The sequence below is a fragment of the Symphalangus syndactylus genome, chromosome 9 (genome assembly GCF_028878055.3).
Source record: "Symphalangus syndactylus isolate Jambi chromosome 9, NHGRI_mSymSyn1-v2.1_pri, whole genome shotgun sequence".
Classification (NCBI taxonomy): domain Eukaryota; kingdom Metazoa; phylum Chordata; class Mammalia; order Primates; family Hylobatidae; genus Symphalangus; species Symphalangus syndactylus.
In genome coordinates this window covers 11,438,426-11,510,514 of record NC_072431.2, presented here as the reverse complement: position 1 = coordinate 11,510,514, position 72,089 = coordinate 11,438,426, and the positions used below count along the sequence as shown (strand labels likewise).

At 35.9% G+C, this 72,089-nt stretch overlaps 1 pseudogene; it reads right to left on the bottom strand.

The window, feature by feature from the left end:
- Window positions 1-18,118: 18,118 nt before the first annotated feature.
- LOC129490612 (keratin, type II cytoskeletal 8-like) lies at window positions 18,119-47,594 on the bottom strand (annotated as a pseudogene).
- Between the last annotated feature and the right edge of the window lie 24,495 nt (window positions 47,595-72,089).

The window sequence follows — 72,089 nt, the reverse complement described above, 5'->3', positions numbered from 1 at the left end:
ATGGGGGTATGGGCTAACAATTCTGAAAAATAAAATATTTATGTAAAGCAATTACTTAAAAAATAAATAACAAAATAGACAAAAACCACATCTTAGCTTGTCCTTTCAGACAGTGATACTGTATACACATCAATCTCGCTCCTAAAACCATTTTGAAACTATAACATAAAAATAAATAGAAATCAATGTATAACAGTACATTTATTCAAATAAAAAATTAAAGTATATACATATAGGTTGAAATTCATAGAAAGCTACTGTTTAATATAAGTTATGAGGGTGTACAAAAAGAGTTGTAACACAATCTTAATACTGACATTCCAAAGTTCTGCTGGTTCTGATTCAGCAAGTATAAAATTGTGCAAGAGTAAAAGTTAAGATTGAAGACAGAATTTACATCCTAATTTTTTCTTTCATTTTGTTCATTATGCAGAATCGAGGCATTATGCGTTTACATAAAAAATAGACCATTTTTCTTTTTTCTTTTCTTTGTGAGACGGAGTGTCGCCCTGTGACCCAGGCTGGAGGGCAGTGGTGCAATCTTAGCTCACTGCAAGCTCCGCCTCCTGGGTTCATGCCATTCTCCTGCCTCAGCCTCCCGAGTAGCTGGGACTACAGGCACCCGCCACCATGCCCGGCTAATTTTTTGTATTTTTAGTAGAGACAGGATTTCACCGTGTTAGCCAGGATGGTCTCGATCTCCTGCCCTCGTGATCCGCCCTCCTCGGCCTCCCAAAGTGCTGGGATTACAGGCGTGAGCCACCAAGCTCGGCCAAAATAGACCATTTTTCTTTAACACAATTGATTGAAGAATCTGGAGAAAGCTGAAGATCTAGTGTGGATTTTGTTTTTTTAGGTGAAAATCTTTGTTATTCTGGCACTTGGAAAATCCACTTCCTTACAGAAGCCTCTCAATTAAGGCATTACAAATTGAAGGCTGGGATTGAACACCCACATCCTATCATGCACAGAGCTGAGCTTCCATATTCCTTTCTATGATAGTCATTATGATGATTATAAATCTCTTTCTTAAATCTCGGACTTTCAAGGGACACTTGATAGGATGGCAATTTGTCTCCTTCTTGTGATTGAACGTGGCCTTGCAACTAGTTCCAGACAATGAGTTGTGCAACATTTCCAGACTGGAGCAATTAACTGTTGCCAGAAGAGTCCCTAATGTTCTTTTTCTCTCTACATAATGATCGGTAACAAACTATACAGTAACTGCTGCCCCATGATAAGTCCCAAAGTGAAGGAAATTCAAAATGCAGCACAGAACCAAACCTCAGGAGGAAGTTTAGTGTGAGCAAGTAATGAATCTTTATGTCAATTCACCAAAATGAAGGGGTGGTTGGTTACTACAGCATAACTTAGCTTATTCCTCTGATATACCATCCCTTGAAAAAATATATTGAGAAACAATGCTATTGGTCATAAAGCTCAGGAAACTCAGATAATTATTCATTTTTTCTCTTTCTTAGATATAAACAACAATGATGGTTGTTAGGTATGTGTAAGTACAAACATTCAAGGAACAGACTCTCAAAATTTAATACAGAACATTAGTGAATTAATAAGCATTATAAGAAATGAAGCGAAAAGTAATACAAATAAAATCCCCTAGTAAATATACTCAAACAGATCTGAGAACTACATATTTAAAATAATCAAAATGATGCCTTAAGAAGGCATAAAAAATATGAAACAACTCCTGGAGATTAAAATTATGATCACCATCACCACCACGAAAATAAGATATTGGAAACCTTGAAAATATGTTCAGATAGACCGGGTGCAGTGGCTCACGCCTGTAATCCCAGCACTTCGGGAGGCTGAGCCAGGTGGATCACCTGAGGTCAGGAGTTTGAGACTAGTCTGGCCAAAATGGTGAAACCCCGTCTCTACTAAAAATAAAAAAAATTAGCTGGGCGTGGTGGTGGGTGCCTGTAATCCCAGCTACTTGGGAAGCTGAGGCAAGAGAATCACTTGAACCCGGGAGGCAGAGATTGCAATGAGCCAAGATGGTGCCATTGCACTCCAGCCTGGGCAGCAAGAGCAACACTCCATCTCCAAAAAAAAAAAAAAAGAGAGAGAGAGAGAAAAGAAAATATGTTCAGATAGTCTTACAGATGCTATTAACTGGGAAAATAAATTTAAAATATGAGAGAAGGGTTAAAAGACAGGTTCGATCTGTATTTAATCATTTACAATAACATGGATAATCCCATGAGACCTATTTTTATATTAAAATTGTATTTGAAATCTAAGTGTTTTACTCTCTTCAACTTTAATAATTCTTATCTTTTCAACACTATTTTTGACAGTGGGAGCTTTTTTCGTTTTTTTTAAATTTTATGTTAGTGTTATATATCCACCTTTTTAAAAAACATGGTCCCTTTGTTTGCAAAACACCGGCAAAAATGTTTTCCATGGAATTGATCATAAGAATCTCAAAGGATTTTTTTTCTCACTGGCTAGAAATGATGGCAAAACTTTTAAAAATACAGTAAAAAAGGGAAAGAAAGTACAAGATAGAAATCTTATTCTCTTTAAATTATTAAATTACAATTACATAAAATTTCTTGACCAGTGAAATTTACCAAATACATAGAGTTGTTAAAGTCAAAGCAAATGCTGTTTTATAGGAAGGCTCGTATGTACCTGAGCAATGGATGATAAACAATGGTATCTTTATTGCTTTTATTTAAATAAAATATTTTATGCCTTAATGAATATTAGTAATATCAAAATGTGTTTTCTACATGTGAATGATCCCTGAGGATTGCTGTACTGTACGCATTTGAATATTGAAAGACATATTTACCTGCCATTTGTAGCCCTGCTATCTTCCTATCCTCCTGACTCTTTAATACTAGCCTTGGCAGGTACTACAAGGCTCACTGAGACTTCCTATGGTTTATGACCCAAGCTGACAACTGTGACTTCTTCTTTGTGGCTTTCTGATGGCTATACCATATAAGAATCTCCTTATATCATTTAAGAAGCTGCTGACACAGAGTACTGGTTTGATGGATGACCTGAGCTGCCATTATTCCCCTCAGAGGTAAACAGCAAATTTTACAGAAAATTATTGAAGGAAGATACAGTGAGGGAGAGAAAGAGAAAGTAATGTGCATTACACATTGACTGACAACATGATTTGCTTATAGTTCCAAGTTGGCTTAGCTGAGAACAGCAGTGAGAAAAAAAAAAAATGTCTCATCAATATTTAAATAGCTGATCATATAACCAACTGGACAGGCCATTTGTAAGTGCAAATTATAGAGCAGAACTGTAAGCTATAGGGACCATTCTGCCCTTGCTTACATTTTTCATATTTCAGGTTTGCATAAGCACAAAATAAACTAAAATCATGCAGATGTTTCATTTCTTTATGCTAGAGATTCTCAAAGTGTTGTTCCCAGAAGCATTATTGCTAGTGAGAACTTTAAAAGTAAAAATTCTCAGCCCCTACTACAAACCTACTGGATCAAAAACTCTAGGACAGGCTCAGCAGTCTGTGCTTTGACAATCTCTCCAGGTGATTCTGATGCAAGGTCAAGTTTGAGAACCACTTACTTCTATAATAAATATTTGCTATTTTGAAATTCCCAAATAGCCATGGTCACAGATGTTTAATTTTTTTAAAGATTTATATAATGTAACTAATTAATAAAGAGAGAAAATAACAACGGCAGATTAAATTAATCCAATGCTATTATACACACACACACACACACACACAAATCTAAACATGTGATATATGATCCTGCTGGAAACTGTTTTAGCAACATGGTTATCACCTTAGAAATATGATCATATAAAAAATAATTGGAAAACAGAAAACACACATAATTTAGACTAAATTAACTCTCCATAAGGAAGATGATAAGTCATTCAGAAATGTCTTACATATATTTACCTAATTTACAATTTAGCATTTCTGGTAATAGCAAGTGAAATACTTTGTAAGGCAGAGACAATGTCCTGCAGCAGAGGGGGTAAAAAAGGCAGCTACATTTTAAAATACAGCTAGGGATTTAAGGTATCTGATAACTACGGGAGGTATAAGAACTCGATAAATAAAAATTTCAGAGAAGCAGAACCATTCTTAGCTGAGCAGAGAAGTGCCAACATATTTTTTTCCTTGGAGTATTCGCTGATTCTAGTCAGAGGATGCTAGGCTTCTGTTAGGGAAGATAAATACCAGTGGAGCTTTGGGTGTTTCTTCTAGGCTGGAAAAAACTAGAAAATTCAAGTGCTGAAATGTATGGTCAGTTTTGTCACCATACAGTGTTAAGGTCTGAGCAATGTAGAAGACTAAGGAACTAGGCCAGCAGCTTCTAACGGCAAGAAAACATTTTCTGCAGTATTTCAGTATCCGGTAAACAGACCCTGATGAGCTGAGGAACAGAAGGTGAGAGCAGAACAGTAAACCAGCTTTCCTCAAGCACAATACTGGCTTTCTCTCCAGACTTGCCAGATTGGGAACCTAAGTCCCCCACTTTCTAAGTTTATGTGTTATTAAGTTTTCTCAAGGAAAACAGAAAATAACCCAGGAAAATTATGCAGGAAAGGATTTCATGTAGTGAATTAGAGGCTTACAAACTACTGAAAGGCCTGGAGGAATGAAAATTAGAGACACACCTGCTAGTGCTCAGGAAATCAGAAGGTAGGGGAATTGCTGGAATTTGCCGCCAATGATCCCAGCTGCCTATACCATAAAAGTAATTCACAGGAAGATGAAAATCTTACTTTTACCACTTGCCAAAGCTCATTTCCCAGGCTGCTGCTGATGGAAGTATGATAGTTTCTCCTTATCTGGTACATTTCACATTACACATATGCTTCTTGTTGGTAAGTCCTGAACTGTAAATTTTCTAGCACAAAAACCTTGAATATTTAGTTTCTAGTCTTCCTGCCCCTGTGATATTGGGGAGGGCCCGGAAGGGAATGAGAGTTATGTTGAAATTCTAACAGAATTTCTGTTACTGTGCGCCTCAGAGTGGTTTTCATTCTTATCTACTCTTCTAAATCACAGGAAAGTAGCACCATACTTCTGGCTAAAAAGATGTAAATATCCATTTTACAAATAAAGACACATTCACTTTTTCCCAAAGTAAAGCACACCCTTATTGAGGTATTGCATAGATATCTCTATAATGCGGTTTTATTTTTGGATGACATAATTTCTCTTCCAGTTCAACCATAATCTCACTTCGATATTGGTAATCAAGTGATTTAATATATAAAAATAATATATGTGCGTGTATGTGTGTACATATACACACACTATTGGTATCCTCTTATAAAATAGTGGAGAGATCGGAGGAAAATGGTTAATGAACACAGGTATTTGCATAATGAAACAAAAAGAGCTATGCATATTTGCTAGTCCTCATTTCCTTAATTGTTCACAAGGTGTTTCTATTCTTACTACTTATAAATTCTGCTACCAATTCCATATTCCCTTCATCCTCAACCAGCAAAAGACCTGGGTATGATTCTTTAACCTAGCAGGGAAATCCAATTTTATTCTTGAATAGCTCAGCTTGTATTTGTTTATTTTGGTTTGCCACTAACTTTTACCATTTGACAAGGACATCGTTTTTTGAGAATGGATGCATGGCAAGTAAATTTTTGGAACTTCTTCATGGTTTCGGTCCTTCACAGCACTTTTATGGCTTATCTACCTAGCTATGGAATGTGAAAGTGAGCCCTTCAAGGTGAGGGTTGTGAAGTGTGCAGAGGCCAATGGTCTCCCTTGATAAAATCCAAATACCTCACAATCAACAAGATCCAGATGCCGTAGAATAAGAACGAACCAGCTACCCACTGGGCCCCAGAAAGAACCATCCTCAGAACCCCTATTTACCATCCGGCCGTGTCCTCAGAGCACTTAGTTAGGGACTGAAAGTCTAAAAAAAAATTCAATTATTTGGAAATTTGTATATCTGAAAATGTTGTTCATATGTGTGGTTGTTGGAGAACCTGAAAACATTACAACAGTTCCATTTTCAGTCTTATTTTGAAGCAACTGGAAAGTGTCTCCCTAGTTTTTAGTGATGGTGACCTCAAAAACTCAGTCCTTCCATCTGTTTACTGCTTAACTTTGGAGACCAGAAATTGTAGGGACACTTAAACAAGACTTAAGTGGAATTTCAAAGTATTTAGTGCTTGTATTTTAAGCATGGATTCTCTAAGACAAGTTTCTAATTCCACTCTAATCCTCAGGAGAGAGCAATTTATACACCTCTTTTCCATCTGGACTTCTTCAGGTTACCAAGATTGTCTTACATCCTATCTTATATCCCAACTTGCTGGTTGAATAAGTAGTTGCTGATTAATTGGAGTTAGTAATAGATGAAAAGGAAATCAAGTTAATGTTGATATTATCCTAAAACTACTTTGTATTGTAACTGACTCATTTAAATGTCTACATATTTTGAATATTTATTGAAAATAAAATAACATCCAAGTAATTGACTACATAAGAAATGTTTCAGATAAGTCACTGTAAAAACCATACATATGGTGATTTTTTAAAGCCCTAATTATTTCATATTCAAAATATGCTTTATTTGGATACAGTGGGATTTTGAAAGTATGTAAATCTTTTTAGTAGTAACTAACTAAACTTTCTTAATTCAAGACAGAGTTAAGCTCTAAAACTTTTTTCTGTGCTGGATTTCAAAATCAGTTATTACGAATTATGTAGATAGAGATACTTACACATATACATATTAATTTTGTTTTACCCTATCACAATCATTTATTCTAGAATAAACTGCCCTTCTAAAATTCAAGAAATTTCAATCTTAGCATAAATAAAAAAATTACAATTAAATATATTGGTTCAGTGAATAAAATAATGGTAGAAAACCAATTTGTGAAAAGCCAAAGTTCAAGTCAAATATGATTGCACGATTACTGTATTTCCATTTAAATGTTAATGTACATTGTCAAAGTAAAAGCGCTTGGGATTAAAAAGTGATCCACACTCTTGATTATGGGACAATTTTTGCAATTATATATTTTATTGTTATGAATACCATGTTATCTTCTTAGTGACAGAGAAGATAATCTCTTTATAACATGAGACTAAGGGGAATTATTTTTGCTGAAGTTTTAATTTTTTGTTTCTTTTTTCCATAATATTGCTTGATGAAAAAGATTTCTCATCTTTTGTGTGGACTACAGGTTTGTTTCTCAATGGAAACAAAGCATCAAAACTGCTTGGTAAAAGAGGCATAAGGTGCTGAGCATGAAAGTTAGGTTGACCTAAAACTGGAAAATAAATAATGCCTTGGTGATTTAGAAAAAAGCTTGGGCCAAGAAAAGCAAAACTGCAGTTAACTGTTTCTACTTAAGAGGTCATGTTCTATGTAACATTACCCTTCCTGTGAACCTCTACTTCAATCTTCTAAATATTTTTCCAAATCAAAGTAAGCCTTTCAGGGTTGTATTTCTTTTGGGAGTTGGTATTGAGGTTAAGATTTCTGTCAAGCTTGCAGTAGATTTTAGTGAAAGCTGTAAAGTCACTGGATATCAGAGTTACAAGGTATTTTAAAGAAAAGTACAAAATCACAATATTTCCAAGTAAGACAAATAATTACATATAAATAACCTTTTTAATATCTAAGAGGTAAAGGGAGGAAAGAAGATAGAGTATTAGCACAGATAAAAGGTGATGAGTCCAATCACGATACACCAAAGCATTAGCCAAATTCCAACCTCATATAACATACCTTTGGTTTTGTTAGGAAACCAGTATTTGAGGAAATTTAATTGATTCTGAAACAAAAATTTCTGAGTTCAAATCCTGTCACATCCTACTCTTTGAGCTTGGGAAAGTTGAGCGTGTTTCTGAGTTTCTTTAGAAAAGTGCAATACTTTTAAAAGCCGTGTATTCCTTTCAGTGTTGTTTGAAAACAAATGATAAAATGATTTCTCAAAGCATTTGGCACAACTGCCAAGAACCCAAGAACCTTTTGGCACGGGATTCTTAGATAAAGTGATATTGTGCAGATTATAGATGAGGAAACATTTGGAATAAATTAAATATCATCTATATTAGTTCCATTAATCTGTGTTTTTCTGTAAAGTGAAAAGTATCTGCCAATAAAGTAGAGGAAAAAAAGGACTGAATTTGAAATACACATATCTGAAACTGAAATATTTTTCTTCTGCCTAATGGTAATTTGCTAGCCAAGAATGCATTTTCTTCCACTTGAAATGTAGGGTAAACAATAAAATAAAATAAGAAGCAACTGAAGCCAGGCATGGTGGCTCACGCCTGTACTCCCAGTGCTTTAGAAAGTGAAGATGGGAGGATTGCTTGAGGTCGGGAGTTCAAGACCAGCTTAGGTAACATAATGAGATGCCCATCTTTACAATTTTTTTTTAATAAACACCTGAATGCTTGTGAGAATTAGTGGTAAGGTGTATAAAGGACTAGAAGAGCTGCTAGCACATTGGATAGACTCAATAGATTTCAGTTATTGTTATTTTCGTAAGTTAACAAATATTTGTAAAGGCCATCAAAAGAAAATGGGTAATCAAAGTAATACTGTAAAAATAATATATTGCAATAAAATGTTTTAAGTAAATCAGATATGCAAGTTGACATAACAAACACATATTTTGTACTGTTTCTAAAAGAGGCATTAGCAAAAACTTTAGTAGATCTAACAGTTTTAGGATGTAGTCGTGTTAATAGCAATAAAATCATCCCCCATTCAGCAAAAATTACTATTATAATTTCTTTTTTTAATAAACTTTATTTTATTTATTTATTTTTTGAGATAGAGTTTAGCTCTGTCACCCAGGCTGGCGTACAGTGGTGCAATCTTTGCTCACTGCAACCTCTGCCTCCCAGTTTCAAGCGATTCTCATGCTTCAGCTTCCCAAGTAGCTGTGACTACAGGCATGTACCACCATGCCTGGGTAATTTTTTTGTATTTTTAGTAGAGACGGGGTTTCACCATGTTGGCCAGGCTGGTCTCAAACTCCTGACCTCGGGTGATATGCCTGCCTTGGCCTTCCAAAGTGCCGGGATTATAGACGTGAGCCACCGTGCCTGGCCCTACTATTATAATTTCTGTCAAAGAATGGTGTTTTTCTTAATTCAGATGAAGTTAGCACTCCCTCACTGTGAAATTGTAAAACAAATAGTTTCCAATAACCTAGGTTCATCAAACCTTAACTAATTCTCGATTCCATTCTTTGGCTATGATTACAACCTTAGGAAAAGCAGCAGGCTGTACCTCTGCCATTACCTGTTCTCATTATCCACAAAGGTAGCTAAGCACTTTGTTATGGCTCAAAGTGTCACTAAGTGCATTGTCTTGCAGTTTTTGCAAAAAAGATTCCTAAAAAGAACATCTAAACTTTTAAAAAATTTTTCTTTCATCACTTACTTTAAAAAAACGTGTTCCTATTAAATACTGGATAGAAACAATAAGATTTATAAACTATGAGTATGATATAAAGAATATGAGCAAATGCATGCAAAATACACAATGCTTACCAAATACTAAATGCTGGAAAAGATGACTATTAAATATTTTTAAAAATACTTATAATATTTTCAGACTTTAAAAAATATGACAGAATATGAAGTTGTACAGTTACATGTGAACTACCTTCTATTCCCTCAATCTTGCTCATTCTCCAAGGAAACCACTACTGTGAAGTCAGTATGATTTATCCATATACAGATATTTTATATTTAGGTGGCCATTTTTTTCTGTGCTTCTCTGAACTCGAACTAAGACAAATCTTAGATGATAAAAAAGAAACATCTTAAGGTGTAGATACAAAATTTGATCGTAACAATGAATAGTAATGGTAGAAGTAATTATAGTAGATAACATTTGTTACATGCTTGACTATGTTTCAGTTACTTCTAGCTCCTTTAACACTTCTAATTTTCACAAAAATTCATGATGTACATTCTATTATTGTGTCTAATTTATTGATATTGTATCTGTAATACAGAGAGGTTAAAGTCCTTGACCAAGAATTGAATCTAAACTGGAAGCCTGGGCTTCTATTTCAGAGCCCCAAGTCTAGTTAGTTCCCTATATTACTTCTCAGTAAAACAAATACACACAGAGACAGTTTCACCAGTTGCACTTTGCTGTCTACTCCACAATGCTAGGTTCTGCCATTCTGCTAGAAAATAATTACCAAAGAGTACTTTTGAGGTATTCAGAGGAGGTGCCAGCTGGGCTTCCCGGGTCGAGTGGGGGCTCAGAAAGCTACGAAACTCACTTATTTCCTGCATCAGGACTTACTTCGATCCTAGATGAATAATATTGAAGATATATGCTTAAAATATTCCTAATGAGAGGTGACAACGTGCTGGCGGCCCTGGCTGGCTCGCTCTCAGCGCCTCCTCAGCGTCTGCATCCGCTCTGGCCACGCCTGAGGAACCCTTCAGCCCATCGCTGCACTGTGGGAGGTGCTCTTTGTGCTGGCCGAGGCCAGAGCTGGCTCCCTCTGCTTGCAGGGAGCTGTGGAGGGAAAGGCGCGCATGGGAACCGGGGAGGGCCAGCGCGAGTTCCGGGTGGGCGCGGGCTTGGCGGGGCCTGCACTGCGAGCGGCCGGCAGGCGCCACCAGCCCGCGGGCTAGCAGCTGCAGAGGGTGCGCCTGGTCCCCCCGGCACTGCCGGCCCACCAGCGCTGCGCTTGAATTCTCGCGGGGCCTCAGCCGCCTCCCCACAGGGGTGGGCTTGGGACCTGCAGCCCGCCATGCCCAAGCCCCGCCTCCCCACCACACTGTGGGTTCCCGCGCGGCCAGCCGCCCCCTGCTCCACTGCTTCCAGTCCCATTGACTGCCCTAGGGTTGAGGAGTGCTGGTACATGGCGCGGGACTGGCGGGCAGCTCTGCCTGTGGCCCTGGCGAGGGATCTACTATGTGAAGCCAGCTGGGCTCCTGATCCAGTGGGGACTTGGAGAACTTTTGTGTCTAGCTGGAGGATTGTAAATGCACCAATCAGCACTCTGTGTCTAGCTTAGGGGAGGGTTCGTGGAGTCACCAATCATCACTCTGTGTCTAGCTCAAGGTTTGTAAACACACCAATCAGCACCCTGTGTCTAGCTTAAGGTTTGTAAATGCACCAATCAGTGCTCTGTGTCTATCTAATCTAGTGGGGACTTGGAGAACTTTTGTGTCAAGCTCAGGGACTGTAAACGCACCAATCAGCACCTTGTCAAAATGGACCAATCAGCTCTCTATAAAACAGACCAATCCGCTCTCTGTAAAATGGACCCATCAGCGGGATGTGGGTGGGGCCAGATAAGGGAATAAAAGCAGGCTGCCCAAGCTAGCAGCTGCAACCCACTCTGGTCCCATTCCATGCTGTGGAAGCTTCGTTCTTTCACTCTTTGCAATGAATCTTGCTGCTGCTCCCGCTTTGGGTCCACGTCACCTTTATGAGCTGTAACACTCACCACAAAGGTCTGCAGCTTCACTCCTGAAGCCAGCGAGACCACGAACCGACTGGGAGGGATGAACAACTCCAGACGTGCCACCTTTAAGAGCTGTAACGCTGACTGCTAAGGTCTGCGGCTTCATTCTTGAAGCCAGTGAGACAATGAACCCACCAGAAGGAAGAAATTCCGGACACACCATCTTTAAGAACTGTAGCATTCACAGTGAGAGTCCGTGGCTTCATTCTTGAAGTCAGTGAGACCAAGAACCCACCAATTCCGGACACACTAACACCAGGATTTGTGCATGTGTTTTCTTCCCCAAGAAAGCTATAAATAGTGAAAATTTTGCTATAAGTTTCCCTGTGTCCTCTCTCACTCTCTCCCTTCCCTCTACCCCAAAACGAAAAGGAATGTTAACTGCCCGTTTTTCTGTGACCGGCGGACCTTACCTATACTCCCAATTTGTAAAGTCCTGTGAGATCCTGTCTCCTTTGCCATGCTGCTGCAAGGTCATAAAGTAAATGAAACCTAAGTTGCAATTCTGGTTTTCCTCAAAATCTAAGACGTCACAAAATAATTGGCTGCCTATGTTTCTTGCTCTGGTATCATCTTCCCACTGCACGTATTTCATGACTTAACGAGTTTAAAAGGCAATGGATAATCTAATTCTGGCTACCCGTTTGGGACCCCTTCCACGCTGTGGAAGCTTTGTACTTTCACTCTGCTCAATAAAGCCTACAGCTTTTTCTCTCTCTCAGTCTGTGTCTCTGTCACTCGCTGTGGTCAGCTGCTGCACCACCGCATCAATTGTTTGGCATGGGTAGGCAAGAACCTTAGGCGTTACATCTTGGCGAGCCAGCCAGGAGTCTCCAGGAAAGACATCTAGGTCATCACGTGGTGAGTACAATCAGACGTCTTTCACTTGCTATTCTGTCTTGTTCTTCCTTAGAATTCGGAGGCTAAACACTGGGCACCTGTCAGCCACTTAAAGACAATTAGCATGACGGTCGGACTAAAGACACGGTGTCAGGCTCTCTGGGAAAGGGCTCTCTAACAACTCCCGACCCTTTGGAGTTGGGAGCATTGGTTTGCTTGGAACCAGTTCTAACTCTTTTGCTTTCCGAGGTGGTCCTGAAGTACACCCGGGAATGCTCAGCGGATGTCTTGGTCTCCCAGATATCCTGGTTGAGACCATGGCCCTGCCAGAGGCTCCCCCTGCATGCGTTAGTGAGCAGGAGACAGCCACATCTTCTGACTCCTGCTTCCTGGGTCCTAATGTCCACCGGTTAAACTTCTTTCCTCATCTCATAAGCAAGGTTATTCCCGCTCTGCAGAATCAAGATTCCCTATTTAGAAGTCTTAAATTCTTGCAATGGCACCGAGAAGATCCCCCTTCGTGGTGCCCTCCAGGGTTTAGGCAGGTGTCACCATTTGATGGCTATTTTAAAGGGCCAGTTCCCCACCATACTGATGGTCCCCCACATCAGGACAATTTAAAGACAGGTCTGTAATTTTCATGTGGATAGTAGAAGCCTTAGGGCATTTCCTCCATTGCTCCCCAGATAGAGTTTCCCCTTCCTTGGGGCCTCTCAAGAACAATCTGTGGTGCATAGGCACAGGTCTTAGAGCAGTTGAATTGTTTTTTCAACCATTCAATAATTGGTATTGGATGGAAAAAATATATAGTCAGTTGGGACACAGGATACTGGTACCACCTTGAGAGGGGGCCTTACTCCTTTGATGGTAAGTGGGGACAGAGGGTAAAGTACAGCACCTATCCTCTCATCCCTGGCCTAGAGGACATCCACCACCCCCTTTAAGCTTACTAAGCCTCTTGTCACTAATTCAGAGATTTCTCCTTGAAGGACAGTTTTATGGCCAGGCCCACATAGATTGGGCCTTAGCATGTAAGCATCACTGGTGCCCCCAACCCAGGCCTTGCCACCTTGGAACAGGTAGGACGAATTGGCAGAAGGACCACAATAAATCCAACATTTGTTGTGCCCCATTTAGTAGTTAATGGGTGCACGGCAGGGGCAAGGGAAGTTTCCATCCCGCCGGTAAGCATGGTTAAATCCCGTAGATGGAGGGCTCAGGAAAAGCAGCCATGAGCTTTGAGGACAATTGGACCTGACACTTAGGGGACACCCTAAGGGAAGACGAGTCCCAGAACTAACTAGGGGTGTGGGCATCCCTGTGTTTAAAATTCCAGATGGGTACCACACTTTCAAAACCGGACACTCCCTTAAGATGTATCCTATATAAATAGGACAAATTCGACCCTGAGACCTTGAAAAAGAAGCGGCTGATTTTCTTCTGTACCACTGCCTGGCCACAGTATTCCTTACAAAATGGAGAAACTTGGACCCCTGAGGGAAGTATTAATTATAACATCATTCTACAACTAGATATTTTCTGTAAACAGGAAGGTAACTGGAGTGAAGTCCCTCATGTACAAGCATTCTTTGCCCTTTGTGACAATACTGCCCTGTGCCAAGTCTGCAAGCTTTACCCAAATGACAGAGGCTCACAATTGCCTCCATACTCAGGGCCTCTTCCCTCAGCCCCACTCTCCTCCCCCAGTGACTCTCCTCCATCAGCCCCACTGAAGTATTAAAGGCACACCAGAAAGAGAATGTAAACTCCAAGAGCCAGGCACCCAAACTATGTCCCTTACAAGCTGTAGGAGGAGAATTTGGGCCCATTTATGTGCATGCCTCCTTTTCACTCTCAGATTTAAAACAAATAAAGGCAGATTTAAGGAAATTCTCAGATGATCCTGATAACTATACAGATATTCTGCAAAGATTGGGGCAGTCCTTTGATCTAACATGGAGAGAGATCATGTTACTTCTTGATCAGACCTTAAGTCCTACTGAAAAAGAAGCAGCAGGGTGTTACAAAACTGCTTCTCTCTGCTCTCACAATGGCCATATATATCACCAAGGAAAAATGATCTGAGCTGACTGCCCTGAGAAATGGGGGGCCAATGTTTGCTGGACATATTATATGCATATAGGTATGTCTGATGGAGGAGGCATCCAAGATGAGGCTAAAGAAGGGCATATCCAATCACTTTTAATCCAAGTGATTAAAAACTTAGTCTAAGCCAGGTGCGGTGGCTCACGCTTGTAATCCCAGCACTTTGGGAGGCCGAGACTGGCGGATCACGAGGTCAGGAGATGGAGACCACGGTGAAACCCCGTCTCTACTAAAAATACAAAAAATTAGCCGGGCGAGGTGGCGGGCGCCTGTAGTCCCAGCTAGTCGGAGAGGCTGAGGCAGGAGAATGGCGTGAACCCGGGAGGCAGAGCTTGCAGTGAGCCGAGATCGCGCCACTGCACTCCAGCCTGGGTGACAGAGTGAGACTCCGTCTCAAAAAAAAAAAAAAAAAAAAACCTTAGTCTAGCTCTCTAGTACTCCCAGTCCGTACAAGAAATTAGACCTTTCCAGGCTACAAGAAACCCTTAACTCTCATTCTTGTCTCTGGAGCCTGTTAAACACCACCCTTACAGGAATACAAGAGGCCTCTCCTAGTAATCCAACCAACTGTTGGATGTGTCTCCCCTTGCATTTTCAACCATATGTCCCAGTCCCTGTCCCCGGACAGTGGAACTTACCCACCCCAGTCCTAAACACCACCAAATCAATCGGTCCCATAGTCACCAATTTACCAGCCACAAAGGCCTCAAATCTCACATGCATAAACTTCAGCATGACTCTCAGTAAGAACACCTCCTGACGTCAGTCCTAGATATCAGTAACCTCAGGTTTCACTTGTCTAACTTCAGGCATCTTTTTCATCTGTGATAACACAGCCTATCGATGCCCAAATGGCACTCCAAAAGAACTATGCTTTCTCTCCTTTCTAGCACCTCCCATGTCCATATATACAGAACAAGAGTTACACTGTCTTCTTATACCCCAATCCCACCACACATGAGCCCTTATTGTCCCTTTTATTGTAGGAGCCGAAATATTGTGCAGGCTTGGGACTGAAATTGGAGGTATAACCTCCTCCACCCAATTATATTATAAATTATCACAAGAATTAAATGATGACATGGAATGAGTTGCCAACTCCCTAGTGACCCTACAAGCCCAGCTTAATTCTCTAGCTGCGGTAGTCCTCCAAAACTGAAGAGCCCTAGACATATTAACAGCTGAAAGAGGAGGAACCTGCCTCTTCATAAGAGAAGAATGTTGCTATTTCGTTAAACAGTCAAGAATCATTACTGAAAAGGTCAAAGAAATAAGAGAATGGATAGAAAGTAGGAAAAAGGAGCTTGAACACTCAGGACCCTGAAATATGTTTAACCAATGGATACCTGTGACAGCCATCCTACTATTACTAGTCTTTGGGCCTTTCATTTTTAACCTCCTTGTCAAATTTGTTTCCTCCATGATCGAGGCCATCAAGCTACAAATGGTCTTACAAATGGAAACTCAAATAAGCTCAACTTACGGCTTCTACCGAGGACCCCTGTCTCAACCTGCTGGTCCCTCGACTGGCCTAAAAATTTCCCCTCTGGAGGACACAACTGCAGGGCCCTTTCTTTGCTCCTAAGCAGCAGGAAGTAGCCAGAACAACCACCGCCCAGTTCCCAACAGCAGTTGGGGTGTCCTGTTTAGAGGGGAGACTGACAGGAGGTGCCAGCTGGGCTTCCCCGGTCAAGTAGGGGCTCAGAAAGCTGTGAAACTCACGCATTTCCTGCATCAGGACTTACTTCAGTCCTGGATGAATAATATTGAAGACATATGCTTAAAATATTCCTAACACCAGGATTTGTGCATGTGATTTCTTCCCCAAGAAAGCTATAAACAGTGAAAATTTTGCTGTAAGTTTCCCTGTGTCCTCTCTCCCTTCCCCCTCCCCCAAAACTAAAAGGTATGTTAACTGCCCATTTTTCTGGGACCAGTAGACCTTATCTATACTCCCAGTTCCAATTCCTTGTAAACCTACTTTGTAAAGTCCTGTGAGATCCTGTCTCCTTTGCCATGCCACTGCAAGCTCATAAAGTAGATAAAACCTAAGTTGCAATTCCGGTTTTCCTCAAAATCTAAGACATGTCACAAAATAATCTGCTGCCTTTGTTTCTTGCTCTGGTAACCTCTTCCTGCCACAGGTATTTCCTGACTTAAAGAGTTTAAAAGACAATGGTATAATCTAACTCTGGCTACCCGTTCGGGACCCCTTCCACGCTGTGGAAGCTTTGTACTTTCACTCTGCTCAATAAAGCCTACAGCTTCTTCTCTCTCTCAGTCTGTGTCTCTATCACTCCACTGCGGGCGGCCGCCACACCAATTCTTTGGCGTGGCTAGGCAAGAACCTTAGGCATTACAGTATTACTGTCAAGTTGACCATAATTTATTACAACTTCAATGTTTAAACCACATTTTGACGACTGTCCTCAAGAACTTCAGAATTTAATCACACATCATACTTACCAGAGAAACAGAGGCCCTCAGATATAAATTCTGTCAACTTCATATTCCAGAATTAGTAACTTTTAAAATTTTCTTTTGGTTCTCGCCGGAGAAGTGCTACTAGTTTTTGCCGAAAATGAGGTTTTCATGTTGCCCAGGATTAAAACAACTCCTAAATTTTAGGGAAAAGCCTTAGTCTCTGAATCCTTACCTCTAGAATTATTCACTCTGCCCCTCTCCTAGGTCTTCTGTCTCTGCATTGAAGCAAGAGTCCTCCCATGGCCACAAGATCCTAGTTTACCACCCATCTCTTCTTTATATAGCCAAGATTCCTGAAAAGTACACTTGCTTTTCTTTTGTTTATTAGATTGTTCTTGGCCACAACACTGCTTTACCAATGCCATTATGTTAATCACCTAAAATATTTCTGTAAAGAATTATTTAATTAACAACATGAATACATACTACTGTTTATTGATTTTACCTTCTTTCTCAAATACCAACATAGTCTTGCTATATTCCAAGCACTTTAAAAGTTTTAACTCATGTAATCTTTTGATAAAGAGTGTAATCAACCCTATGAGGTATGTACTATTTCTGTTCCCCTTTACAAATGATAAAATAGTCACTGAGAAGATCCATAACTTTTCTAAGGCCACACAGCTAGCAAGTGGCAGAACTAGAATTTGAACATTATCATCTACTTCTACAGCGTTAGCATCTACTTTTAGCTACCTTTTAAATATTAGCATTTTATAATGTTTAATAATATTTTAAATGCAATCAATAGATAAATGTAAATATCTTCTTTATTCGCCCTTTATCTCCCCAAAATAATAAACATTCTCTCAAATATGCCACCTTCCATTCTATGAATGTTTTATATTATTACTAATCATGTAAGTGTCCATAAAATATACTTTATATAAATACTATTATATTTTCTAAAATAGTTTGCAATGTATTTTTCCTTGCTCATTATCCAAAGATAAACTCTAATGCACATTATGACTCATCTTTCTCATACATTCATTTTCAATACTATATTGTTTCTGTAGTACTAGAACATATTTTTCTGTTTTACTGTTTGTGTCATTCCCTTTTTTTTTTTTTTTTTTTTTTTGGCACACGTAGCTGAGGTTTTTGTTGGGGAAAAAAAAAATTGAATTGTTTTGTAGCTGGAGGCATAGGCAGGGGGGCTACCCCAGGCAGTAAACTCCCCAGCCAGTGGGCTGAGGGCTAGAGCTGAGCCTCAGGTGGGTCTCCTGTTCCCTGTGCTCCCCTGCACAGTGGCCTCTCTCAGGGGCTCTGGGGCAGCTGCAGGAGGGGTATACTGAGAGGGTCTGCTATGGTTGTTCACTTGGGGCAGGACGTCAGAGGCCTCGGACACTCGCTTCCCACCGCGGGTCTCCATCTTCACAACCACGGCCCTGGTGGAGCTCGTGCAGTTGAAGGAGCTGGAGCCCAGGCGTAGCTGAGGCCGGGAGTTTTGAGGTCCCCATAGGCTGAGCTCAGGGCATCTGCATAACCGCTAGCGGTCTTCCTATGGATACTCATGTTCTGCAATCCAGACTCCAGCAGGCTCTCCTCGTCCTCCAGCAGCTTCCTGTAGGTGGCGATCTCCATGTCCAGGGCCAGCTTGATGTTCATCAGCTCCTGGTACTCGCCCGCAGCTGCTGCTCCAAGTCCTGCTTGGCCCGCTGTAGGGCAGCCACTAGCTCGGACAGCTTGGCCTTGGCATCTTTAACAGCCAGCTCCCTGCGCTGCTCGGCAACTGTGATGGCGGCCTCCAGGGAAGACCTCCGGCATTTGAGGCCCTCAGTCTCAGCCTGGAGCTGGCTGATGTTCCGATTCATCTTGCAGTTCTCAGTCTTTGAGAGCTGCAGGTCATCCCCGTGCTTCCCAGCCAGCGTCTGCAACTCCTCATACTTGATCAGGTACACGCTCTCAGCCTCAGCCCTGCTGCGCTTGGACAGCGTCATTGCAGAGGTCAAGCAGCAGTCCGACAAGATTGCCAAGAGCAGCAGGGCTGAGGTGCGGCTGTTGTCCATGGACAGCACCACAGGCGTGTCCCAGATCTGGGATACGGTTAATTGCCACAGCACTATTTGCTAAAGAGTCTATAAAATGTCCCATATGTCTTTCAGCAGTTTTAAGTAGTTTATGCACTTCAACGGCATAGATGCTATAGTTTTTAAAAATATATATATAATCATTTGAAATTTATTTTCCAATCATTTAGTTTTGTGAATTTTGAATTTAAAAAAATGTTCTTTAAGACCCCTCCTTAACGGTTGATAGATTCAGCAAGTAACAATATAAGATGTTCAGATAAATTTAAATTTCACATAACAATACTTTTCCCCTGTAAGCATGTCCTAAATATTGCATGGGGCATGATTCTAATAAAAAAGTAATTATTTATATGAAATTCAAATTTGTCTGGAATCCCTGTACTTTATCTAGCAACTCTATGATGATTAAAACAAAAGTAGAGAACTAAAATTTATTTTAGTACTTCCTATTGATAAAAAATAAAATTAGATGTTAATTATAGAAAGTTCACAAAGCTAAAAATTTAGAATAAATTTGAATGGTCAAACCTCAATACTATTTTATTGTGAATTTGCAGCATTTACTGCTTAATTTTCATTGATCTTTTGAGACATCCTATATATGTTCAGTTCTCTGAATTTGTATTTCATTTCTGTTCTGCAAACCTTTGATCTTGCCTTTTACCAAATTCAATTTTTTCTTCTTTTTTAACGATAAGTATATTTTGTCTATAATTGCCATGTGTTTGAAGCAAAGGGGCTGCATAAAATGAATTCATCCAAATGTATTAATCAAAATTCACTCATGAATAACTAATTGCCCAATCTAGTAACAATTTGACTCCTTATTTTCCTATTCTTTAGGAAGTATTTGACATTTCTGGCCGGGCGCAGTGGCTCATGTCTGTAATCCCAGCACTTTGGGAGGGCAAGGCAGGTGAGTCACTGGAGATCAGGAGTTTGAGACCACCCTAATCAACATGGTGAAACCCCTTCTCTACTAAAAATACAAAAATGAATTGGGTGTGGTGGCACACGCCTGTAATCCCAGCTGCTCAGGAGGCTGAGGCAGGAGAATCTCTTGAACTTGGGAAGCGAAGGTTGCAGTGAGTTGAGATAGCACGACTGCACTCCAGACCAGGTGACAGAGTGAGACTCTGTCTCAAAAAAAAAAAAAAAAAAATACATATATATATACACATACATATGTATATATATATATATATGTGTATATATATACACATATATATGTATGTATATATATAATTTCTGACCACTCCTAGTTTATAAGGCTATTTCTTTTGCTTTCTTCTGCCTTCCAGTAGCTTTCATTTCTCTAATCTTCTGCCCTTTTATTATGTTTATTATGTCCATTCAGATCTCCCACATCTATAATCTCAAGGATTTTGTCCCTAGCAGTGTTACTTATTTTTTAAAATAATCCCCTTCTTCATAAATGAGCTCATCAGATTTGCAGCATAAATTAAACATACACATTGGCAGCCCTTACTGTATTGTTCCAGTACAGCCCTTTCTCTACATTAGAAGTATGATTTGACACACATGTCTAACAGTCTCTGAACAGCCTTTATTAGATTACACTTAATCTGTTATTAATGGAAGTGCTTATCTTACCCTACTTCTGTTTAAATATTTCACCTGTCCCGGTTTCTCTATCTTGATAGTGGATAACGACCACTCACCAGAATTGCCCAAATCAAATATACAAAAGGAAAGAGTGTCTTCTTGGTAACTGCTCTCAAATTGAGCACAATTTTTATTAATTCAACCTCCTAATTATTTTTCCAAACGATCATTTTTTTATTCCTCCTCTAATGTGTCTTATATGTTTTATTCCAAAATTCATCCTTCAAAAATTGCATTAATTACTGCAGTATTTCCTAACACAGCTCCTTGGCTTTAGTTTTACTTCCCAGAGAAGAGTACTTCTCTCTTTGCCAGATTGAAGTTTTTTAATAAAATCGGATCATATGCACAATCCTTTAATTGACTTTTTGTGTGTCATGCAAAGCCATTCATAGTCTGGCACATGCCAACTTTTCCAAATACATCTACAACTTACCAAATGGATAGTGTTTGAAGCCTACTAAATTTTATATTCAACTATCAAACAATCTGGGGTCTCTCTTATTATTCAAACTATTTGTTTCCCCTGTCTAACAGGAACACTTCTGCTGAATTATACTGCCCTGTTTCAACGAAATCAGATTTAGCCTGTGATTTCCTTTGAACACTGAAAAATACATAGATGTAATACACGTCACTTTTCGGCAAAGCTATATAGAAGTTAATTCTTGAGTCTGCCATATGTCTTTTTCCTCTACCACAAAGTTGTTCCATCTATCTTGGTCCCTGAGCTGTAGCTGAGCCACAACGATAATAAATATTACTAAGAAATAAATTTTTGTTGTAACTTACTATAATGAGAAGATCATTATTCAGCATAACAACCCAATTTGGTGCACTGATACATTGCTCGTGTTCTCTCATGACTCTGCTCTAGAATGAACTGGATGTTTTGCTTAGAGGCTAGTTGTATGCTTGATATCTAATACTACTCATAATTGATACACCAAGTGAGGCATCATGTCTTCCAATCTGATCTGTGGTCTTTCCTGTATTATTATACTGACCTCTATTTTAGAATACATTATACTAGTTTATAAATTTCAATTATCTATATTCTCCTTTTAAGTCCCTTCAGAGCAAGATCTTTCCTGTTTGCATATAACTAATTCTTGTTGTGATTAGCACAACATATATGAGGGACTTCAAAAAATTCATGAAAATGTTTATGATGAAAAACTATGCATGGTTTTCAAAAACAATTTGCACCAAAATAAATTCATACTAGCTTTTAAAAACAAGTCTGAACAAGATCTGGTTTGAGGCACTAAAAAGTATAAATCAACAGTTTGAAAAGAGCCCCTATCAAAGCAACATGAATTCTGCTAAAATTGAAACAAGAACAAACATGAAATTTATGGTGAAGCTTGGGTGAAAGAATGGTGAAATCATTGATGCTTTACAGAAAAGTTTATGGGGATAATTCCCTAAAGAAATCAGTACTTTAAAAATGGATAACCTGTTTCAGGAAGGGACAAAACCCCATTGAAGATGAAGCCCACAGAGGCAGACCATCCACATCAACTTTGGAGGAAAAAGAAACTTGTTCTCAAAATCTTGTATAATCAATATATATTAGTTTAAATAATAAAGGTATCAACTAGCAGTATAAAGATAGAATTATTTTCACATGTATTTACATCTCTTGAGGTTAAGAGATTGAGACCAGATTTTCTGAGAAAATAGGCAAATAAACAGAGAATCAGAGACTTGAATCTTAATATATTTCCAAATCTTGATTTTTTTTCTCCCAATACTCCAAGACTGATATTTGGGTCAGCAGTCAGTGAGAAATTCTTATCTGTAAATAACAATTTACAGACTGTTATTGAATAGTTATTATTGTTATTGAATTGTTAATAGAAATAGTTAATAAATAGCAATCTTTATCTGTAAATACTTACTCTTGGAGTAAGTAACTCACTGAGGAGTGTTCCAGAAAATGTGGTTGTTTTCCTTATTTGCCAAAATGTAAAAATACAGAGAAGATCCTGTGATCCTAAAATATTCACAAAACAGCCCTTCATGATGAGCTTCAACTCAATACAAAAGGGAATTATCAACAATAAAAGCAAAGAGCAATTATCTCCATAATTTTGTGAATGCCATCTAATTTGAATCTGTAATGGACAGCAAATGAAATTATGCTCAATGTAGTTCCTGAAACTTTGTTTCCCATCCTGTATGTCATTCAGTAAATGGGAATTGCATTCATCCTGCCTAATTTTATTTGAATTATTCTACTTCATATGTCAAAATCAGTTTTTAAGACCTATAATTTTTAAATTTAAGCTATGACATACATACAGTTTCTTACTTTTCTATTCTCACTGACATTGCCTTAAAGCAAGTCCTGTACTTTTCATCCTCGATGAATGAAATCATCTTTAAACTTATTTCTTAACTTCCAAGTTATCCACTTATTTTCAACAAATTATGTTCTGCAAATGTCAGTTTCACATAGTCTCCCAAACGTTATCATTTGCTATAGTTGACTGAAAACAAATTCTTATGCTTTCTTTGTGTGGGTAAAATTGATAATTCTTCTGGAGGGAAATCTGGAGAGACTGGATAAACCTGGTATACTTGCCAAATGATTTAAGATCCCAATCCCATCTCAAATTACTCGAAGTTGATGGAATAATATATTAATAGGTATGAAGGTGCTATAATGTGACAGAGAGAAGTGATAAGTTTGAGTAAGACAGCATAGGGTTCTGGTTCCTGACAATAAGGTAGACCAGCATAGACTTCAGCTTTTCTTCCAAAAAAATAAATCCAGGGGCCAGGCATGGTGCCTCACGCTTGTAATCCTAGCACTTTGAGAGGCCAAGGTGGGCAGATTACCTGAGCTCAGGAGTCGAGACCAGCCTGGGCAACATAGTGAAACCCTGTCTCTACTAAAATACAAAAGATGGGTGTGGCAGCATACACCTGTTGTTCCAGCTATTTGGGAGGCTGAGGCAGGAGAATTGCTTGAACCTGGGAGGTGGAACTTGCAGTGAGGCAAGATCATACCACTGCACTCCAGCCTGGTCTACAGAACAAGACTCTGTCTCTACAAAAACAAACAAACAAACAAATAAATCCAGGAAAACCTGCAGAATTAAAATGGAGAATTGGAACTGTATTTAAAGTGAGAAACATCATTCTCTATGCTGTCATCATACACACACACACACACACACACACACACACACACACACACACACCAGGCATTATCGGTTCAGAATGTGGTTCAGAATGTGCAGTGTTTGCAGGTATATGACTATGTCACATCCTTGCTGGGTGAAATATTGATAAAAGAACGTTATGGATAACCAGCTATTTTAGACATTTACTTCTTTAACCCCGCTTTCTCTAAATGTCGAGTGTTCATAGAATAAAAATTAAATAAAATGTCTCCTCCCTCTCTAGAGAGTCTCTGAGTGAAGTAGCATCAAATTGGGTTAGTTGGCAGTGCCTTTGTGTTCCCTGACACTCTATTTGAAGTCTACTCTTATCCTCTTTTTAAGCTCAGATTGACAAACTCAACTTGAGGCCTGCACTTTTGCCTTACTTCTGTACACATAACTAGACAGGAATGCTCATATTCCAAGGTGAAGGTACACACATAACCAAAATAATTACACATCTGAGAAAATGAACCACTATTATAGAAAGCAAGAATAATAAACACCATTCACCTCATGAAGCAGAGCTTCAGAAATGGATACAATTTTTCTGAAATGCCATAGGGCAAATAGTAATTATAAAATAAACACTAAGAAATAGAAAATATAAAGTTAAAAATGACAGAGAATGAATTAAGTATCTTTGTAAAGAGAAAACATGCACATAAATAAACAGTTAATAAATAATGAACATAAACCTGTAAATCAAAACTAATACCATTCAAATTCAAGGCTCTCAAAGGACGCCACCTGGGTTATATAATCCAAATTATACACCTAGGTTAAATTTAATAAGATAAAAAAGAAAGACACCTGAAAACTTCAACGAAAAAAAACCCTACAAATAAAAATAAAATTGATGTTAGCTTTTTCAATAGCAGCATGAGATTTAGTAATATATTGTAGTTATATTTTTATAGAAATGTGATAAAAGAAATTTGAACCTAGAATTATACCTTTATTCAAAACTCTATTTAATTTTCAGGGCAATAAAAATGTTCTGAGGCACACAAGAACTCAAAAGCATGTTATGTTAGCTAGGCTTCTCTAGAGGGACAGAACTAATAGGACAGATGTATATATGAAGGGGAGTTTATTAAGGAGCATTGACTCACATGATCACAAAGTGAAGTCCCACAATACGCCATCTGCAAGCTGAGGAGCCAGTCTGAGACCCAAACCCTCAAAAGTAGGGAAGCTCAAAGTGCAGCCTTCGGTCTGTGGCCAAAGGCCCCAGAGTTCCTGACAAATCACTGGCATAAGTCCATAGTCCAAAAGCTGAAGAACTTGGAGTCTGATGTTCAAGGGCAGGAAGCATCCAGCACAGGAGAAACGTGAAGGCTGGAAGACACAAGTCTGCTCTTTACAACTTCTTGTGCCTGCTTTTTTCTAGCTGTGCTGGCATCTGATTAGATGGTGCCCACCCAGATTGAGGGTGGATCTGCCTCTCCCAGTCCACTGACTCAAACGTTAATCTCCTTTGGCAACACCCTCACAGACACACACAGAAACAATGCTTTGTTTCCTTCAATCCAATCAAGTTGGCACTCAATATTAACCATCACACTTGTCAAATGAAGGCAAATTTTTGAAACATTCTTTCAGAAAGTACTTGAGAAATAAATTCAAAATAATGTTAAAAAATATGGAAGAAATGATAATCAAATAATTTAGTAACTTAATCACGAATTGCCAAATCAAAATTAGAGGCATAAAAACAAAATTTCTAGACAATATCAACATGGGAATATGTGAGAAAGTATATGAAAGACTGCTAATTAATTGCTTTTAAAAATAACAGTTTTATTAAGATATAATTGATAAATCAGAGAATTCACCTTTTAAGAAGACACAGTTAATTATTTTTACTATATTCACAAAGTTGCATATTCATCACCACAATCACTTTTACATTTTAATCATTCCCAAAAGGACACTTGTACCAATTAGCAGTAATTCTGTATTTTCCTCCAAACATCTGTTAAATTAATTTAATTTGGCCCAAACAAGCCTCTATACTTGGGTGAACAATTTGGCCCAAAGCAGGTGCATATAGTGAACTGCCTCCTAGCTTAATGTGCAAGCAACTTGTAATCCATCCAAGAATATACCCTCATACACAGGCAACTGAGTCTCAGCCAGTCTTAATAGCTAAACCCTCAGCCAATCCCAGGCTGAAGGCTGCCAAATTATGCCCATATAAGGCAAATATGAAACTCTCTGGTTACAATCATTAATCTCTGCAGGGCATTTTTTTGCTTGTTTTTAATTTATAATACAGCTCACAATACTTTTTTGTAGAATTTGATTAGTAGATTCTGTCTTATGCTGTTTTTACATTGCTCTAAAGAAATATTTGAGACTGGGTCACTTAAAAGAAAAAGATTAATTGGCTCACAGTTTTGCAAGCTGTACAGGAGGCAAAGCGATCACGGCTGAAGGCAAAGAAGGAGCAGGCACATCACATGGTAAAATCATGAGCAAGCGAGAGAGAGAGAGAGAAAGGAAGAGAGAGAGAGAGAGAGGAGGAGAGAGAGAGAGAGAGAGACAGAGAGAGAGACAAAGAAAGAGAATGCAAAAGTTAGGGGAGAGTTGCTACACGCTTTTAAATGACCAGATCTTGTGTGAACTCAGAGCAAGACTTACCACTAAGGGAATGGTCCAAGTCATTCACAAGAAGTCCGCCCCCATGATCCAAACACCTCCCACCAGGCCCCATCTCAAACACTGGGGATTACAATTCAACATGAGATTTAGGTGGGACACCCAAACCATATCAGATTCCAAAATTCATAGGGAGTAGCAAGAGATCCATAATTGCCAAAATAATCTTGAAAAAAGATGGTTCAGAATGCTGCCCAGTTCTCAATCTGTTTATTGCTCAAGTACAGTTCATTAAATTTAACTGTTAATATGCTTTCTTTAACATCCTCAACTATAGGTAACCACAAATCTTTTTTATTTCTCTATGGACTTGGCTACTCTGAAATTTTTAAAAAATAAAATCATACAATTTGTGTTCTGATGACTGGCATCCTTCATGTATCATGATATTTGCAAGGTTCATTCATATGAAGGAAAGGTGTAAAACTAATTCTATCCACAGATGACATGATCTTATATAAATAGAAAATTTCAAGAAATTTTATTAATAAATAATTAGGACTAATAAATGAATTCAGAAAGAAAAATCAGGAAACAAAATCAATATATACAAATCAAGTTTGTATACACTTGAAGGATCTGGAAAAAAATGTATTCCTTTTATAGTAACATCAAAAATAATAAAATACTGGGGAATACATTTTTAAAAAAGAAATGCAAAACTTTACTATGAGAATTAGAAGAGATTGTTGAAGAAAATGAAAGAAAGCCTAAGTAAAGGAAAAACACCCCATTATCATAGGTCAGAAGATTCAATATTGTTCAAGTGTTAACACTCTCCAAATTTATCTCCAGTTTTAATGCAATACCAATGAGAACAGCAGCTGACTTAGTTGTAAAATTTGACTAGTAGAATATAAAATTTCTATGGAATAGCAAGGCATCAAGAATTGTCAAAATAATCTTGAAAACAAAGTTGAAGGACTCACACTTCTTGACTTGAAAACTGACTACAAAATGATGGGAACCAAGACAGTGTAGTACTGCCACAAGTATGGACAATATAGATCAATGGTATAGAATTGGGATTCCAGAAATAAAACCATGTGTTTATGATCAACTAATTTACAAGAGAATCAAAACCATCCAATGGGAAGTTAATAGTCTTCCAATAAATGTTGCTGGGAAAACTGAATACCCACATGTAAAAAAATTAACTCCTGTATTGTATGTTATACAAATATTAACTAAAAATTGATTAAATATCTAAATGTATAAGTTGAAAGTATAAAACTCTGTGAAGAAAATATAGGCATAAGCCTTCATGACATTGATTTCTTAGAAAATATGATTTCTTAGCTATGACACCCAAAGCTCAAGCAACAAAAACAAAAATAAAAATAGATAAATTGACATAATCCATGAAACCCAAAACTTTTGTTCTAGAAAAGACATTATTAAAGAGTGAAAAGACAACCCAAAATATCGGAAAACATTTTTGTAAATCATATATCTGATAAGGGACTTGTATCTAGGATACAAGGAATTGTTACCACTGTATAATATAGAGACAAATAGCACAATTTTAATAATGGACATTAGAGTTGAATAGACCTGTCTCCAAAGAAGATATGAAAATGGCCAATAAGCACATGAAAAGATGCTCAAAATCCTTACCTATTAGAAAATTCCAAATCAAAACCATAATAAAATACTACTTCATACCACTACCATGGCTATAATAAAAAATTCTAATAGTAATAAAAACTTTGGTGAAGATATGGAGGAACTGGGACCCTTGTACTATGTTGAATGTAAAATGGTGCATCTGCCATGGAAAAAAGTCTAGAGTGATCCTCAGAAAGTTAAACACAGATTTACCAAATAACCTAGCAATTCCACTCCTAGGTATATATGCAAGTGTATATGAAATGGAAACATTTGCAACAAAAAAACTTGTTAATAAATGTTAGCAGCATTATTTATAATAGCCAAAAAGTGTAAACAACTCAAGTTTCTGCCAACTGATAAAGGACCAAATAGAATGTGGCATATCTATATAATAGAATGTCATTCAGCAATAAAGAGACTAAAGTATTGATATATTGTATTTTATCCCTGAATTTCTCTGGCTGGAACCACCAATATGATGTTAATAGAACTTGTAAGAGTAGAATTTTCTTCTTGTTCTTGATCTTAGGGGGAAAGTAGTCAGTTCTTCACCACCAAGTGTAATGTTGGCTGTGGGTTTTCATACATGTACCTGTACTTTACCATACTGAAAAAGTTCCCTTCTATTACTAGTTTTTAAATGTTTATTATAGAGTGGTGTTAAATTTTATAAAAAATTGCATGTGTGGAGATGACTCTGTTTTTTGTTCTTTGTGATATGGTCTGGTATATTAAATTTATTGATCTTCACATAATCAATAAACTGCATTTCTGTGATAAATCTCACTAGGTCGCGGCTTACAAACTTTTCTTTTTTTTTTTTTTTTTACATATTGCCAGATTAAGGTGGCTAAAATTTTGTTGAGAATATATGTGTCTCTATTTATAAAATAAATTGATCTGTAGTTTTCTTTTCTTGTGATGTTTTTCTCTGTTAGCAATTGCATTTTAAGATATATTTATTTCTAGACAGAAATATATAGAGACTGATCGATAGATAAACAGACACAAACACATATACATGCATACTACCTTTTAATATATATGTGTGTAAGTATATAATTTTCAAGAAATCAGTAAAGGCTAATATAAGTATGAATTTTAAATAAAGAGGCAACTGTAATAAAAACGGAAATTGATTTTAAACTGGGATCAAATAAAACTGCGCTATCCAATGGAAAGCAGAAAAAAAAATGGATAATTTTGAAAACTACAGGTTATATATAGTAAATGAGAAAAGTGAAGAATAATATCATCAGTAAATCTGACTTAAACAGTATCGCATTACGTGAGTTAAATCTACCACTGTAAAAACTATACTATACTTCCAAATGCATAGAACAACCAAATATAATAATACCCAGTCGATACCAAAATACATATAAATGCACAAATAAAAGAATAGGCAAAGTTATATGAATTTTAAAAAGCAAAATAAAGCTACAGAGGCAATTTCATATCTGACAAAATTAAGACACAAATAGGGAAATATATATTGTAAAAAGTAATAATAGGGAAGAAGATAAAACCATCAACAAAATATGTCCACATAACACTAAAATCTTGCATTATGTTGTATAATAATTGATAAAACTATAAAAAAGACAAAAAATGGCTTGATATCTTTCATACTACTGCCTCACAAACTGAGAACTGACAGATACAGAATTAAGATATAAATATTTAAATGCTACTAATAATATAATAAATACAAAGCCTATAAAAATGAACATATTCCTAGAAAAGTATAAAATACCATAATTAACTAAAACTTGGAAGCTTGAATATGACTATAAGTATTTTATTTTTACTTTTATTATTTTTCGAGACAGAGTGTCACTCTATTACCCAGGCTGGAGTGCAGTGGCACAGTCTCAGCTCACTGCAACCTCTACCTTCTGGGCTCAAGCAATCCTCCTTTCTCAGCCTCCTAAGTACCTGGGACCACAGGTGCATATCACCATACCTGGCTAATTTTTTTGTATATGATTTCTAGAGTCAGGGTTTTGCCATGCTATCCAGGCTGGTCTCGAACTCCTGAACTCAAGCAATCCACCAGCCTTGACCTCCCAAAGTGCTGGGATTAAAGGCATGAGCCACCACGACCAGCCTGAATATAAGTATTTTAAAATGTAGCCACACCATATAACCTAGCAATTCCACTTCTAGTTATATAAGCAAATCAATATCCCAAAAGAGGTATCAGTCCTCTCATATTCATTTCAGCATTATTCACGACAGGCAAGACATGGAAACAATCAAAATGTCCTGTGGATGAATGAATTGATTTTTTAAAATATTTTTATATATAAGGAATGTGTGTGTATATGTATATATAAAACATTTCATATATATATGTATATAGGAAATCCTGACATTTGTGACAACATTGATGAACCTCGAGGGCATTATGCTAAGTGAAATAAGACAGAGAAAGACAAATACTGCTGCACGTATTTGTGAAACATGTGCATCTCGCTTGTATGTGGAATCTAAAAAAGTCAAACTCAGAGAGCGGAATGATGGCTGCCAAGGAGTAGGGAGGGGGAATATGGGGAGATATTGTTCAAAGTTTACAAACTTTCAATTATCAGATATCTAAGTTCTGAGGATCTGATGTACAGCATTTTGACTACAGTTAGCAATACTGTTTTGTATATTTGGCCTTTACTAAGATAGTGGATATTAACTGTCCTTTCCCCTCCCCAAAAAATAATGTAACTAGGTGAGGTGATGAACGTATTAATTAACTTGGTTGTGCTAAGCATGCCACAGTGTATTTGCATATTATGTCATTATTATTCACCTTAAATATGTACAATTGTATTTGTCAATTATACCTCAAAAAAGCTAGAGGAAAAACCAATACAGAAAAAAATAATAATAAAAACAGCAGAGACAGACATTGTTCCTTGACTCTTGCTTCTGGCTGATTAAAATAAAAAGTCTCATATCTGAAGGATTAGCACATGACCTCAGGGCAGACTCTTGCTACAGTGCTGGCTACCCATTTGGAGAAAAAAATGCTTTCTTTTTTTTGTTTGTTTGTTTTGGTATGCTGAGGATTCTTCTGACTTTCTTACCAGCTCAGCAATACATTTGAGTATTTTTAATTCAACATTGTAAAGTTATTTTGTACCAGAAGATGGTTTTTAGGCTATCAAATTATCCATATAACAAGAAATAGAAAATGTCTCACACATTTTCCATTACATCCAAAACTCATAAAATAAAAAGTTATTCAGGAACTTCCTTTTCAACGACCACATATGTGTTTGTTAAAATCAGAAAAATAAAAGAAACCTATCCTAAGACTCAGCTCTGACATTCAACACTTCTTGAAAATCCACAAGTTACAAGACTGATTTTTAGGAATTAAATAGAAGAAGCAGAGAATATAGTTTAATTTCTCAAGTAATTCATGGTTTAGGAACAGTAATAGAACAAACACCAATTAGTCTTCCTTATTAGGGAAGAGATGTTTTACTTGACACTGTTTCTTTTAAAGTAACTTAAAATGCAATCAATCTTACGAATTTTTCTCAGTATCATGTAAATCTTTCATTATCTTTCATGATAACTATATCTATTTCTATAATTTTCATGAAAAGAGACATCTTTTTTTTATTTTCAATTGTTGTAGTATTACCCAATAAGGTGCAGAGAGGTTAAATTATCTGGCAAAAGTAATTGAAAACTAGGTTCAAATATGATTTCAAGTGTTCACTCAACTTGACTGTTGACATAACACCTCAAGGGATCACAAAACCCATGCTCTCATGCTTTTGCTGTTATATATATATCTAATAATTAATAACAAGCCCCAGAAAGATCCAAGTGTAACACTTATATGGTAAGGTATATTGCCTAAACATTAAGCAATCTCTGGGATGTTTCTTCATTTTTATTTTTTAATTTTTAAAGATGGGGTTGTGCTATGTTGCCTAGGCTGGAGAACTTTTTTATTTTTATTTTGACATATTTATATATCTTAAGTAAAGAATGGTATTTGGTATTTGGTTATAAAAAACAAACAAAAACCTTTCCAATTATACTTATTACGACCAAAGCAATGGTCAAGACTTGGTAACTCTCAGCCTTTGGCAGAAGGATGCATTGTCTCAAATGATCCTTGGACTTAATTTTATAACTTAATAACAAGTTAAACCCTAAAGACATCAAATAATAAAAAAAGATATACACACATATGTTTAGAATAATTGTCATTGAGAAGCAATATAAACTTTATAACACCTCCATAAATAATTGTTCTTAAATGAATACCCATGGCATATTTGAATATCTAGAGTTGAATATTAGCTAAGTAATGACTTTAGGCAAGACACACACGTGTGCAGATACACACAAAGCAGGAGTGACAGTGCTTACATTCACAAGGAAGTTGTAACTAAATGCATATAAAATATCTAATATTTTGTATATTACATGATCACATCTAGCAACAATATTTTCTGCCTTCAAATAAAGTTTAAAAATAAAAAAAAACAAGATTTTTTTAGCTGTGTTTTCTAATACTCTTTGACTTGTGTGTGAAGTAAAACAGTGGATTTATTAGCCTTTCTCTAGAATTTATTTGGTTTTATATAAATTAAGTGTATTTTCTTTCTTTTCTGGACATCCTATATTCGCAACCTCAACAAACATATGTAAGGTATGTCACTTTCAGAAAATGTAAGCATTACATTGATATGCATAACTTATATATTTTAGAGTATTTTAATAGCTACAGCTCAGAAATAATACTTTAAATTCTATGTCTTTTAAAATGGCACCATTTCTAACAATTATTTACACCTGTATTTCTTCCAATGTTTTCGGGATTCACTGAGAGTTGGTTATGCTGTGCCAAACTTAAAACTGTAGTTCATTGCATGACTAAGTAGTCTTTTTGTAAATTATGAAACAAATAATTGCATTAAATATAAAAATTAAAAGATAAATTTGATAGAATTTTTTCAAAAATAATATAGAAAGATTTAAAATATTATTATTTGATTAGTATTCCATAAAAATTTTGATCACATCAAATATATAATATTTTAAAAATTAAAGAAATTAATATGCTAGCCATTTAGTAATTAAATGTATGTTATTTCTAAAATAGTATGTTACATAAAATAGAATTAAACAGTTAATGAGACAGTAATATATTGAAGTAATTTTAAAATAACTAAACATAGGTAAGCAGTTTGGAATATTAAATAACTTAAAGTATTGGGTTTCATGGGTATATAGGGCATGCTATTTTAATCCTATGAGAAAAACATCCTATTTGCTTTCATTTTAGTGCCCTCTTATGGACTTCTAATTCTATGTAACCTGATTCAAGCCTACATAGGTCTTTATATTTCGAAGTGATTTGAAATAGTAAACATTTCTTTTTTTTTTTTTTTTTTTTTCTCGCTCTGTCCCCCCAGGCTGGAGTGCATTGGCGCGATCTCGGCTCACTGCAAGCTCCGGCTCGCAGGCTCACGCCATTCTCCTGCCTCAGCCTCCCGAGTAGCTGGGACTACAGGTGTAGCCACCACGCCCGGCTAATTTGTATTTTTAGTAGAGACGGGGTTTCACCATGTTAGCCAGGATGGTCTCCATCTACTGACCTCGTGATCCGCCCGTCTCGGCCTCCCAAAGTGCTGGGATTACAGGCGTGAGCCACTGCACCCGGCCTGAAATAGTAAACATTTCTCAAATGTGAAAGATAGAACATATTTTTATACTTAGCTAATATATTCATACTTAGCTTTATGTGTTATAATGGTTGACTAATTAATTTGGATTTTTTCAAGTATTGTGAAATTACCTATTGTATTATAATTTAGAAATAAGTCAATTTAAGATTTATTATATAAACTAAATTACAGCAAATGTAAGTTACAATACCAATATAATGATAATGCAATATAACATCATTTCCAGCATATTTTTTAAGGAATGTGGAATTCCTCATATAATGTAATAGTTGATGGCTGTCTGAAGAATAGGAGGCTCTCTGTGGTACTGAAATATTCCATTTTCTTTCAGGCACTTGCTATAAATGTGCATGACAACTGCTTTCATGCAGGTGAACAATAGAATAACATTTTAATCCTCATTCTAAAAGAAGGATTGGTCACAGAGAAAAGGGACTTCAATTATTTTCTAAAAAATAAAAGGTGAAGGAAATTGTACCACTTATAAAGTGGTCATTGCTTACATAGTGACATTTCATTCAACATACATCATTCTAAAAAATAAAATAAAATAATTGACAAGTTCTTATGCTCCACGTATCCTTGGAGTCCTCTCAATTCTAAAAGGATGAATGTTGCTATTGATTTTTTTGGTAGAAGAGTAATTGCATATCCTTTAGTCCTTAGTCATTACAGATGACAATAGAATATTGAGAATGACAACTAGATGCCTTATTTTCAATATATTTTTCTCTTTTAAATGGCAGTCTTTTGGAATCATTGCTAGTGTAATATAGAGCCTGGGAAAATTAAAGTAATAAATTAAAAAATAACCAACATGCATCTAAGTCCAAAATATACCTCTCCTGATACTTTCACACACATGTAAAACTAAAAAGGCAGTATTGATAAATAACACTACGTTTCTGAGGAAAAGACATTCACATAGCAGTGTTAGATTTATGTAGAACCGCATTTTTTTTCCTTTTTTTGCTATACCACAGAATTACTGTTTTTCTCTCTTTCCTTCTATTTGAGATTAAGCTAATATTAAGGTGAAATGTTTATAGATGATGTCATAGTTTCCTCTTAAGTTTATTTAAAACCCACAATGTTGAATACTCTAATATTAAGTACCCTGCAATTTGAACTTCAAACAATTCAACTGAAATTGAGTTTCACAGATTTAACCTTTTTTTAATCTCATATTATGCAGTATCCTAATTACTTATTTGAATATATTAAATGACTTGCTTTTATATATAATTAGTATTTGTATACAATTAGTATTTGGATGCAGTTAAGGAACACTATTTCTATACTATGAATAAATAATGACTGAAAATTTAAAACCCATATTAGATAAAGTAAAAAGTTTATCTTCTCTCTCTAAACTGCATCTTGTCAAATCCATCTTGTACTGAAATACTCAAAGCAAGTTCGTCCATCACTGAGGACCCATATTAACTATTTTTATTTTTATTATGTCAGGTTAAATGATGTTCACAAAATTATGGAGATACCCCATCCCTTAGTTTCATCAGGTTTCCTTGTTATCACTTATACATTTTATCAAACAACTAAGACTGTATGTATGCTCTTTGACATCAGACTCAGTTCTAATTGCTTTTTATATTTTCTAGAGTATGTACCCCATTCCAGTAGATAATTGCTGATAAGAAGAATAAATTTTTAAAGAAATAGGAAGGGTGAAAGGAAACTGATTGTTACTAAACCTTTTTAGGCCAGAAATTTCATGAGAAGAAAGCACAAGGGTTTCTCCTTAAATGAGTTAAACTATGGAGAATAGTGAGCTAGAGAGAAGAGGCTTCAGTATGGCCCCTGTGACAGTATCAACAGACTAAGAATGAGGACAAGGAATAGAGCTCATTCATTATTTTCTCTAACAATAATTAGAGAAGTAATTATTCTTCAGTGTTTATCATAATACACTAAGGACCCCCAGAAATTGTTCCTTTCCTAATTATTTAACAGAAGAAGTGATACCGTAACTTAATCAAAATTATATTAATCCTATAATTTTTAAAGAAAAATATTTATTCAGTGTTATCATGCATTTTCCACAGAATTGTTAAAGAAAAGTAATAGAAGATATATATAGTATGTTGACAGTGGTGGGGAATTAAAAGTATGAGAGCTATGCAAAATATTATCAACAATGCTATCAACATAATTTTTCTTTATTTGAATTTAAACTACTAATAGTATAAAAATAGAGTCAACCAAAAGGTAGTTTTTAATAGACACATATTTATAAGGGGATTTTTTAATCTACCCCCTCAACCGTATTCTTTGTGTTATAAACAATTCAATTATACTCTTAGTCATTTAAACATGTACAATTAAATTGTTATCGACTATAGTCCGTCTGTTGTGCTATAAAATAGCAGATCTTATTCATACTTTCAATTCTTTTTTTGTTGTTGTTGTTAACCCGTTAACCATCCCCACCTCCTCCGTTCCCTCCCACTGCCCTTCCCTGCCTCTGGTAACCATCCATCTATTCTCTATCTCCATGAGTTCAATTGTGTTGATATTTACGTACCACAAATAAGTGAGAACACATGATGACAAGCCAGGAATAAGGGCATTTTTACAAACTTAATTGAATATACATTCTAAAACATCCCCATCTTCATTATTAATTTAGAAATGAGGCCAATAACACTCACAAAAGAGTATGAGAGGAGTTAAATTTTCAGGATCATTAATTTACCAAAATTTTATTTTAGTTCAATAATCTAATAACAGTTACCCAAGTCGGTTTTAATATTTTACCACAGATAACCAAGAAAATCTGCTAAAATTTTTGCTAAATACTAGAATTTCAAAATTAATGAGCTAAAACAATTTTTAATGGAAAATGTACATGTTACTTTCCCCTCTCAGAGAGCTTAGTTTGAGCCCTGTCTAGTGGCAATGATGTGGCAGTAACAGAGTGCCATACAAATTAGCAGGCAGAATCTAGTGGGAGTAATAAATTATAGAAATAAAATAATTAAAAAGTTTGATTTTCAAGAATGATGACATTTAGAGTCCTTGAGTATGCATATATTTGATGATTTTACTAAAATGTTAAGTATTAATTTTAAAAGCTTATGTCTGTAAGTGGTATTGTACTGACAAATAAGTCATGCCTTTCAATAATGAAGAGATCACTTTATCCAATATGAAAAGAAGTCATGATAAAAGAGCATTGGACACATGTTTCATGTTCATAGGCATGAGATTCATGCTGGAATCTCATCACTGTCTTATAGTAGTTTTCAATACATGTCAAGTCTTTATTGTAATATTTTGCAATATTTTATTCTTGATTTAACTATTGTAAATACCAATGCCAAAACTGCAGAAAGCACCCATTTCAAGGAAAAAAACTTAAATGACTGATTAAGTTTACCAGATGCCCAATGCTTAGTACTTTTCATGCCAGTAACACCTTTGGGGGCTTTCCAAAGTTTTAGAATTGAATACACATAAAAGGGAACCACAGATACCTCTGCGGCAGTAGTCAGCGTATATAATTTACACTGCTGGAAAACTGTGCTATAGTATTCTGAATATACTTAGGAATATTAGTTCTGATGCTTGAGAAATTAACTTTATTTCAAAAACACTACAATTAATTGACAAATAAAGTAATAACATCTTTCATATGGAAAAACAAACCTCTATTCCTCCCAAGCAATTATCTATCTTATATACCTGAAATTACTATTTACAAAACTTCCATTTACACTGCTTTTTTCATTTAAATTATTTGACAAGATAATCCATATTCATGGTGAGAACTGTCAAAAAAGTGCAGAAAAATGAATAATTAATACAGAACAACCAACTCTCACCAAATAATTTATTTATAAATTAATAAATATCACTTGATAAAGATAATTTTTCAGCCATTCCTGGAGTCCGTTAGATATGTGTTACCACAGAAAAACTTATAGCTTTTATTTTTATAACTTAGCACATCAAATAGTTTTTTGGCATTAAAATGCGATTATATAGCTTCCATTTTCAGCTCCAACATGTAAAAATATTGGATCTTGTCATTCTCATCATTACAAAAAAAAAAAAACCTGAACAGAAAGGAAATGATTTATTAGATCCATCAGAGAATTTAGATCAGTTGACAAACGACCACCCGAACTCTGAAGAAAGAGACAAACACAGCAAATAACAGCCTATATCAACTTACCTGGGGCAGAAACCTCTGGAGCTATAAAATAGTAGGATAATTTACAATAGGTTATTTTAATGAATTCCTAGAGGTTGCCTGTGGATTAGCTTGTGAATAAGAAACTCCTGGGGCCCTTCTTCAAATTTTTGTCAGTTTTATCTACAGGAATTCCATCAGGTTATCATGTTGAACATCTGAGTAACACATTCATACATTTTGGGAATGGGAAGCAGAAAAATAGCCATTTTGGTATAATTGTAGAGCATTCTTCACAACAAAGGCCAACACTCCAAGGGAAATTACTTTACTAGAGCATTTTGGAGGGGGAAAGGACAATTATACGACGTTAGCCCCTTCTAGCTTTTCTGTCATATGTATTAAGATTTTTTAAATGCTAATAAACATTAATAAAAGTCATAGGCCAAGGACGGTGGCTCACCCCTGTAATCCCAGCACTTTGAGAGGCCGAGGTGGGCAGATCATGAGGTCAGCAGTTTGAGACCAGCCTGGCAAACATAGTAAAACCCTGTCACTACTAAAAATACAAAAATTAGCCAGGTGTTGTGGCATGCACCTGTAGTTTCAGCTATTCAGGAGGCTGAGGTGGGAGAATCACTTGAACCCAGGAGGTGGAGGTTGCAGTGAGCCAAGATCGTGCAATTGCACTCCAGCCTGGGTGACAGAGAGAGACGCCATCAATCAATCAATCAATCAATCAATAAATGTCATAGCCCAGTGACACAAGACAACAAGAAGTGAAATAATTCATAAGAAGATTGAATCGAAACGATTTACAATCATAGATTCTTACAATCAAAGGATTATAGACTACTTTCCCTCTCACACACCCTACCACTATCCATTTCAGCAGAGCTCCAGTATAATAATAATGAATGACAATATAAAGTGTTGCAAGATACAGAAGGTATTCTTAAAAACACTCAGAGACAGTAGCTGTGGAGGGTACAAGGACGCTAGGGAAAGCTGAAGCCCCTAACACCTATAGCTACAGCAAAGATTAAGTAGAATAACTACCCAAAACAATCTGTAATTACACCCTAAAACTAGAGCACATATAAGGAAAGGTTTATAAAAGAAGTCAGAGTAAAAAACATCTTACCCACAGAGTAACAAGGATAAGAACTAAAGAATTAAAGAAGAAGTAAAGACATTCTCAGACAAGCAAAATCTGAGGGAATTTGTTGCCAGTGGACTTGGCTTGCAGGAAATATAAAAAAGTTTCTTCAGAGCGAATGAAAACTGCATAGATCAAAAACTCAGATCTACATAAGGAAAGTGTCAGAAAAGGAATAAACGAGGGGAAAATAAAATATATATTTTTTTCTTATTTTTAGGGACTAATAAATAATTGTTTGTCCAAAATAATAATAGTAACAATATTTAGGTGTTTATAGCCATAGAGAAAAGTGAATTGAATGGCAAAGTTATAAAGGGAATAAGGAAGGAATCAGAAATTTTATTGTAAAAAATACTTGCCTTATCCCTGTAACTGCATACTTTTATTTGAAAGTAGACTTAGTTTAGTTATTCGTACATAATGAAAACATCTGGATAACCACTTTCATCCAACTGAAAGTGAATAATTTCAAAAAATCAAAATTAAAAAATTAATTACTATATATACATATTATTTGATATACTAATAGAAGAGAGAAAATTAAATATCATATAATGCTTATTTAAATTTCAGAGAGCAAAACGTGGGGAAGATTATAAAACAGAAGAACAAAGAACAAACACAACAAATAGAAAAAAGTTACAAACAGGGGAAATAGTAACCCAATTGTAGATGATCGCTTTAAATATGAGTGGTCTGGCTGGGAGCAGTGGCTCACGCCTGTAATCCCAGCACTTTGAGAGGCCGAGGTAGGCAGATCACGAGGTAAGGAGATCGAGACCATCCTGGCTAACAAGGTGAAACCCCATCTCTACTAAAAATAGAAAAAATTAGCCAGGCATGGTATCGGGCGCCTGTAGTTCCAGCTACTCGGGATGCTGAAGCAGGAGAATGGCATGAACCCAGGAGGCACAGGTTGCAGTGAGCAGAGATCCTGCCACTGCACTCCAGCCTGGGTAACAGAGCGAGACTCTGTCAAAAAATAAAAAATAAAAAAGAGTGGTCTATATAGAACAAGTATAAGCAGAGATTCTTAGAGTGGATAGCAATAAACTATATATATTCTACAAGAAGCCTTCTTTAAATAAAAACAAACAGATGAAGGTAAGGTGCAGTGGCTCACACCTGTAATCCCAGCACTTTGGGAGGCACAGGTGGGGGCTTACCTGAGGTCAAGAGTTCGAGAGCAGCCTGGCCAACATGGTGAAACCCCGTGTCTACCAAAAACACAAAAAGTCAGGCGTGGTGGTGCACACCTGTAATACCAGCTACTAAGGAGGCTGAGGCAGGAGAATCAGTTGAATCTGGGAGGCAGAGGTGAGCCAAGATCACAATATTGCACTCCAGCCTGGGCAACAAGAGCGAAACTCCATCTCAAAAAAAAAAAAAAAAAAAAAAAAAAGAAAGTACGAAAGAGAAGGAAGGAAGGAAGGGAGGGACGGAGGGAGGGAAAGGAAGTAAGGAAGGAAGGAAGGAAGGATGGAAGGAAGGAAGGAAGGGAGAGAGGGAGGGACGGAGGGAGGGAAAGGAAGGGAGGGAGGGAAAGAAGAGAGAGAGAGAGAAAGAAAAGAAAAGAAAAGAAAAGAAAAGAAAGAAAGAAAGAAAGAAAGAAAGAAAGAAAGAAAGAAAGAAAAGAAAAGAAAAGAAAGAGAGAGAGAGAGAAAGAAAGAAAGAAAGAAAGAAAGAAAGAAAGAAAGAAAAAGAAAGAGGAGATAAAAGAGAATGGAGGAAGACATGGTAATACCAATGAAAAGAAAACTGAAGTAGGTATGTTAATTTCAGAGAAAGCTTACTTCAGAACAAGAGAAATCATCAAAAATAAAGTATAAATTACACGATAAAGGGATAGGTCCTCCAAGAAGACATAGCAATCTGCAATGCATATGCACCGAGAAACAAGTGTGTCAAAAACACAAGACAAAAACTGATAGAATTGCATGTAGAAATAGACAACTACACTATTATAGTGGGAGACTTCAACACACATTTTTCAGTAACTGATACATTCAACAGGCATAAAATTATCACGGGCATAACTTATCTGAAGAGTATCATCTCTCAACTGGATTTAATTGATACTGATAGAACACTTCATCCACTAACAGTTGAACACTCATTCTTCTCAAGCTCACATGGCACATTCACCAAGATAGATCACATTTTCAGTCATAAAACACAGCTTAACAAATTTTAAAGATTAGAAGTCATACAAAATATCCTCTCAGACCAAATGGTATAAAACATAAAACAGAATTCAAGAACAGAAATATATCTGAAAAATCTCAAAATATTTAGAGATTAAAAACTACACTTCTAAATAACACATGAGTCAAATCTCAAAACAATCCTAATATTAAAAATAATTAAAATACAATTTATCAAAATAGTGGGATGAATGAAGGCAGTGCTTAGAAAATCACAGCTTTGAATGTGTACATTAGAAAAAAAGATCTAAAATCAATTATGTAAGCTTCTACCATAGCAAGCTAGAGAAAGAGAAAGAACAATCAAATCCTAGAGAAAGCAGATTACATAAATATAATCAAATTTAGAATAGAAATCAATGAATTTTAAAATGCAGAATTACCGAAACTCAAAGCTTGTTCTTTGAAAAGATCAATACAATTGATATGATTCCAGTTAGGCTAACCAAGAAAAAAAAGAATAGACAAAAATTACTTATGTCAGAAATGAGATAAGTATCACTAATGATGTCACTAACATTAAGAAATAATAATAAAGGAATATTATGAACAATTGTATGCCCATAAATTTATCAACTTAGACAAAATAGACGAATTTCTTGAAAAAGACAAACTATCAGAACTCAGACATGTTGAAACAGACAATCACAAAAGGCCTGGGTATCAACAGAAGTAATTGAATTAATAATTAATAATCTTCCAAAAAAGAAAGCACTAGCGTACCTACATGGTTTTACTGGTGATTTCTCCCAAACATTTATCAATGAAATTATATAAACTTTCCATAATATTTTTCAGAAATTTGAATGAGAAGAAACACTTCCTAACTCATTCTATGAAGCTAGGGTTAACCTAATACCAAATCCAGATCAAGGCATTGCCAAAAGGAAATTATAAACCTATATTTCCCAGGAATAACAGATTCAGTAATCCTCAATAGATTGTTAGCAAATGAAATCCAACAACGTATCAGAATAATTATAAATTGTGAACAAGTGAGATATTTTTCAGGTATGCAAGCTTGTTTTTAATATTCAATATTGAATTAATGCAATGTACCACTCAGATTAAAGAAGAAAAATCATATGATCATACCAACTAATCGATTAATGCAGAATAAACATTGATACAATTCAACACTCATGCATGATTAAAAAAAAAACCTCTCAGCAATCTAGGGAAAGACGGGTGTGCTAAATTTGATAAAGAGAGTCTACAAAATCCTACAGTTATCATTTTATTTAATCATGAGAAGCTAGATGCTTTACCCCCAAGATTAGGAATGAGGCAAGAATGTCCATTCTCAGCACTTCTAGTCACATAAAAATTGAAAGTTCCAGCTATTAAAATAGGGAAGAAAAGGAATTGAAAGGCATTCAGATTGAGAAGAAAGAAACAAAAACTCCCTTTGTTTGCATATCATCTGATTGCCCATACAGAAATCCCCCAAAACAGGCACACACACACACACAAAATCCTGAAACAAATAAGCAACTATGGAAAGTTGAAAAGGTACAAGGTTAATGTACAAAAAGTCGATTGCTTCTCAGCATTCTAACAATGGAAACTGGAATTTGAAATTTAAAACATAATTTATATTAGCACAACAATGGAATATTTAGATATAAATCTAATTTTATATATACATGTATATGCATAATATGTAGAAAACTACAAAACTCTGGTATATGAAATCAAAAAAGCTCCAAATCAGGAGAATTTGGTGATAACCGATTAGAACTACCAATGTTGTTGAGATGCCTATTCCTCCCAGCTTGGTCTATACATTCAATGCAATCCCAATGAAAATCCCAACAAGCTATTGTAGATATTATGAACTGATGCTAAAGTATGTGTGGAAAACCAAAGACTACAGCAGCCAATACAATACTGAAAAAGAACCAAGTTGGAGGAAGGACTGACACTCCTTGACTTCAAGGTATACTACATAGATCTAGTAGTTAAGATAGCATGGCATTGACAAAAGAGTAAACACATAATATTGGAACAGAATAAAATACCCAGAAAATGAGCTACATAAATACAGTCCACTAATCACTGAAAAATGAGCAAAGACAAAAGATGGGCAATAGGCAAAAGATAGTCTCTTCAATAAATCGTGGGGAAAAATTTGGAAACACATATACAACAATATAGATACAGACTTTATACCTTTTCCAAAATTAGCTAAAGATATATAAATGTAGAATGCAAAACTATAAAACTTATAGAAGATAACAGAAGAAAATCTTAGTGACCTTGGGTTTGCTAAGGAATTCATAGGTATAATACAAACAGCACATTCTGTGAAAGAAGACATTGATATATTGACTTTTTTGTAATAAAAAATTTTGGTCTGCGGAAGGCACTGTTAGGAGAACAAGACAAGCCATAAACTGGAGAAACATTTGTAAAGCACACATATGATAAAGATTATATTCAAAATATACAAAGAGGTCTTAAAACAAAACAATAAAAAAAAACAATTTTAAAAGTGGCAAAAGATCTAAACGGACACTTCAAAAGAAAAATATACAGATAGACTCATCAACTGTCATTAGGGAATTGTAAATAATAATTATATGTATATAAAAATATAATTTTTTCATGAGAAGCTAGATGCTTTATATATAAATATATACAAATGTTATATATATAATTTTATCATGAGAAGATATATATATCTTTGTTTTATATATATATATATATATATATACACGTATATATATATATCAACATGTACCTAGGATATATATATATATATATATCTCATCACGCACCTTGGTTATACATATATATATAAAATAAAATATATAAATTATAATATGTAATGTATAATATATTTATTTATATATTTATATTATATATTTATTTTATATATAAATATATAATATGATAAATATATACAATAAAATTTTATAATAAAATACATATAAAAATAAGATAAAGGTACATTATTTATATATATATATATCACCAACACCTAGAATGGGTAAACTCATACAAAATTGACAACCTCAAATGTTGCTGAGATGCAGAATAACAAGAATATTTATCCCTCATTGATGGAAGTGTAGACTGGTAAGTCACTTTTGAAGACAATTTTTCAGCTTCTTACCAAGCTAACCATTGTTTAACCATACAATACAGCAAATACACTGAAGCTACTCATCCAACTGCGTTGAAAAACTATTGTCAAATCAAGTTCAGCCTATAGCTGCCTTCTTATATATTTAAATTTGGCCTTAAGGTTTTTCTGTACATTGTGAACTGTAACAAGTGGAGATGTAAACCAACCATAGCCCACAACTGTGCAAATCACTGAGTTTTGGCCAGTCAAATGTAGCCAACTGTTCAAACTGTGTTCAAATAAGGCAAACACCGAGCTGTAACCAATCCAGTTGTTCCTGTATCTCACTTCTGTTTTCTGTACGTTACTTTCCTTTGCTGTCCGTAAATCTACTTCCATCACGTGGCTGTGCTGGAGTCTCTCTGAATCTGCTGTGATTCGGGGGGGATGCCTGAATCACACATCATTCATTGCTCAATTAAACTTCTTTAAATTTAATTCAGCTGAAGTTGTTCTTTTAACACCATGTACCATAAAATCTTGTGCCTAAATGTTTATAGTGGGTTTATCCATGTTTGTCAAAACAGGAAGCAAAAAAGATGTCCTTCAGAAAGTGAATGGATGAGCAAATTTTGGTACATTAACACAATGGAATATAATTCCATTCACAAAAATAAAACAGGATCTCAATCCACAAAGATAGATGGAGGAACCTTAAATATATACATTGCTAAGTGACAGAAAGAAGCCTGAAAAAGCTACATACTATGCCATTCCAATTATATTACATTTGGTCAAAAACAAAACTATACAGACATTGAAAAGATCATTGGTTGCCAGACTGAGGGGAGAAATGACCATAGGAAGAACAGATAATTTCTAAGATTATTTTATTCCTCATGAAGCTGTAATTATACATGCATGCCACTATGCATTTTTAAACAACCATAGAGTCTACAACACAAGGGGACAAGTTTAATGTATGAAAATTTTGAAATCATTAGGAAGGTCATACATTTCAAGAAAAGCAGGCAGATTGTGAAAAGAGTATCTAAAAGTGTTACAAATGTATAACAAAACCTCACTTAAAAGGGAAAGGAAGATGAAAAAAGAGGGGAACAATTATTTGGAAATGATTTGATTCCGTAAGACTAAAAGCAGAAGGAAATGCTTATAAACATTTAGTTGATAAACGTGTCTCAAGTGGTGATAAAGTGTATCAATTTTGATACTGCTATGCATGTATATTAAACTTGAACAATTAAATAAATGGATGGCAGACGGTGATCATCGTGTTTCTCACTGGTAGAGGGGAATTTACAAATAAGCAAGCAATAGAAGTTAGAATGATTCATGTGGTAATGGGTTAGAGTTGGAGACATCAGTAAAATGTCTCATTTAATTTACTGTAGATACATATGTTTATGTACTAAAATATTTATAGATATGTATATGTATGCAAATTAGTATGCATGCAAATATTTCTTTGCTCTTTCAGTTGAGAGAGTTTAGAAAAAATGCTACCCACAAGGCCCATGAACATATCTATTGCCCAGATTTCAGATTCTAATATTCTCTATTAAAAGTAAGTGGGCACAATGGCTCATGCCGGTAACCCCAGCACTTTGGGAGGTCAAGGCAGGCATATCACTTGAGGCCAGGAGTTGAAGACCAGCCTGGCTAACATGGTAAAAGTAATCAGAGCTCCCGGAAGAAATGGCTGATTCTGAGTGAGAAAATGTACACAATTAGCGATGATCTTTTAGCGCCAGAAACTAAGGAAGCGCTCAAAACATACACACACACACACACACAAACACCAAACCAAGTGTAACACACAGTAGTGAAGATACATCAAAGGGGCACAAGAACTAACTGACAGCCAAGTGGAAGATCTGCCAATGTCTGAAAATGACACAATTTCAGCAAAAATAAAATAAAATAAAGGTACATAATATTGGATTAGGAAATATGTAAAATAAACATTCATGACTCATGTACATATAAATAATAGAATAAATTAATAAACGCTATAAAAGAGAGAAATATATTATGTAGAATCCCAAATAGTTCCCACTGCTTAAGTATGAAGTATACATAATGACTTCCTTCCAATGAGTACAGTATGCAAAGAATAATAATAAAGAGCTATTTTACAATAAATAAATCTGATGACTATTACTTTAGCCATATAACCGAGGTCAGCATCAATAATGATAAATCATGGATAATTCACACCCTTGATAGGATCTGAAGAAAAGTACATTTTACTTCTGTGATCTTCCTGGCACAATCTATAACCTCAGTCTAATCATGAGATATAGTCCAATAGAGGGACATCCTACAAAATAATTTACCACTACTCTTTGTATCTATCAGGTCATCAACAAATAAGAAAAGTCTGGAAAAATATCACCGTCAAGAGAAGCCTAAGGAGTTGTGACAACTAAAGGTTATGTGGTAATCCTGAATGAAACCCAAAAACAGAAAAAGAACAAAAGGCAAAACTAAGACATTTAAACAAACCATTAATTATAACAAATATGTCATAGTAACGTAGAGTCCTAATAATTGGAGAAACTTAAGTGGCAGGGATGATATAGGAACTCTGCCCTATATGCCCAATTTTTCTGTAAACTCAAAACTCTAAAATTCCTCTGTTAATAAAAATATAATTAAAAAGATTGGTAAAAAAATTTCAGTTTAATAGAACCAACCATTGGCTATAAGATTTGATTATCTGTGGGGAAAAAAGTCTGTACATAATAACTTACACTAAACCAAATGTAACAGTTATATTCTACTCGCCACACTTCAACAAGGTTAGACATTTCTATACTTATAAACATCTAGTCATTGTTTTTACTTTTAGGCAACTCTACTGACAGATAAGCACTGTAGATATCATTTTAGACTTGAGGATCATACTAAGCCTCAGTTTCAAATATTGCATATGCCTGGAAAACCCACAAATTAAACTCACTTGCATGGACACTCTTGGATTTTGGATTCCTTTCTATCAAAATGTTTACTATATATTTAAACTTCAACATGTCCAAAAACAAACTTCAGGTATATTCCTATCACAAAGTGCCCATCTCTCAGTAGGATCTCCATCACTATTAGCAAAGCTAACTCTTTAATAGTGCCAGTCAAAAACCACACAGTTTCCTTAATTTCTCTTTTGAACACCCTACGTTGGTCAGTAAATCCAATTAGATCTACTTTCAAAATACCATCAGAGGTTACAAGATGACCAAATAGGAACAGTTCCATTCTGTACCTCCCAGCGTGAACGATGCAGAAGATGGGTGATTTCTGCATTTTCAACTGAGGTACTGGGTTCACCTCACTGCAGCTTGTCAGACAGTGGGTGCAGCCCATGGAGCAGGGTCGGGCATTGCCTCACCCGGGAAGCACAAGGGGTTGAGGAATTCCCTTTCCTAGCAAAGGGAAGCCATGACAGACATTACCTGGAAAACCCAAACACTCCCACCCTAATACTGCGTTTTTCCAATGGCCTTAGCAAATGGCACACCAGGAGATTATATCCCGCGCCTGGCTTGGAGGGTCCTATGCCCAAGGAGCCTCACTCACTGCTAGCACAGCAGTGTGAGATCCAACTGCAAGGCAGCAGTGAGGCTGGGGGAGGAGCGTCCGCCATTGATGAAGCTTGAGTAGGTAAACAAAGCAGAGGGGAAGCTCGAACTGGGTGGAGCCCACCACAGCTCAAGGACGCCTGCCTGCCTCTGTAGACTCCACCTCTGGGGGCAAGGCATAGCTGAACAAAAGGCAGCAGAAACTTCTGCAGACTTAAACATCCCTGACTGACAACTTTGAAGTGAGTAGTGGTTCTCCCAGCACGGAGTTCGAGATCTAAGACTGAGACTACCTCCTCAAGTGGGACCCTGACCCCCAAGTAGCCTACCTGGGAGAGATCTCCCAGTAGGGGCCAACTGACATCTCATACAGCCAGGTGCCCCTATGAGATGAAGCTTCCAGAGGCAGGATCAGGCAGCAACATCTGCTGTTCTGCAATATTTGCTGTTCTGCAGCCTCTGCTGGTGATACCCAGGCAAAGAGGGTCTGGAGTGGACCTCCAGCAAACTTCAACAGACCTGCAGCCGAGGGTCCTGACTGTTAAAAGGAAAACTAACAAACAGAAAGGACATCCACACCAAAACCCCATCTGTATGTCACCATCATCTAAGACCAAAGGTAGGTAAAACCACAAAGATGGGGAGAAACCAGAGCAGAAAAGCTGAAAATTCTAAAAATCGGAGCACCTCTTCTCCTCCAAAGGAACATAGCTCCTCACCAGCAGTGGAACAAAGCTGAAAGGAGAATGACTTTGATGAGTTGAGAGAAGAAGGCTTCAGATGATCAGTAAGAACAAACTTCTCTGAGCTAAAGGAGGATGTTTGAACCCATCACAAAGAAGCTAAAAACCTTGATAAAAGAATAGACAAACGGCTAACTAGAATAAACAGTGTAGAGAAGTCCTTAAATGAACTGATGGAGCTGAAAACCATACCATGAGAACTACGTGATGCATGAACAAGCTTCAGTCGCCAATTTGATCAAGTGGAAGAAAGGGTATCTGGGATTGAAGATGAAATGAATGAAATGAAGTGAGAAGAGAAGTTTAGAGAAAAAAGAGTAAAAAGAAATGAACAAAGCCTCCAAGAAATATGGGACTATGTGAAAAGACCAAATCTATGCCTGACTGGTGTACCTGAAAGTGACGGGAAGAATGGAACCAAGTTGGAAAACACTCTGCAGGATATCGTCCAGGAGAAATTCCCTAACCTAGCAAGGCAGGCCAACATTCAAATTCAGGAAAGAGAGAGAACACCACAAAGATATTCTTCAAGAAGAGCAACTCCAAGACACATAATTGTCAGACTCACCAAAGTTGAAATGAAGGAAAACATGTTAAGGGCAGCCAGAGAGAAAGGTCGGGTTACCCACAAAGGGAAGCCCGTCAGACTAACTGCTGATCTCTCGGCAGAAACTCTACAAGCCAGAAGAGAGTCCGGGCCAATATTAAACATTCGTAAAGAAAAGCATTTTCAACCCAGAATTTCACACCCAGCCAAACTAAGATTCATAGGTGAAGGAGAAATAAAATACTTTACAGACAAGCAAATGCTGAGAAATTTTGTCACCACCAGGCCTGCCCTACAAGAGCTCCTGAAGGAAGCACTAAACATGGAAAGGAATAACCAGTACCAGCCACTGCAAAAACATGCCAAAATGTAAAGACCATCAATGCTAGGAAGAAACTGCATCAACTAATGAGCAAAATAACCAGCTAACATCATAATGACAAGATCAAATTTACACATAACAATATTAACCTTAAATGTAAATAGTCTAAATGCTCCAATTAAAAGACACAGACTGGCAAACTGGATAAAGAGTCAAGACCCATCAGTGTGCTGTATTCAGGAGACCCATCTCACGTGCAGAGACACACATAGGCTCAAAATAAAGGGATGGAGGAAGATCTACCAAGCAAAAGGAAAACAAACAAACAAAAAAAAGCCGGGGTTACAATACTAGTCTCTGATAAAACAGACTTTAAACCAACAAAGATCAAAAGAGACAAGGCCATTACATAATGGTAAAGGGATCAATTCTACAAGAAGAGCTAACTATCCTAAATATATATGCACGCAATACAGGAGCATACAGATTCATAAAGCAAGTCCTTAGAGACCTACAAAGAGACTTAGACTCCCACACAATAATAATGGGAGACTTTAACACCCCACTGTCAACATTAGACAGATCAATGAGACAGAAAGTTAACAAGGATACACAGGAATTGAACTCACCTCTGCACCAAGCGGACCTAATAGACATCTACAGAACTCTCCACCCCAAATCAACAGAATATACAATCTTTTCAGCACCACAACACACCTATTCCAAAATTGACCACATAGTTGGAAGTAAAGCTCTCCTCGGCAAATGTAAAAGAATAGAAATTATAACAAACTGTCTCTCAGACCACAGTGCAATCAAACTAGAACTCAGGATTAAGAAACTCACTCAAAACCGCTCAGCTACACGGAAACTGAACAACCGGCTCCTGAATGACTACTGGGTACATAACAAAATGAAGGCAGAAATAAAGATGTTCTTTGAAACCAATAAGAACAAAGACACAACATACCAGAATCTCTGGGACACATTTAATGAAGTGCATAGAGGGAAATTTATAGCACTAACTGCCCACAAGACAAAGCAGGAAAGATCTAAAATTGACACCCTAACATCACAATTAAAAGAACTAGAGAAGCAAGAGCAAACACATTCAAAAGCTAGCAGAAGGCAAGAAATAACTAAGATCAGAGCAGAACTGAAGGAGATACAGACATAAAAAACCCTTCAAAAAATCAATGAAAACAGGAGCTGGTTTTTTGAAAAGATCAACAAAATTGATAGACCACTAGCAAGACTAATAAAGAAGAAAAGAGAGAAGAATCAAATAGATGCAATAAAAAAATGATAAAGGGGATATTACCACTGATCCCACAGAAATACAAACTACCAACAAAGAATACTATAAACACCTCTATGCAAATAAACGAGAAAATCTAGAAGAAATGGATAAATTCCTGGACACATACATCCTCCCAAGATTAAACCAGGAAGAAGTTGAATCACTGAGTAGACCAATAACAGGCTCTGAAATTGAGGCAATAATTAATGCCTACCAACCAAAAAAAGTCCAGGATCAGACAGATTCACAGCCGTATTCTACCAGAGGTACAAGGAGGAGCTGGTACCATTCCTTCTGAAACTATTCCAAACAATACAAAAAGAAGGAATCCTCCTTAATTCATTTTATGAGGCAAACATGATCCTGATACCAAAGCCTGGCAGAGATAAAATGAAAAAAAAGAATTTTAGACCAATATCCCTGATGAACATCGAAGCAAAAATCCTCAACAAAATACTGGCAAACTGAATCCAGCAGCACATCAAAAAGCTTATCCACCACAATCAAGTGGGCTTCATCCCTGGGATGCACGGCTGCTTCAATATATGCAAATCAATAAATGTAATCATGATGTAAACAGAACCAAAGACAAAAACCACATGATTATCTCAATAGATGCAGAAAAGGCCTTTGACAAAGTTCAACAACACTTCATGCTAAAAACTCAATAAACTATGTATTCATGGAACGTATCTCAGAATAATAAGAGCTATTTATGACAAACCCACAGCCAAAATCATACTGAATGGGCAAAAACTGGAAGCATTCCCTCTGAAAACTGGCACAAGACAGGGATGTCCTTTCTCACCACTCCTATTCAACACACTGTTGGAAGTTCTGGCCAGGACAATCAGGCAAGAGAAAGAAATAAAGGGTATTCAATTAGGAAAAGGGGAAGTCAAATTGTCCCTGTTTGCAAATGACATGACTGTTTATTTAGAAAACCCCATCGTCTCAGCCCAAAATCTCCTTAAGCTGATAAGCAACTTCAGCAAAGTCTCAGGATACAAAATCATCGTGCAAAAATCACAAACATTTCTACACATCAATAGCATACAAACAGAGAGCCAAATCATGAATGAACTCCCATTCACAACAGCTTCGAAGAGAATAGAATACCTAGGAATCCAACTTACAAGGGATGAGAAGGACCTCTTCAAGGAGAACTACAAACCACTGCTCAATGAAATAAAAGAGGATACAAACAAATGGAAGAATATTCCATGCTCATGGATAGGAAGAATCAATATCGTGAAAATGGCCATACTGCCCAAGGTAATTTATAGATTCAATGCCATCCCCATCAAGCTACCAATGACTTTCCTCACAGAATTGGAAAAAACTACTTTAAAGTTCATATGGAACCAAAAAAGAGCCCACATTGCCAACACAATCCTAAGCCAAAAGAAGAAAGCTGGAGGCATCATGCTACCTGACTTCAAACTATACTACAAGGCTACAGTAACCAAAACAGCATGGTCCTGGTACCAAAACAGAGATATAGACAAATGGAACAGAATAGAGCCCTCAAAAATAAAACCACACATCTACAACCATCTGATCTTTGACAAACCTGACAAAAACAAGAAATGGGGAAAGGATTCCCTATTTAATAAATGGTGCTGGGAAAACTGGCTAGCCATATGTAGAAAGCTGAAACTGGATCCCTTCCTTACACCTTATACAAAAATTAATTCAAGGTGGATCAAAGACTTAAATGTTAGACCTAAAGCCATAAAAACCCTAGAAGAAAACCTAGGCAATACCATGCAGGCCATAGGCATGGGCACGGACTTCATGACTAAATTACCAAAAGCAAAGGCAACAAAAGCCAAAATTGACAAAACGGATCTAATTAAACTAAAGAGCTTCTGAACAGCAAAAGAAACTACCATCAGAGTGAACAGGCAACCTACAGAATGGGAGAAAATTTTTACAATCTACCCATCTGACAAAGGGCTAATATCCAGAATCTACAAAGAACTCAAACAAATTTACAAGAAAAAAAAACAACCCCATCAAAAAGTGGGCAAAGGATATGAACAGACTGTTCTCAAAAGAAGACATTTATGCAGCCAAGAGACACATGAAAAAATGCTCATCATCACTGGCCATCAGAGAAATGCAAATCAAAACCACAATGAGATATCATCTCACACCAGTTAGAATGGCAATCATTAAAAAGTCAGGAAACAACAGTTGCTGGAGAGGGTGTGTAGAAATAGGAACACTTTTACACTGTTGGTGGGACTGTAAACTAGTTCAACCATGTGGAAGACAGTGTGGTGATTCCTCAAGGATCTAGAACTAGAAATACCATTTGACTCCACCATCCCATTACTGGGCACATACCCAAAGGATTATAAATCATGCTGCTATAAAGACACATGCACACGTATGTTTATTGCGGCACTATTCACAATAGCAAAGACTTGGAACCAACCCAAATGCCCATCAATGATAGAGTGGATTAAGAAAATGTGGCACATATACACCATGGAATACTAGGCAGCCATAAAAAAGGATGAGTTCATGTCTTTTGTAGGGACATGGATGACCCTGGAAACCATCTTTCTGAGCAAATTATCGGAAGGACAGAAAACCAAACACCACATGTTCTCACTCATAGGTGGGAACTGAACAATGAGAACACTTGGACACAGGGTGGGGTACATCACACACCAGGGCCTGTTGTGGGGTGGGGGGAGTGGGGAAGGACAGCATTAGGAGATATACCTAATGTAAATGACGAGTTAACGGGTGCAGCACACCAACACGGCACATGTGTACATATGTAACAAATGTGCACGTTATGCACATGTACCTAGAACTTAAAGTATAATACTAAAAAAAGAAAGTAAATAAGTAAATAAATAAATAAAATAAAATACCATCAGACTCCGACTACTTCTCAAATCTCCACTGATAGTCCCTCATCCAGCATTTCTTTCTTATGTTTTTGCAATTGCTTCATAACTGTGTTTTCTGCCTTTGTTCTTGACATTCCAGCATTGAAACCACAGTGATTATATTTAAAAATTATGTCATGTAAATTATGTATAGAATCCTCCAGTATCTTCCATATCACTAAATAAAACTAAGAGCTCGTACTGTAAGACATAAAGTCCTATCTACACCCTACCATACCTCAGAAGTCTTCCCCTACCTTCTTTCTTATTCATTTTTTATCCAAATTCTGTTCCTGGAAAACTATAAATTCTTCTAGCTCAGACTTTTGCACTTATCCATTCTGCCTTCTGCCTGTACGTTGTCAAAAATGTCTACATATTTTTCTCCTTAATTTCTTAAACCACTTCAAGAATTTGCTCTAAACTCATCTTCTCATTACTGACTTTCCTGCCTATCTCAGTTAAATTGTAGAAAGCCTAATTCCTTTCTCAGATTGTGTACACACTGCCGTGATTTATTTTTCACTGCAGTGCTCATCTCCAGCTACTAAACAGTATATTCTACTTATTCATTTGCTAATTATTGTTATTTTTCAACTATAACGCTAGCCCCAGGGTCAGGTATTTTTGCATCTTATTCATTGTTGTAGTCATACATTTAGAACTAGGTGATCTCAAAACAAGTTTTCAAGAGAATGAACAAATAAGCAACGCCTAGGTGATAAACTGTAAATACTGGCCCTCAAATCTAAATGTCAACAATGTTATATAACCAAACACTTTTCCCATTAGACCAGAAGTCACAAAGGCCAAGCACCACATCTAGGCAACTATAATATCATTAGAAACATGGTTTTACTTTTGCCTCATTAAAATTTATTGAATTACAGATTATCTTTTCCAAAAGTTTAACTTTTCCATATTAGAAAATATTAGCACCTAATGCTTCCAAAGTCTAAAAGTCTAAAACAAAGTCTAAAACTTTTAAAAATTAATGGGCAGTTATGGTAGTTTGAGGTGTTCGCAAAGTTTCTACACACACACAAAAAAGGGTATAAAATTGGACAGAGTTGTCAAGAACTACCATTTCAAGGTTCTAGAAACCCATAAAAGGCAGACAACTGAAGTGTTTATTCTTGAATAACTACTAGATCATAAGTTAAGAACAACAAGCATTTGTGATCTTTCCTGGGGCTCCACCATCTCCTAAAGCTTAGTCAATGACTGAACCAAAACCACAATTTGCTTTTATGAAAGGCTGAATTAATCCTCAAAACCCTGGCTTTTTCAGCTTAAAAAAAAAAACAAACAAACAAACAAAAAAAAAAAAACAAAAAAAACAGGATCTGAAGAAAACAACTGTTTAAAATTCACAGATTTGCTTGCCTAGCAGGTTGATAAGCCAGAAATGAATAGAGAAACCCTAGAAATAACAAAAGCCACAGAAAGGCAGGTTAATTTCTTCACATGCCCCTCATGGGCTGAAATACTATATATGAGTGGGAGATCTGTTTCTATATAGACCCTGAAAAAAAAAGCCAAAGATTACTTGAAAACTGGATAAAGTTTACTGGGTGCACTCTCAATAAACATCTGGGAGAAAACTTATAATCTCATTCATCTGAGCTTGACTTTTGCCCACATCACTAGCTGACCACTAAGTTATGTAGATGCAAGGCTAACACTTTGAAATACAGGTTAGAAAATACAAATAAAATTAAAAACCCCGAGCAGAGAATTCTACAGCCACACTTTACAGGGGAGACACATTCTGCAGTTTATGTTCAGGCTAATTATTAAAAAGTCAAGCAAACAAATGACATAGAAGAGCAAATCGGAATTCAAACTGGGCATAATTTAAAAATACAAAGAATGAGAATAGTTTAGCTTACAGTCAGAAAAAAAATCAATAGATGGCTCAAGATGTTTTATTAGGCAGAGAAGAACTTTAAAGCAGCCATTATAAACATGAAATGTAAAAATTATTTATAAGTAATTAAAGAAATTATAACAAAGATCCAAGTCAAAGAAACTACAAAAAAAGATCCAAGTCAAAATTCTATATCTGAAAAGTACAATAACAGAAATAAAAATATAAAAATATCAAAAAATGGGCTTAACAGCAGATTTGCAATATCAGATAAATAATCAGTGAAATTAAAGACAAATTAATACAATTTATTTAACCCACAGAGAGCGAAAAAAATTGAAAATAGATTACTAGAGCTTCAAAGACCTGTGAAACAAGATTAAACACCTATGAGAAAAATCAGTCAAAGCAATGTGTTTATATGGTTGTCCCAGAAAAAGTAAACACTGACAGAGGTGTTTTTTTAAAAGAAAACAAAACTTGCCAATTTCAGTGAAAACACTAATCTATAGATTAACAGAAATTAACAAATGCCAAGTCAAGTTTTTATAAACACTACATTTAAACAATTGTGGAAACTGCTGCAAGCCAAAGATAAGTTGAAAATCCTTTTACTTTTTTTTCCTGATCCAAGGACTCTTACTATGAAAATCTTTAAAGCGTCAAGGGATAAATGATACAAAGAGAACTTATGACTAATGGGAGAATGTATGACTAATGGGAGATTTCTTCAAATATAATAGAGATTAGATGCATTTGAATGACATGCAAATTTCTGAAAGAAAAAAGATAAAGAAAATCTCAGCCAAAAATTTTATATCCAGCAAAGCTATTATTCCAAAATAAATGCAAACAAATAAATCAGCAGAATTTATAAAAAAGAATAAATTACTAAATGTATCCTTTAAAATATACTAAAGGAAATCCTTTAGGCTTAAAGAATATTGGATAATTAATTCAATAGGAAATAAAGAATACAAAAATGGTAGAAATATGAAACGTTAAGATATTATGTTAATGTAACTAATATCTTAGTTACATGTAATGTAACCATCATAATATAATTTAATATACAATATTGTTTCTATATAATATATATTCCATATATAATTTCTTCCTAAATTCTTTGAAAATAATATATACATACACAGTACAAAAGTGTGGAAGGGGCTTTAGAATTGGATAATGAATAAAGGCTAGTAAAATTTCGGGGATCAAAATAGAAAAAAAGGAAAGCCTAGTTAGCCTTGAACAGACTTCTGGTGGAAGTGTATGTTAAAAAGTCTGCAAATGAGACTCTGAAGGAAGTGAGAACCACAGTAGAAAAATTTATGCCTTCTTAGAGAACATCTAAATTGTCACAACCAGAACACTAGTAGAAATATAAACATTATAAGTGTTGCTGGTGAGGACTCAGAAATAACTAACTGATGAACGTGCTATTAGAAAGTAGTCTTATGTAGTTGCAGAAAGCTCAGCTGAATTCTGTATTACAATTATGTTTAAAGCAGAATTAAAGACAAACGACTTTAGTATTTAACAGGGGAAATTTCTAAGCAATATGTTGAAGGTAGAGCCTAGTTTCTTCTTTCTACTTACACTAAAATGTGGAAAGAAAGAGATAAAGAGAGGGAAAAATTATTAAACAAAGAGGTATAAACTTAATAATCTAAGAAATTCTTAACTTATGCAGTTGCAAAGGATGATGAAATCAGAAGACCCACTATCAGCAAAGTGTGCTCTGGAGAGAAAGTTGAGGAAGTGACTGTATATCCGTTTGCTAGTGCTTTGGAAGAAACGTAAGTTTATTGTATTCACTAAATTTATTTAAAAACATTGTTTTTTACTTGTTTATTTAGAGTAATATATACTATGATGTTTCATTTATAATATTCATGTTATTTAAATAAAAAACAAAGGAATAAGGAGAAATGTGATTTAAGCAGACAATAATAAACATGAATTCACAAAACACAAAACATGCCAATCACAATTGCTGAATTATCATTATGAATTAAAGAATCAAAGTCCTACTATAAGCGGTATAAAAGATACATTTTAGGTTCAGAGCCAGAATAGAGAGAAAGTAGAATGATCAAAAAATACATACCATACAGAAAATAACATAAAGGAGCTGAAGTGGCTACTTAAAGGTAGGCTAGGCTAAACTATGATGCTAGGTCTATGGAGTATGTCTTGACTTACAATACATTCAACTTGCAATGCGTTCATTGAGATGTAACCTCCTTGTAAGTTGAGAAGCATTTGTAATGACTGATACATGAATGTTCATTTAATGTTTATTGCAGGATTATTCATAGTAGCTAAAAATAGGAAATAATTGACATGTCAATCAATTGGTGAGTAGGAATAAAGATGAATGAATTGGTGATATATGCAGCAATAAGAATGAACCTCAGAAACACTATGTTAGATGAAAGAACACATTAAAATGGCTGCATTCTTGAATATTTCAGCTAACACAAATGGTGTGAAAATAAAAACTTTGGCGTGATTTTTACAAGTGACTTTTTTCTTAAGATTTACCCACAAATACTATTTCTCTGCTCATTCTTTTAAGATTCTTCTGATAATGGATTACTGATCCTCCAGGATTACTAACAATTGTTCAGAAGTTTCTGGATTTCTGAAATACAAAATCCTTCCTTCCTTCTCATCTAAAAATCTGTTCAATATCTAATAACTTGCTAAACCAAGTACCTCTGAAAAATAGTCTTCAATAGCAGTAAGTAAATGATTAATTAAATATGGTTCTTAAGTAGTTAACTAAGCTAAATTGTATGTTCAAACATATAATTGTATCATTTATTTGACAGCATGCTAAGAGAAAGCATGAATGTCATTTTCAAATATGCTGCAAACTATATCCCAAAAATGTAATTCTTAACACAAAGTAACAGAACATGGTAAATAAAGACCAGAATATTCCAAGCCATCTGATTTATTTAGCGAGTAAAAGGGACAAATAGTTGAACTGCCTAGTATTTTTTGAAGGGAAAATCATTTCACCCAACGTTGAACTTAGAAGAGTAATACAATGTAGGTGAGAAAAAGTGAACCAGATAAATTCCTGAGTGTCTCTAGACAGAAGATAAACGCCACAGATCGTCTTTTTGAGAGAAGAATATTGGGGTGAGAAGGTTATAGTGATCAAGCCCCAAACAGGCGATTGTTAAATTCAATAACCTCCTCGGTTTTCTTATTGACTTCTTAAATCTCCCATTAAGGAAATGTCTCAAGGAAAAGAGACAAATAAACCACAAAGAGAGTGAATTGAAATAAAGCCAGCTCCAGAAAGAAATGGCCGTTACAAATGAATATGAAAATAAAAATGGCTACAAAATGTAAGCTGGTTGTGCACTGCTCAAATCATTACAAATGCGGATATATCCCTGAGTGCTGAAATCTGATTTAAGAAACATATAAAGTATAGATATTTGGAATGAAAATCCATTCCCTTGTTTAGGTTGTAAAATCATGCATTGTGTTTTCAGAAATAGAAATCTCTTTAAAAAAGTGTTAAAATAAATAAATAAACAAAAGGGCCGGGCGCACTGGCTCACGCCTGTAATCCCAACGCTTTGGGAGGCTGAGGCGGGCGGATCAACAAGTCAGGAGATCAAGACCATCCTGGCTAACACGGTGAAACCCTGTCTCTATTAAAAATACAAAAAAACAAAAATTAGCCGGGCGTGGTGGTGTGCGCCTGTAGTCCCAGCTACTCGGGAGACGGAGGCAGGAGAATGGCGTGAACCCGGGAGGCAGAGCTTGCAGTGAGCCGAGATCGTGCCACTGCACTCCAGCCTGGGTGACACACGGAGACTCTGTCTCAAAAATAAATAAATAAATAAATAAATAAATAAATAAAAATAAAGTGTTAAAAATAAAGGTAAAGACAGGAGGACTCCTGATCATTTTGCTTTTTTCATGTGTTCCATTTCTAGGGGAAAATAAGACTCTAGATAAATCTCTCTCTCTCTCTCTCTCTGTGTGTGTGTGTGTGGAGAGAGAGGGAGAGAGAGAGATGTTTCCAACAGCCACACTTTAATTTGACTACAATTTAATAACCTACAGTAGCACAAAAATAGTTTAGTAGTGGGTTAAAGTATCTGGAAGGAGGATTCTCAGCATTGGCTTTTGCAACACCTTATATCCCCAAATTTTGTTTGGAATTGCATAAGCACATGGCAAATGGTACAAATGATACAATTTTTCACATCGTAGAAATCATGGAACATCTATAAATCTAGCAGCATTTTAACATTCTACGTAACAACATGATTCTGCATTGGTTCTTTCCTAGCTTATCTACAGTGTAAAGATTTTGAGAGCTAAAAAAGAGCTCTCAAATTGGGCAAAAGGGTTTTGATTTTGATTATTTTGTACTTCTTACAGTTGTTATATAATCTGAAATCTAAAAGTTAGTACATTTAATAATGCATCATTGTAATTAAAATGCATAAGTTGGATATCCATGCCTCATTTATCAGTGACTTAAGTTCTAAAGGGACCTGTTAAACTCAGTTGACTTCATTCTGCTAATCTAAGAAACTATGCTAAAATCTGGCCAGCTGTCAGTGAATATCTGGTTGTCTCAGGTTCCTGTTGCTTTATTTTATCTTGAAAGGTATGTGTTGTATAGTTCCTGGTTTTTCTCTAACTCTTTTCACTGCTCACGCTATACAATTGCTTATGATGATGATTGTTCATCCATAATTAGACTCCATGTGCATTATAGTCATCCAGTTACAAATATTTTTACATAGTAATTTGAAATCCTAATTTCCTGTTTGAGGAAGTAGTTGTAAATATAGGTCCCTGTAATAAAAATAAGCTTTTTGCCGGGCGCGGTGGCTCACGCTTGTAATCCCAGCACTTTGGGAGGCCGAGGCGGGCGGATCACGAGGTCAGGAGATCGAGACCACGGTGAAACCCCGTCTCTACTAAAAATACAAAAAATTAGCCGGGCGTCGTGGCGGGCGCCTGTAGTCCCAGCTACTCAGAGAGGCTGAGGCAGGAGAATGGCGTGAACCCAGGAGGCGGAGCTTGCAGTGAGCCGAGATCGCGCCACTGCACTCCAGCCTGGGCGACAGAGCGAGACTCCGTCTCAAAAAAAAAAAAAAAAAAAAAAAAAAAAAAAAAAATAAGCTTTTTATAATCTTATTTAACAGTGATGTTGATATAACAGTTTGAAAAAACCATTTGTCATTACTGAAAAAATATGAATTAATCTTAGAATTATAATTAGGAGTAACACATGCCAAAGTAAAATAATAAATTCTGTATACTTTCACCTCTATGGAAAAAAAAAAGATATTGTGCTGTTAGAGGTTAGAGTAGAATTTATTTTATGGATTTGTGAAGTCTGCAGGTGGTGCATTCAAGAGCCTACCAGATTTGGAAACCCTGGAAGTCTCCTGTCTAAACAGGGATCATAGTGGTGGAGATGTACAGAGCCCAGGAGACTGAGGGGCCATGGAGGAAGCACCTTGGCTGCTCTTCTCAGCAGCAGCTTTTAACTTGAAAGGGTTTACAAAGCTATATTCTTCCCATGTAGCTACTCTGCCTGCCCTGGATACAGTGCTGCATCATCTCCTCACCCACACTAATTTTTTCTTTCAGGTGTTAATACCTCTCGCCACTGGCTTCCATTCTAATTATTTGGTACCATTCTGATTCTTTATCTGAAGGCTAGTTATGTATGTTTGTTTAAGACTATATTCACAGCATCAAAATTCAGAGAGCTCTACATTTATGATGCTTGCTCTGTACATATATTTGATGAAGTTAAAAATTCAAGTAAGCAAAAATAAATCTATTAAAAGACTTGCGAGACCACTTCACCAAAAACTACCGATCATTACTAAGAGAAGTTAAAGAATCGCAAAGACAATTGAAGGTTATACAATGATCATGGTTTAGAAAAATCAATAATGGAAAGAAGCCAATTCTCCCTAAATTGGCATTGCAACAAATAAAAATTTTTGCGGATTTTTAAAATTGAAAGTGACTGGCTGATTTTAACATTTGTTTAGAAATGCGAAAGCCTAGAAATTGTCGGAAATAGTCAAGACAATAAAACTTAAACACTTCTAGATATTAGAAGCCTGTAATAGTAAAAAGTCTAGACTAGACACAGGAATAGAAAAATGAATGAATGGAATAGAACAGAGATTTCAGGAAAAGGTATGAGCACATACTTTATCTTTCTATATAACAATGCTAACAGAAGTTCAAAGTAAAAATTATAATTTTAAACAATAAAAATAATGTAAAAATTAGTCTTTCTTTTCCCTTTTAATGGGACATGATTTATAATATGATAATTTAAAGTTGAACCACCTCACATATTTTGACAAAAAATTGCATTGCACACCTAAGTGAGAATACGCTTTGATTAAATGATCAGCTTATATAAATTTTGTACTTAAGATAATTTCTAATGCATAGCTGAATTATTCTGACATTTAAAAAAGCTTTTTAAGGCCAGGCGCAGTGGCTCACGCCTGTAATCCCAGCACTTTGGGAGGCCAAGGCGGGTGGATCACGAGGTCAGGAGATCAAGACCATCCTGGCTAACACTGTGAAACCCCGTCTCTACTAAAAATACAAAAAAATTAGCCGGGCGTGGTGGCGGGCACCTGTAGTCCCAGCTTCTCCGGAGGCTGAGGCAGGAGAATGGCGTGAACCCGGGAGGCGGAGCTTGCAGTGAGCTGAGATTGTGCCACTGCACTCCAGCCCGGGCGACAGAGCAAGACTGCATCTCAAAAAAAAAAACAAAAACAAAAACAAAAAACAGCTTTTAAAAAAAATAAACTGAATAAAGTAAATAAAATAGTTTTTCCATCCTTCATAGCAAATACAGTTGTTGCTTCCTTCAGAATAAACAAGATTATGACTTTAAATTCTTACTCTATTGAATTGAGAAGAAAGAACTTTAATTTGACAAGGTGAGCAAAGAATGATAAAAAATACGTGGCAAATTTATTTGAAACTCTGATATATCTGAAGTTTATAGTTCAAGGATTATCGCAGATTGCATAGCTAGTTACTCCCTAAATAACTTTTTCTGTGTATACTTTTGTAGGAAACGTGGGAATTCCTCCACCCCAAGAGTCCTCAATGTTTCTTAATGCCACTTTTGACCTCTCAGTTGCCTATAATTACATGTTGAATTAAAGAAAGAATACATGACTGAGTATCTTCTTTTGCCCTAGGAAGTGAACAAGATTAGGTGGGTGTTTGTGTTAAGTTTTGCTTGGAAGCAGACCTAGAAGGCTTTTCAGCAAAAAGCAATCTTAGTGTGGCTTGTGACAATTTATGAAAATTTTCTAACTTCTAACTGAAACAAATAACTATATTTTTCTCCCAACTAGTCATGTTTATTTTTGTTTACAGCACTTATTATAAACTGAGATGGATACTTTTTTTTTTTTTCAGACGGAGTCTCACTCTGTCCCCCAGGCTGGAGTGCAGTGGCGTGATCTCAGCTCAGTGCAAGCTCCACCTCCTGGGTTTACGCCATTCTGCTGCCTCAGCCTCCCAAGTAGCTGGGACTACAGGCAGCGCCACCACGCCTGGCTAACTTTTTGTATTTTTAGTAGAGACGGGGTTTCACCATGTTAGCCAGGATGGTCTCGATCTCTTGACCTCGTGATCTGCCCGCCTCGGCCCTCCAGAGGGCTAGGATCACAGGTGTGAACCACCGCGCCCTGCTGATACTTTTTTTTTAAAGTATACTAGTGAAATGCTGAACCATCTGAACTACATTTTGAGCACTGAATAGCTTAGTTTTAAATGTTATGGCTAGTAAGAAGACATCTGTAAAACATAAAAAAAGAATCATTTGTCTAATCTACATTTTTAAAATATAAAAATTGATGAAACATTTTCTGTGTACTAAGGACTTTCATCATAAAAGTGACAATAAAGAGATGTTACAATAACCTCATCTCACTTTGTCCTTAAATTGATAAAAATTGCCAACTTTATTTATTTATGGTATTTATGCTTTTCCTATGATAAGACAAAATTAAAATAGCTAATTCGTTTGCCAAATGCCTGAGAAAGTAATAATAACTAGCAATTTTACCTTCTAATACCTTCCTAAGTAAAAACATGGGTATACCACATCCTTCCCACCCTGGCAATGTTTGTAAATCAGCATCTATAGAAACATACAACTGCAGGTTTAAGAAGCAAATTAGACTTACCATGATTTGTTTTTAGTAAAAATGGGAAACTGGGGAGAGAAATATTATGTTTTATTATGTTTTAACAACTATGGTACACTTGTTACTAAATTCTAGGCTCATTAGTTGTTTTTAAGTTTGTTTCTGCAATTTAGAATAACACTGCTCATTCCTGTGAACCAACCAGTGATCTCTGACTGCTGCTCAGAAGAAACAAGAGGGTAGGTTACGTAAAAATTTGGATCAGTATTCTAATTCTGGGCACATTACAATCACCTAACAACCCAATATCAGCTTAGTTCCAACAGTTGCCCAGTTCATGAAAAGCCTTCAAATTTAGTTTACTAGGAATAACTTTACTTATTTTGCTTTACTCTTATGGAATATATTGCTTTTATACTCTGTGTAGGAATATAGGACAAGCTTACTGAATGTTTTCTTAAGTTAAACACTTACTAATAATCTTCCAGATAATCCCCTTTTGTCAAAACTCAAGAGTTATGAAGGACCTTATCATACTGCTGCTTTCTGACTGAGCTCCTCTCTACCCTGAATGCCAGAGACTCTCATAGTTAGGCAGGAATATCACCGCCCCTATTCAGCCTGAAGAAGTCACAGAAGATGAATTTTAGTCCCTCTGGTTCTCTTACAAAATGGAGGGAAGAAATGTCACAGGTGTGTCAGCCAGAGCAACACCATCTTGAATAGGAGCTGGGTAAAATGAGGCTGAAACCTACTGGACTGCATTCCCAGATGGTTCAGGCATTCTAAGTCACAGGATGAGACAGGAGGTTGGTACAAAATACAGCTCATAAAGACCTTGCTGAGAAAACAGTTTGCAGTAAAGGAACCGGCCCAAACCCATCATAACCAAAATGGAGATGAGAATGACCTCTGGTTGTCCTCACTGCTACACTCCCACCAGTGCCATGACAGTATTCAAATGCCACGGCAATGTCAGAAAGTTACCTTGTATGGTCTAAACAGGGGAGGCATGAATAATCCACCCCTTGTTTAGCATATCATCAAGAAACAACGATAAAAATGGTCAATCAGCAGCCCACAAGGCTGCTTTATGGAGTGGCCATTCCTTTATTCCTTTACTTTCTTAATAAACTTGCTTTCACTTTGCACGGTGGACTTGCCCTGAATTCTTTCTTCTGCGAGATCCAAGAACCCTCCCTTAGGGTCTGGATCAAGATCCCTTTCCTGTAACAGTAGGGCAGCATGTACTTCAGTTCTTCATGAGTTACTTATAGCACTCTCCTCCCCTAAGTCTCAGGTGGACACTCAGGATCCTGACCCTGGTAATGACTGGTGTGACAGAAAATACGATCTATGACAAATGATTGCTTCCGATAATAAGAGTTCACAATTGAGTTAATTCTCTTTTGCCTGGATTCTTCCCTCTAAATTTTGTCTTTCCTTAGTCTTAATACAAAGGCCCTATGTATAAGTAAGCCTAAGAGTTTACTGTATCTGAGAGACCTTAAGTCTCCCAGACGTGATAAGAAATATGTCTGAATTATAATGCTTGATGTCCCTGTTTGTGCATAGGTGTGTGTGTGTGTGTATGTGTGTGTGTATATATATATATATATATACACACACTATATATACACTATATACACACTATATATATATACTATATGTATACACCATATATATATATTATATATATAGTTAGCTATCTTTTCATATTAACAAAAGAAGCCTTAATGTAGTTAAATTATAGAGTCTCAACACTGCTATAAGCCTTTACCAGTCAAAAGTCATTTAAATTATCCTGGATTCTGAATAGGGATTACAATTAGCAGCATATTTTAGGTAATAGTATTGATAATCCCACAGTCACAAACATTTCAGTAGAATGTGGGTGGCTTGATTGAAGCCATTCATTGCCTGCTCCATCTATACCCTGCAGAGCAATATAGCTCCTTAAATAACCATCCCCTGCTGTTTAAAGCAACGATGTGTTATGCAAAGTAAATCAATATATGTCATTTAAGTAAAAAAATTTCTTAATTTGCCTCATCACAAGAATGTTTAATAAATCTTGAGGTCTTTGTATTAAGAGAAGATTTGATCAATTTTAAGATTAGAATATTCCCAAATAAGGTTTCATAAATGACATAGGAATTAACATCATAAAGTAGAAGTGCTAATTGAAATTTTTATAAAAGCTAATTTTTAATCCTTTTTAGGAGGAAAAAAAACCCTTCAATCAGGATTTAATTTATAAGGGTTTCCTGTGAACATTAGTCAGTGAATAATTTATTTCCACAACCTACTTATGAAAGCTTCAAATTGTTATTGTAATTTGTAAGGCATTGAGATTCGCCCATCTTTTTTTGCATTTACACCTGGCCTCAAATACTGGGTTACTTGATAATGTGCAAAATAGAGATTTTATAAAACAAAAATAACAATAAAGACAAAACAAATACTTACATTGGAGAGGTTGGCTATAAATTTATTATCCAATCAAACATAAATGCCTTGGTTAAAATTTTAAATATTCACTTTATTTTCACTTTTATTTTTATCATATCATCAAATTGACTGAAACTATCATTCTTATATGTAAGGTGGCATGATAGCAATATACGTTGGTCTATGCTAAGACAACCTTGATGATTAACTGGCTTAAACTGCTTCAGAGGTACAATACCCCAAATAACTTAATTTTTTTTTTTTTTTTTTTTTTTTTGACATGGAGCCACGCTCTGTCGCCAGGCTGGAGTGCAGTGGCACGATCTCAGCTCACTGCAAGCTCTGCCTCCCGGGTTCATGCCATTCTCCTGCCTCAGCCTCCTGAGTAGTTGGAACTACAGGTGCCTGCCACCATGCCTGTCTAATTTTTTTTTTTTTTTGTATTTTTAGTAGAGACAGGGTTTCACCGTGTTAGCCAGGATGGTCTCAATCTCCTGACCTCGTGATCCGCCCACTTCAGCCTCCCAAAGTGCTGGGATTACAGGCATGAGCCACTGTGCCCAGCCAAATAAGTTAATCTGATATTATTTAGTAAATGGATCTCAAAACAAATAATTATGTAAAAACAGTGTACACATTAGTTGTCCAATAAGTTCTAATGGATAGCATCTCTTTTACAGAAGCTCTTTAAAAAATAAAAATAACACAAAGAAATGGGAGAAAAAGATCAACATATTCAAAATCGCTCATACTATATCCTGGGTTAAATGACATAGCAGTTCTCATACTGGACTCCAGAAGTAAGCGGACTTACCCACCCAGTTATGGGCATTGGAAATTAAGACAGGCCTTTCAAAACTGGAAAATAAATTGCAAAGATGAACAGGTAGCTCTGTCGAGTAAACCCAGTTATTTTTTCCAAGCTTTAATAACCAGGTAAGTCATTCTACTGTTAAATGAATAAAGAAACTAAAAAATGTCATTACTGTGTGTGTGCTTAGAGAAAGTACTTCATCTTGGTAAGAAAGGGTAGAAAGAAGACAATGTCACTAACAATTTGTATCTAAATTATGTTTTCCTAACAAAATAAAATTTATGATAATCATAATGTTCATTATAACAATGTTTTTGTTTTTGTTATGTCACAATCTATTTGCATGTATTACTCAAATTTTTTTTTGAAATCCAAGTTTCTTTGAAAAGTTGGTCAAATGGATAATCATTCCTTAAAATCTTTTCATATCTGCCTAAAATTATTAATTTATGCTTAATTTATATACTACTTTAATAATCTACATACTATTAAGAGTGAACACTTTTTTTAAGAATGAAAATTCTGGTAACTTATAGATAGAACTAGAATTGCATTGTAAATGGTGTGAGCACTAGCATCCACCTGACCGAATGATTTTTTGAGAAAAATAGTTTATTCACATAAATACTTAATGTTGGCTGCATAATAATCTTTAAAATTTTAAATAATTGTTATAACAATTATAGTAATTATGATTTTATTGCATTTGGGATCTATTACTTTAAAAGGGGAAATACAGACTATTCTATTCTGGTATAGCACTAAAGAGCATGAAATAATATTTTTTATTATTCTGTGAATTCTCAATTATTTATTCAAAATTGAAGAATCACTCAGGCAGCATTTTTTGCTTGAAATAATATTCTTGCAGTTAAAATTTCTCTTTTTTTGCCATAAGACTCAGCACACTTAATAGACCCTTTTTATGAATGTCTTCTTCAGAAATCCATAAGCTCCATGAAGAGAGATCTTGTTCATCCCTATGACCAAGGATGACACAGTGCAGGGCAACAGGATGTATCTAATAATTAAGTGTTAGATAAATCAGTGTTTTACTAAAAATATAAGTACAACTAACTTTCTTAATGAGAAGTAAGCCTAACATATTATCCGAATCAAGAATAAGTGGCATAATCTTTTTGATAACTACTGAGTCTTTATTTTGTTACTTAACATCATTAACACATTTCTTCAACCACAAACATCTTGTGACCAAGAATACCTAAACTGGGAATGTAACTCAGCAGGGTTGGCTTTATCTGGCCTTTATTCAAGATGATGTCTCTTTGGTTGGGATGCCTCTGACATCAGGATAGTCAATTAGAACAAAAAACCAACAATAAAAGTAATAATTAAACCTTTAATTACTTATTATAATAGCATCAGCAAAAGGCTAAATCGGAAAAGGCACCAACACCCCTTTTCCCCTTTTCCCTTTATTGAATGGCACACCAGTCCAGGATCAGGTGGATCAGCATATATGTGCAGGATGTGGGGAGGAAAGGTATTAGGTTGGTGCAAAATAATTGCGGGTTTTGCTATTACTTTCAATTAACAGTTCTTATCATTTCAGAGGAAGGCTTGTACAAAAGGCTCCTCTAGTTTTATGGACCTCGGGGACCAAGGGAAGAAACGGGGTGGAATAACTAGGAATAAAAGAGAACGGAGTACTAAAAGTCAGAGCGGCAAGATTTCCTCCTGCTTCCCTTCTTCACTTAAAATGATTGAGAAAGGCCTTTGCCAAAGGCTTCAGACAGTCTTTGAAATGTAGATGCGTGGTGCATAAGTTAGGAATGCAAAAAAGCAACAGCATGGCCAAGTGGTGGTGGGTTGAGTGGTGGGGAGGGAGGTCAGCTGAGTCCTGAGTCCTTAGCTGTAACTCTCTTCAGAGACTGCAATGCACTAGATGTGCACCAGTTCTAGTGTGGAGAGAGCAGTTTTTTCCAGAGAGGCCTGCCGGGTAAACCTTTTGTAATTGCCCATGGTCAAGCCTGAAAAAATCACACATAGGGTTTTGAACAGTAGCTGGACTCCTCCCCCACAAGAACTGCATTCAAACTTGCATTCCCATGATAATAATGATCATTGTTTCTTCATATACTTACTAGCTAAATGTTTAGCATTCTTTATGAAATCTTTATTAAACTAATATGCCAATTTTCTTGGTTAATATTATTCATCTGTGAAAAGTCTTCATCTATTCGGATACACGTATTTTCAAAAACATGTGTATAACAATTATTTTCTCCCACTATGTTGCTTGCTTATCTATTTTGCATACTTACGTTCCTTAGCTAGCTTTTGTTTCAGTTTTGATGTTTTTGAAATAAAGCTGTTTATTGCTAATGCTCCCTGGGTCCCCTCTAGGAAATCTTCACTGTGCCAAAATTGTAAAGGTATCATACTTAGTTTTCTTGTAGATTTGTAGCTTCAGCTTTAGGTTAATATCTAAAATCAGTCTCAAATTGTGTGTGGTTCATTGTATTTGTATGACTAGCCAATTGTTCCAGAATAATTTGTAGAATAGTTTTTTTCCATATTAAATGAATTTGGTGCATTTTAAAAATATATGTTGGTCCTGTATATGTACGTTTATTTCTGTACACTGGTTTAATTGATATATTAGTCTATCATTATGTCAGTACCACACTACATCTTGATTACAAAATAACGTATCATTTCTCAAAATATTTAGAATATTTCTTCAAAACTGTTCTAGCTATTTTATAACTTTGAACTTTCACATGAGCTTTAGAATCAATTTGTCAACTTCTAAAACAATATTGTTTAGAAATATGTTATGATTTCTAATAATTATAATTTTTGGAACAATTGAAATTGTAACAATATTGAGTTTTTGAATCCATAAATATTGTACACATCTTAAATACTGTACATAACATAAATATTACATACTTCTTAATGCTTTTATCACCAAAGTTTTATAGTTCTTACTGTAGATAGAGGTCTTATACATACTTCTGTTAGATTTAGCCCTACATTTTTCATATTCTTCAGTGTTTTTGTAAATGATATTTTAATTTTGTAGTTGTTTACTGCTAGCATATGGAAATACATTTGAATTTTCTATAGTGATACTATAATTAGTAAATGTCACAAATTAATTCTATGTTGCATATTCCTTAGGCTTTCTTCTGTAGAACACTGTACTGAAAATAAAACTGCCTTATTTCTTCTTCTTTAAATAGTATACTATTTTTTATTCTTTCCATTATTGGACTTACTAACATCTCAAGGACAATATTGAATAGAAAGATGAAAACAAAAATCCTTATCTATTCCAAAAAAGTATTCACATTCTGACCAACAAAAGCATTAGCTATGTTATTAACTACAGAATTTATGTAGGTGACTTCCATAAGATGAGAAAGTTTTCTTCTACTTTGCTCACGCTCATTTACAACTATTGTATTTTGAAACTATTTTATCTGTATCTAAGTCAAACAAATATTGAAACACTTTAGCTAATCAAGAGTACAAAGGCTGGAAGGAATATGAGGAAGAGGAAGAGGAGGTGAAAATGATACAGTTGGAAAAACAAAGAATGACTGCCATGGAACACTGATTTTCTCTTAAGAATATGTCTGTATATCCAATATGTGAAACGGACAGAGTGCCATAAAACAAACACAGTGCCGTAAAACTGGCTTCTGCACCCTCTCAATTGGGGTTTGTATTCTCGATATCAGCTTTAGGCTCAGATGACTATTTACATTCTTTGAATAACTGTTCAGTCACATTTTCTCAATGAGCAAAATAAAAAGCCTCTTGTTTTTGCAATAAATAAATGCAAACACAATATGTGCACATCTTCTATTCAGTGACTGGTACATAGCGACATTTAATTTTTGTTATTTGCTTTGGTGATGATGTTTCATGTAAAGAAGATCATAATCATGAACATCCTGAGGATGATAAAGATGGTAAATAATGATTATTTAAATCCTGGATACAGAGTTGTGTTTGAAGCCCATGATATATTAATAGAAGAACTACTGAAACTAATGGAAGGAATGAAAAATTAATTTAAAATAATATGCATTGCTTTGGTGGAAAAGTAGCAGCAGGATTTGAACTACCTTCTACACAAGGTATCTTAAAGTAAAAATAACTGACATCGGAACGCATCCACACCAAAGCTCAGTCAACAATGCAAACTGCTTAAGCAGCTCCTGTAATTTTCCTTTACAGTGATGGAAACTGCCAGCCCTATCAATCTAGGGTTCTTTGATTCTATTTTTTCATTTATTTCCTGCCTCATTCTAAATAGGTGATTTACTACACACAATATTTCAAGTTGAAATGAATTTAAATTGAGAAAACGATGAAGCATAAAGAAAATAAGATTGAGTGAGGTTTGAGCATATCGTGCATGCACCGAAGTTCTGCACTTTTAGTAAAAGCTATAGCAGCTAGGAGCTGTTCAATTATGTAGTTCAGTGAATCTGCAAGATAAAAGACCAACTAAGATTTCTTAGAAAACCTTGAAAAGCATTTTGATACCTAGTAACCTGTAACAGAGAAAATATTCAGTAATGCAAGATTAGATTACATTACAAATGTCCTTACTTTATAATAATCATAGCAATGAGTTTTGGAATGATAGTTGTTAATAGCGACCTTTGTCTAAGGTGATCAGACTGCATGAAAATGGAGTGTGGTTAAAACATTTTACAGGAGCCTAAGGATGAAATTCAATTACATGGTCCTTTTTGATTTTGTATAAGTTAAGCATATTTTAATATTTCCTCATGCCTTTGAAATTTTCTTATACATCTTCTATTAGAGAGTTGATCAAATTCAAACACCAGCATCTGCACTTTGTCCTCAAACAATAGCTTTTTTTTTAAATTAAGGGTTTCTCTTTCTTTTCTTCACTGGACATGAACTGATTATGCTTTTTGAAAAACAGATAATTCTTTATATATCTCACAACTGTAATACATCTTTTCCTCTGAGGAATTGATGTAAATACATAGTTACTCATTCTTTCTGTGATG